We start from the raw sequence: 70,666 nt of genomic DNA on the forward strand, positions 1-70,666 counted from the left end.
CTAGAATATGATTTTGGTTAATGAAGGGAGTGTAAAAATGTGTGTATATCTTCTATGCAATCTGCACATGCTTTTTATCACCCTTCAAGCATTTCTTGTTCGATGTCTGCATCTATTGTCCTCTCAAGCTGTTGATTTCATGGAAACGGGATCTCCCTGCCCTGTTGAGGATTTCACAGTTTTTATACTTGCACTAACTGAACATAATTCCTCATGCAGCTATACTGAGAAGTGAGAACAGACTTTGCTTGCTAGTGTCTCGTGTTATGAGGAAGATATGTCCAAGACTCGCTGGAACCTTGAATCGCGGTTTAATTTTGGCAAAGAGGGAAGAGGAGGAGAAGATGCGACGCGGTTTCTTTCAAATGAATTGAATTTGCAATGGCGTAACCTAATTTTGGCTGTCAATGACCATTATACCCCCTCTTTGTTATTGTGGAGTAAATTTGTGAAAGATGGAACTAATTTCTCCTTTAAATTCTAAAATTACATGTATTAATACTAGCCCTTGATTTTCTTAATCTTGTGGCTGTGATTTGTTCTCTAGTTATGTAGTTAGTGGGCACTTGCCCTATATCACTACTCTCTCTCTCTCTCTCTCTCTCTCTATATATATATATATATATATGGATGTATTCATATCCTTTTTCCATTTTTTATTCTATTATCCAACTGAATCTCGACCCTTCATTTTTAAGATCTAATGGCCGAAAATAATGCCTCTTGAATTTAATTTAAATAATTAAAAAATTCGAAAAGGTCAAAATTTGGATACACAAATTAGTTTGTTATGGTAACTTCCTTGATTATCTCTATCAAAGATCTTAGCTGTTATTCTCCACGATTTCACGCTGCGATCTGTCTTCTCTCCCTAAACTTTAAACGTCTCTTCTCCGTTGAAGAAGACAGGTTTGTCTGTTTTTCTAAATCGAAGAAGACCGTGTATATTTCGCTCACTAAATATACCGATTGGTGGGAGGTCTCGGTCATTGCTTTCGTATGTACTGAACAATGGAAGAAGGTAATCAATTTTTTGCCTTCATTGATTATTAATCCGAGTTGTTAACTGAAATTCCGATTTGTTGGAGTAATCGATCGTTGTAGAATCTGACAGCATGTATTGTTTTGTTGTGTTACACAAATTCATGAGTAATATGAGATTGACAGTTTTTGATTATTTGGCGCACGCTTCGTGTATTGCCCAAGGGTTTAGCAATTCTTGGGGCTAGGTTGTAGTATGTTGTAAGTAACAAAACTGTCGTCAATGTTCACGAGTTTCAGTCATTCATCTAGGGTTTAGATATCATCTCGGCTAGGGAGTAGTTTTAATTCATAAACATAATGGACATATATTACGTTGTAATGCTTTTTTTACTCAATAATGGATGATTTATGATCTGTAATGTATATGTTTGCTGAGCCTTTTTTTGTGATTGGCCGTGTTTGATTGTTCGGTGCACGTTTCGTGTATTCCCCTAGGGTTTGGAAATCCTTGGGGCTAGGTTGTAGTATGTTGTAAGTAACAAAACCGACGTCAATGTTCACGAGTTTCAGTCATTCATCTAGGGTTTAGATATCATCTCGGCTACAGAGTAGTTTTAACTCATAAACATAATGGACATATATTGCGCGGTAATGCTTTTTTTTTACTCAGTAATGGATGATTTATGATCTGTAATGTATATGTTTGCTGAGCCTTTTTTTTGTGATTGGCCATGTTTGATTGTTCGGCGCACATTTCGTGTATTCCCCAAGGGTTTAGCAATCCTTGGGGTTGGGTTGTAGTGTGTTGTAAGTAACAAGACCGTCGTCAATGTTCACGAGTTTCAGTCATTCATCTAGGGTTTAGATATCATCTCGGCTAGGGAGTAGTTTTAACTCATAAACATAATGGACATATATTACGCTGTAATGCTTTTTTGACTCAGTAATGGACGATTTATGATCTGTAATGTATATGTTTGCTGAGCCTTTTTTTTTGCGATTTTAAACAGTGGTGGCTGTACCTGAATGTTCTCCAGAATTGAAGCTCGTCGTCAGTCAGAAATTCCAATCACTAGCTTTCGCTTTCGCGTTTTACGATGTATATGCCCGCGCTGTTGGTTTTGATACGCGCAAACAAGGAATGAGCTACGGAAGGGAAAGAGTACAAGTTGATGTATTTTGCACCTCACAACATTATTGGATTTTTTTCGGATTAGTCTTATGAATCAATTCGTTGTCTTAGTCTTATTAGTATTACCATTGTCAACATTTTATAGATAATATTTATGCATTATTAATATGTTAACGTGCATTATTATTACTAAAGTTGTACATTATTGGTTACTAGCACTTAACTTACTGTATACAATTTTTCGAGTACAGTTCATTATTAGACACATTCTGTACATTATACATTGCATTATGAAACTTTTAATGTACATTATTATTCATGAAGTTGTACATTATTATTCACAAGCACTTAATGTACTGTACATTAATATTCTAGTACAGTTAATTAATAAGCACATTACGTTCATTATTCGGTTTATTGCATCCATTATATTAAGTTTGTTGTACATTATTATTAAAATACAGTTAACTTGTTCTACATTATTGTCTTCCTATTTGCCATTATTATGGAGTGACGTTTCATTATTCGGTAATATACATCAATTACATGTTTTGAGTTAATGTCATCATACACTAATACCCAAAAATGATTTTGTTTGCAAGAATCACACTACATATTGTTTCTTGAGCCTTTTTTTTTCTTCCTTTGCTCAGTCTCTTCATGAGCGGTACTTATCTCGGCCCTTTGCTCGGCCAATCTCTCTCGGAATTTGTGTGCAATCGCAATGGGAATAACATCATCGACCGCTTCGTCGATGTCTAATCTAGGCTGCGTCGCTGTTGTCCAACATACAACATCAGAACATGATTATAATGGAATGTATCAATATTGTGTCGCATTTATATTAAATAATGTATAATACTTGATACATAATGTACACAAGCAATCAAATAATGCACAAAGGAATATTACATTCACCCGTTGGGTTCATGTACACAAGCAGTCAAATATTGCACAAAGGAATAATACTTGATTAAACCGACTGATCTAGCTTAACTAAAAATCATAATGTACGCCACTGCTTACAATAATGTACAACTACTCCAGGAATTCTAAATGCAAATGCAATAGATTGCTCACCTGCACCCTGGATTGGTTGAGTTCTTGAAGGTCTGCCTCTTTTCGTCATACTAGATCTGTGAGACGAACGAAAAATCAACAAAAACGTAAAATTTCCTCTACATAATCGCCCAATACACAATTGTATGCCAGTAAATAATTACACATTCAATAATAGACAGAACCCTAACCAAAATGAAAACGCTTTTATGATTACAGAAAATCGCGACCAAAGCGAGTTTGAAAACAATAACTTATTTGGGGAAAAATTAGTGAATCGACGAGTAGGTGGTGTGGTAGGCGGTGAATATCGGCGATTAACGGTGGGTATTTTGACGAAAATTAACCCTTTTCAACCCTACCTTTTCGTCGCCTTCAACTAGATGGTCACGCACTACGAGAGTGAGGTTTGGACAGTGAAACGGATGAAAATTGACGCTCCATGTAGATTTCCGGTTGCTTCCAGTGGTGGCTAAGGTTTGGAAAGTGAGGGGAACTTGGAGAGACGATTTGGAGTGAGAGAGAGTGAGTAGATGGAAGGTCGTAGCAAAATTCCGCTTAATTTCCGCTCCTTCCGTTTTGAGCGGTTTTTGATTCACTGTTGTTTTACTATTTCACCTATATAATGCACAGATTAGGCATAATAATGTAACACGAGATCATTTATCAAGTTTTCATCCGGTCCGTCCATCCATCTAATCTAATGGTTCACATTAAGTAGGAACTTAACTCTAAGGGAGCAAAAGGACCTTAACACTCCCATATATATATATATATATATATATATATATATTATTTCATAGTGTTCACTTTGTCCGCGAATATGAGTCTCATTTTTTTCCAGCACGGGTTTTAAGAAATATTGAGAAAAGTGGGTAGAAAAAAGTTAGTGGAACAAGGTCTCACTTGCTTATATTAATATTAAATGAAATGTGAGTATAATGAGTTAGAGGAATATGAGGTCTATTACCATTTATAGTAAAAAATGAACTGAGATTCCTATTCGCAGATGGCCGAAATGGAAAAATGGCATTGCTAATCGCGGTGGACAGAGGAAGTACATAAAATAAATTATGTACTAGTACTTCACTAAGTACTCATTCTACAGTGGTGTAGGCACACAGTGCATTCTTAGTGCTTATTCTCCAACAACCCATGAGCAGTGCAGAAAGTGCAGTACTCTTATTACTACTGATTAAAATATAAAAAGACAACATATATCAAGTTGACGATCTTATACATTCAAACAAGCTAAGCACAGTATGTCAAGTTCAGACTCAGACCCAGACTCAATAAACTTACATCTTAACAATATAAAATTGTCCAACATGCATTGCAATGAAAGAGAATCAATGATAATGCAGGAGAGTAATGTATCAATACAATATTACAAAAAGGAACAGCATCCTTCCTTCTATTTGTACAACTTGTTTCCTATTTATCCAAAACACTATGAAAGAGAACATATCACCTCACATTCAAATAGATGCATACTTGCAAACAACAGAATGCTAAAAGATAGCAGCCTCACCCTTTTCAGTCACTTCACTTCTCCTCTTTCTTATACCGAGCACAATGTTCGAGATATTCTTCGAGTTCATTTTCCAGCTTTTCGATGAACTCACTTGTATGCTCTAACGACTGCTCGTGTTTGTATTTTTCTAGGGCCTGCAATTTAAATCAATCATTTCTAGGTCAAAAAAATGTCATGTGCTTCCAATTAAGCACATGTTCAACTTGAACTAAAAATATGGTAGACATATTTAATCATATACTATATTGGACGAGTAATGGCACAAATAAACAAGATATGAGTTGAATATCCTAATTGGTAATCTTGAATAAACAAATTAGAACATAAAAAGAACTTACTTCAAACTCAGCCTCGACAGATTCATCATTCATACACGGAGAGTAGTGGCTCAAATAAGCAAGGTATGACTTAAATATCCTAATTGTAATCTTAAATAAGCAAATTCTAAAATTTGAACATAAAAAGAACTTACTTCAAACTCAATCCTAATTGTAATCTTAAATAAGCAAATTCTAAAATTTGAACATAAAAAGAACTTACTTCAAACTCATATAAGCATGATATGAAACGCACATCCTAATTGGGAAAAATTATACAAGCAAACTAGGAAACACAATATCATTTTTAGACAGTTCATACCTTAGCTTTAGAAAGAGTATCTGGAGGTGACATGACATCTGGTTGAACATAGTTCTTCCCCCGATAAAATATAATCACGTCATTTGGCTTTATGTCGATAACAATGCCTTTGCTCAACCTAGCAAGCTCCTCGGCATATTGATGCACTTGCCCCGGCCTACATGGCTTGCAGATGACCTTTACAGTCTCATGGTTCTTCCAATGTAAATGCATATTAAGAACAACACCACCAAATACTCCTCGTCTCCCCACAGGAACATAATGTTTCTTTTTCTCGCCCGTGCGCTTTAGGTAAAACCTCTCTTCTGCAGTCAATATTTCAGGATCATAGGTTTCGGGTGCTGCTTTATGTACATCGTATTTCCTCAGTTTCTCTATCAGCCATGCTTCTTTTCTTTTTGCCTAAAAGAAACACAGACAACAGGAAAATTTTGACTATGAAAAGAGCTGCTCAACTAAAGTAATCCAAGAAACCAGTAACAGCAACGTAGGAAAATTTGTCTACCTTCTCAAGCTTGTACCTTATTCTAACTTCAGGATTTGGAGAATTCATTTTCTTCTTTGCTTTCAACCGGTAAAACCTAAGTTCATTCAGCTTCTTCTTTCTTGACACGTCTGACTTTTTTGTCGTTGCCTTCCTTTTCTTCAACGATGTTCCTTCTGGATTCATATCACCAATTTTAAATCGGATAACATCTTCATCCGTCTTCATCTCAATGGATTCATTAGTTCTAACTCTAGCATATTCCCTTGTTAAACAATGATTCCAAGGTCCAATTGTACATGCTCTATTAACAGATAAAGCATTCACAGAGATCAATCTAAACGAATGATGCTCCCCTACGTTTCTGCGCCCAGAATGATGGATAAAACGCAACAGAAACGTCGAACAAGGAGGTGTAAAAGTGCTCCTCAATAAGCATTTGGAACCAAGCATAGAGTGCCTGCATAAGATATAGTAGTAACATCTATCACTCAAACAGTTGAATCTTGTTCGGCCAAATAACGATAGACATGTTCAAATGCATTCAATTTGTGAAAATTAGCAAAAATTATCCCGTAAAAATCGAATATCTATATGTCAGCAGTTCAGCATATCTTCTCCAATCACACTTAGATAACGATTGAACTGAATATCTCTTAATTACGTTACAGAGTATGCGAAACAACGGAATGAAGAAGCTCGAGATTGAGGCAGAATACCTTGTGCTAATAAGTCGCATAGCGGTGTTGGTAAAGACGGTGAGAGAGATGGAAGCTCTTGACATCTTCAAAATTGTGAAATGGAAGAAATATTCTGATGTGAAGTCACATGATACAAATTTGCTTCACCATGGTTCCCAGCATAATTAGGGATTTGTTCATCCTTACATCAGCTCCAGTTTTCTTTTCCTTCTTCTTTTCTAGTAATGTGTATATTTCGTACTTGGGCCAAGATGGTTTGGGCTCTGTGTAAAGGTATGGGCTGACCCAAACTTTACTTTCAAATCTAACATAAAAATGTATTGTAATGTACGATAACGGAAAAGAATTTTGACTTAATACGACTTTAGGGTTTTTTTAATGTAAAATACAAATGTTATTTCTCTTCCTAATAATCTTACTATATTTGATAGACTTTTATCAACACAAACTCTTGGTGTAAGACAAGCGGCAATATATTGGCACCAATGGGAGTGATAATTGCTAACTCATTATTTAATTGTTAATTACAACTAATTTAAAATTATATGATTTTAGAAATCTTGTGGTTTACAATTTGCCATGTGCAATTTTATTTTTTATTTTTTAATATTAAAAAGATAATAGCAACTATCAAATTTAGGATTTAGAAACACAATGTCAATACAGTGTATGAAATACATCAACACAAAAACATGACAATGTCAATACAATTTCATATTGACATTGTACAAGCATTATATTGACATATTATGTGACGTGTATTGATATAAAGCTGTGAACGAAATTTATGAAAATTTTCACTTTTTTTTAAAATTTTGACATCGGAACATATGCAAGTGAGATCTCGTTAGAATCCTTATGAAATTATCTTTAATTTGATATATGTTGTGCGAAAAAATAATTTAAATCGAGAAAGTTATATGCATTTTAAAGTTATGGGATATTTTGCAAAAGTTAATTACAACTAATTTGTTGTAATTGACCTTAATACCCCTATTGACGTTTTTTTGTCGTATTGACATCCTAGGACTGATGATCTAGACCCTTGATTTGAATATCTAATGGCTATTATTTAATTGTAGTTAACAATTAAATAGTGAGTTAGCAATATAAGAGCATCAGCAGCGGCATCCCTTAACCATCTCGGACTCGTCCCGCCAAGACGGGATGGTTAAGGGATGCCATTGCGGGTCTGTCATCGCGTCTTGTAGCCCGAGGGAGAGGTGGTTGGCGGGCTGTCTCGCCACGCGCGTCGGCCACGTGGCGAGCAGCGGTTGGGGCATGACGCCCACTCGCTGGCTTTGCGAGTGGGCGTCGATTTTAGGCTATTTTTAATTATTTTTTTTAAATCGGAAAAAAAATAAATAAATAAAAAATTGATTGTTTTTTTTGGGCATTTTTTTACCGATTTTTTTCCATATTTTTTTTCTTTTTTCCCACATTCATCTGTAAATAACTCAATTCCCCCACCATTTTTTCCACACACAAACACTACACTCTCACAAACACTATTATAATTTAAGTGTGCAATTTTTAATTTCTAGTATTTTAAATTATGCGTTTTTTATTTTTGTAATGATTTTAATTATGTGTTTTTTTATTTTTTTTAGGATTTTAAATTGTAATTTTCTTTTATTTAATGAGTTGTATTTTTATTAATTGAATTTGTTGAAAATAAAAATAAAAAAATGATATTGAATGAATAGTTAAGGGATGAGATGGTTAAGAGATGGTTAAGAGATGGAAGGATGCATGTGTTGTCTCTTAGTTAAGAGATGATGTAAAGAGTGCAGTGGGACCCATGAATAGTTAAGGAATGAGACGGTTAAGAAACAGTATTGAGACACGTATGCGGATGGTCCACTCCTCTTGACATCAATACATCAAATGTAATTTCTACCTAGTTAAAAAAATAAAATATAATGTCGTGGCTGCCAATCAATAGATTGCAGATGAGAGAGAATCAAGTTATGAACAATCTAGCGATTTGTTTATTTCTGAAAGGTCCCCTAATGGTGGGAGTTAGTGGGGTTAGAATATGGGAGTTATCATCTTTTTCCAAGAATGAAAGGTGTTACCTTTGCTGTAATCACCTTTATAGGATGCTATTGGCATCACATAAAATAATCTCTTGGACCAACAAATGCTTAAAGACATTGCCCACTTACTTAGATGCAAGCCACAAATGCATTATTTTGATTCAAAGTCCTGTGGGGACATTTATTCCATCAAATTCTGCTAATTTCGATGATATATGCTTAGCTAAATTATTAGAAAATGAGACTCTGTGATTTGAATTAGTTAACATTAGTTTGAGTTATACATACACCTATAAAGTGAGTCAAAACCCCGAATAAATAGTTGGGGAATAAAAAATCTATAAATTAAATTGCACTTTGTCATCATACGAATAATAAATTCTTATACTCTATTTAGAATCCAAAATATATGTGGCGCTTTAATCACAAAAAACAAGACACGCTGTTAAAATAAAAATAAGACACACCGTTGAAATAATAAAACCATATAAAAAGAATTCTAGAGTGTTGATTGCTATAACTTTGAATCTCTTGGTCTTACTTAACATCAATGGACCAGCCTGATTTATAAGTAGTACCATAATTAGGAATATTTCTGCTTATATAGTACTCCATTCAACCTAAGATAACTCATTTTCCTTTTTGGTTTGTCCCAACCAAGATTACTTATTACTAAAAATAGAAACATCTTTATTTCTACTTTATTCTCTCTCTCACTTTACTCTTTCCACTTAACACATAAAATAAAGTTACATAAAATCTCCTGCCTCCCAAGGAAGGGGTCGTCTTCCTTGGGACGGAGGGAGTACTTAATTAAGACATATGTATAGGAGATGGTTATATCAATTTGCAAATACATTAATACCAATTGACATCACAAAACATATTAGTTTTTTACTTAATATTAGTTTGTTGATTCATGAATATAAGTTATTGACTCAGTATCAATTAGTGGCTCAATCAACAATTGATATATTTTGTGACGTTAATTGATATTAATGTACCAGATATAATTTTAAATTTACAAAGTTCTTAAAAAATCACAAAGTTCTCAATTTTCAAAAGTTCTCATTGAAGCCGCCTCTAATTGTATGTATGTATCTTTTAGGAAATGCATTATGATGTTATTATCTTTTGTATTTTGGCGTAATTATGCAAAATAGTGGCTACCCATTTTTATCACTAAGCATACTACTCAAAAGGACAATAGATCGCCTCGAACATATGTTACGACTCAAAAGGACACTAGATTATTGGACAGTTTGTTTAAAATCATGTTTTCTCGTTCGAGGACGAATTGATAGTACGTACATCAACTTAATTTGAATAGATTGAAATTCCGACGATGTCATGAATCATGATTATAACCAATTAATTAAGTTCGAGCGCCTAGCTAAAAATGTGTAATTATAGTATACCCAAAAACACTTTATTCCTTGATTTACTTAAAATTCATCAGAATAATAATTGAGCGCGTTGGCAGTTATACTTGGAAAGGGAATATCATTATTAGGACAGGCTACAATGCATCTACATATAATTTTATCGTAAATAATTAAATACACTAAAAAACTATTTTGGCACTTGGCAGCATTGTTTTTTTTTTGTAGTCATTTTTCTCCCCCTCCCAAAAAATTAAATCAGCTCCATTTCCCAAATTTTCGGTTCTTAATTAGAAGCACGAGCTTGATAAATTCTTAACATACTTTTCGAATTCAATTATAGCACTAAAATATTTTCATGAGTATTACTGCCGGCTGAAGAGGGAGCTAGAGCCTGGAAACAAGGAATTGCTAATATCTTTTTCCTTCACAAATCATGACATGTTTCTGGAGATAATTTTATCTGGTCAAAAATAAATTAAAAAAACCTAGAGTGTAGGGTAGGGATATGATTCTAAACTACATTTTTATACTTGACTTGATCGATTGATGATAAAAAAAAATCTAACTTCAGTATTAGTTAATATTTATAATCATTATATATACGAGGAGCTTTATGGTGACACCATAGTTAAAGTGACAACTTAGACAAGCAATATGCGATGCATAGGCAAACAACTCGACATATAGTTCCAAGCAATGTAGCGATACAAAATAAGATATAATCAAGCAATCTATGATACATAAACAAACAAGCAAGCCTGATACGCGGCAGGCCAAAGTTGAATCTGCTCCTAAATCAATGGATCCTCATTGATGGTAAGTTGTCATTTTAAATTGTCATTATATATATATATATATATATGGTTGTGATCAATTGAGATTTTTTAGCCTAATTGAGAATTGAGATGCATTATAAGCCACTCATTTTTATTAAATGAGTGGTCCAGAATTTGCCACATGGAAAATATTTTTACATTAATTAATTGTGAAAGGGCATATTTGTAATTTCATCATATATTTTATTTAATAAATATTTTTTTAATTTTTTTAAAAAAATTATTTTTTTTTTCGATTTTTTATTTTTTTTATTTATTTATTTTTTTTGTCAACTACATATACAATTCATGTCAACTACACACATGTAATGTCAACTACATATACAATTCATGTCAACTACACACATATAATGTCAACTACATATACAATTCATGTCAACTACACATATATAATGTCAATTATAAGCTATTGACATTTGATGTGCAGAGCTATTGACATTTGATGTGCAGACTACACATCGTAGTTGACATAATGTCTCAGTAGTTGACATAGAGCGAAAATTTAAAAAAAATTTAAAAAAATTAAAAAAAATTAAAAAAAATTAAAAAAATTAAAAAAAATTAAATTTTTTTTAGTTGTTGACATTTTAATACGAGTTGTTGACATTTGATATTCTGGCTATTGAAATGAAATGACGATAATACCCCTTAGTTGACATAATCTACTTGCAGTTGACATTTCAAAATGAGTGGCTGAAAATGCATCTCAATTCTCAATTAAGCTAAAAAATCTCAACCTAACAAGACCCTATATATATATATATATATATATATATATATATATATATATATATATATATGTCGTTGAGACTGTTGAGTGTATTAATTACTATGATGTTGAAATAGTAAAATCAAGGGCACATGAATAGACATTACAAAACTAAATCAATGTCCACATGATGATAAAACCCATACTTGGAAACATATCAGAACAAGAATAATGGAATACTCTATCAAAATTAATTTTCTTCATGTCACGATGAAGGGACTTGTGAGTACTGAAAAAGAAACAATTACAAATACTTAATTATAGAAAAAGACATTTGTGGGCGCTCTTATGATGTGCGTGCCATTACCTTTCATTAATTATAGATTTTAAAATAATGATGATTAAGCTAATTAAAGTTATTAATAATGACATCATGTCATTTATTGCGCTTAAGGAGAGGCCGCCGTATATGAGCGGGGTAACTTTTAATTAAAAGTTGGGAAAAAAAAAACTTTTAATTAAAAGTTAAATTTTATTGTTAAATTTCAAACATCCATTCAATATAAATAGCTGCGTGGTTGGATACTATATTTCATTAATCAAAATATCTTCTCAATTCATGGATAATACTACTATTATTGCTCTATCAATATCATTCAATAACATGACAGAGAGGAGAGAGAGAGACGGGATAATTTTTTAAAACCAATCTCTTATCAGATAACCAACAAAATAAATGCTTTCTTTGTCCATAATCAGAAGTCACTCTCTCCACAAAAATGGATTTTCTCATTTTTTTTCAATGTAAACACACTTTTTCCTGGCGCCGGAAAGACCTCCACCGCCACCCATCCAAACTAAAAAAATACTAGTACTACTCGATAACAACACAATTCAGTATTCAGAGATGAATTTTTATTTTCTCACACGTAATTTATCAAATACTTATGTACAAGCAAAACTCTATAATAAAATCAAAACACCAAAACAAGGTTTGAGCAATATAGTTTTAATTATCAAACAATACTAATTCACGTATTTATTTATAAAAATAAACACTAATTAAGGAGCAATCAACATCACGCAGCCGGCGTCTCCGAAATGCTCTCCAAATGAGGCCGCCACACGCCAACGCGGCCGCGCCGCCGATCTCTCTGCGTCGAGATTTTCTCCGATAGAATCTCGCTCAGATAGCGATCGGAAATCAGAAGATTCGCCATGGAAATACTGCATCCGGTCTTCTCCGTCGTCGTCGTGGTTCGCGCCGAATCTCTCCTTTTCCTCTTCGATCGCGATTTCTCCGGCGGCGGAAGAGGCATGAGGAAGTAAATTTTTCCTCGCTTGAGCTGCGCGTCGGGCGGCACGACGACGATCCTAGGGCACATACCGGATTCCGAGGGCTTTTTAAGGACGTGTTTGGGGTGGAGCTTCATGATCTCGGCGGCCGTGACGGCGCCGCTGATTTCCTCAACGCGGCCGTTTGTGTGGACGATTCGGATGACGTCGAGCGCGCCGCACGGCAGAATGCAAGAGATGCAGCATCTGATCGCGCTTTTCATGGCCGCCGATTGACAAGTGATCTAATGTTCCTCTCTCATTAGTTTCAGAGAAAGAGAGACTCTCTAAATAAAGCGATGTTTCTTTAATTATTTCTTTTTATAGCTATTTGTATCCAACGCCTCTTTGAGTTGTACAAATGATGATTTCAATAGGTGTTTCTTCAATATATATGCCACGTAAAAGAGAAGCACAAGTTTTTTTTTTGTTACGTAGACATATGGTAAATGTCCATTTAGTCAGGGCATTAGCAGTGGGGCGCCCTATAGCGCGCCACGTCATCAGTTTTATCCTCCTACCTCTCCACTTGTAATGGGGCGCCCTAAGGCGCGTCACATCATCATTTTATTGTTTTGTTTAATTAATTTAAATGTTTTCAAATAACAAGTAACGAGTAAATAAAAAACGTCTAAATAAAAAAAGTCGCGGCGAGTTCGGGATCGGCCGCTGCGGCGTCACGGCGGGAGGGAGCGCTTGGTCGGTTTGGAGACGGCTCCATGTCAGACAACCCATACGATTCCGTACTGAAATCGGGATCGTACTGGGTGTCGGCGTCGAACGAACGATATTCGCCGGGTTCTGTACCCGGCCAACGCGCCTCTCCGCTAAACCTAGGACTATTGGGACTTGAATCCATTTCGTAGTAATTATGTAAATGTAATAAGTTTCGAAAGTGAAATCGTGAAATGAAATTACAAATGAACTCTATTTATAACAAAACGAAACCGCGTGCCATCGTCCGCGTCGATCGTCCGCGTAGCCCACAGTGGGCCGGACGATGGCCTATCGTCCACGGCCATCGTCCGCGTAGCCATCGTCCGTGTCGATCGTCCGCGTAGCCCACAGTGGGCCGGACGATGGCGCGGACGATGGCCTATCGTCCACGGCCATCGTCCGCGTAGGCCGCAATGGGGCGGACGATGGGCATCGTCCGTGCTATACTCTGCGCCCTTAGTATAGGGCGCGACGATCGTCCGCGGCCTATGTCACGCACCCGCAATGGGGCGGACGATGGCGGGCGCGGACGATGCGCGCCATCGTCCGCCCCATTGCGGATGGCCTTATGAAGCTTGATCACTTGTTATTAAATAGCCATATAATCTCATGTAATTGTATCCCAAAATATTAATTCTAGTGGAAAATACTTTATCCCCACATGTGATGAAGTGGATAAATAATTTTGGGTAGTTTTTCTTTATTTTTGGTGAGTGTAGAATTATGTCGTATATTGAAACGATTACACTCCTATAAGATAAAGAGTTGGGATGGTGTTTTTTGCTATATGCTGTTGGAGTTCACTTCTTTTATTTGTTTGGTTGGAACGTTTACGATTGTTTGTATTATTGAGTGTGACTTTGTTGGAAGAAATGTATGGCGCGGATTGATAATTGGAGTCAATTTTGTAATTAGCCTTTTGGAAGTGTCAATCGTAAGCCTTTAACCAAATTCAATAATTGGGCAGTTATGGTTGCACTACTTGCATGTGGAAGTTGGGCACTTAATGGTTGCACTGGCACGTGACATGTTAACTCATCATTACTACTGCCAAAGCAATGCACAAGTCCAACTCCGGGGGCGTCCGGTAGGTGGTAAAATATTTAACATGGGTTTATGGTAAATGGGCTTTCTTGATTTGGTGGATAGAATTGTAGGGTGTTTTGTCCAATTTCCAATTACCCCTCTCTCCTTCGTCGCTCATTCCAAATTTGTGGGACAAATATGGCGATAGGTTTCCGCCCAATCCTTCGCATTCTGCTCGTTTCCCCTCGACTATTCCTTCTGCTCAATTGAAGATAAGATTCTCCACGAAACCTCTTCTCGACCCGATCACATTCTTGTACCCTACAGAGACCAAGTTCCTCTCCTCTATTTGTTGACTCCGCGTCCATTTCAGCTACCTTTTTCATTGACACTGCAAAATCACCCCAAATTTTCCTAATCACCGCACAAAGTACTATGTTTCTTTCTGTTTAATCCAAACAGTAATGCAAAACAAAATCTCGCTACATCAGGATTATCAAAACACACATAAATCAAACCGTAAAAACCCCCAAAATCTTACGAAAAAATAAAATAAAAAACAGAGAGCATAAAACTAAGAAAGATGAGTTTATCTTCCGAAAGCATTTAAACAGAAGCTTCAATTTCTGAATTTTTAACAGAGCTGCAGCAACATCAAGCAATTCAATTAAAAGAGAAGAAATCAAGTGTTTACTACTTATGGCAGATGCACAACAATCTCCTCACCAATGAGTAATAAGTTTTTTGCGGAACGAAATCAATTATGCAAGACAACCATATCGAAGCGCAAAAATTAAAGCTACAGATGCATAAAAAAATTGGCTCAAATCGGACCGAGTTCAATTAAGCAACCAGACCAAATCCATCTTCAAAAAATAAACCAACAGATCGAACCCAAAAACGACACAAATTGACACTACAAACAATAATCGAACATTCAAATCAAAACTTACCCGGACTACGGTAAGCCGACGAACGCCGATCTGAATTGAGTCGAACCGGGAAGAGACGACTGTCGAGCGTCGAAGTCGCCTCGACGGAAATTGAGTGACCAACGATAAGAAAAACGAAACGGTTGAAGTATTCGGAGGGCAAAATGGTACTAATGAAACGGTTTCAGCCTAATCGTGAAAAGCCCAACCCTTATACCTGCTCACCACCGTGATGGAGTTGACACGGAGAGGCCGATAGTAGTAGATGTAGGGCTGAAACCCAGCGGACGAATCCCGGGTCGCTGGAATGGTGTTTGGGCTACCAGACGAGCCCTAAAAGGTAAGCACCATTTTATCTAAATTCAAGTTTTTTATAAAATGGACTATTTTATTGATATCCAACGTAAATTAGGGGTGAGACGGTACGATACCATATACCGTATCAAAAATATCAGTATGAAAACTATCGTACTGTTACCGTACCAAATTTTTCGGTATACCAGAGTTTCGGTATGGAATAAAGTAGAATACCGTTACCGTACCAATTTTATGGTATATCGTACTAAAATTCGGCATACCTAGTTTGGAACACTATACTGTTCTGCTGTACCATTTCTTGTAACTGCATATCGAAGTATCATTTGAAAATCGGTATATAGATCGTGTTTTTTTATAAATTCGGTATGTATTGATCTTGGTATGTACCGTGGCATACCGATACCAAACATAGAGATTTACACCGAATGTATCGGTACCAAATATATGGTACATACCGTATGCTCAGTATACCGCGGTATACGAATATTCACACTGTTACCGTACCGAACCCTTACATTTTACAGTATGATATTATACCATACCGAAAGTTCTGGTAAATTGATACAATAAGTGCAATACACCAAAAGACCAAAATATTGATCTTATTAGACTAGACCCACTTATTAATACTGAATACTCACATTGGCATAATAGCATTGCATAAGATTTGCTGATTAGGTTAATTTTATGAGTAGTACTTACCAATATATATATATATATAGAGAGAGTTGTGATCATATGATAACCCCTAAATCACGTAATAACCCTATAACCAAATCTGGACCACACATTTTTTAAATCACGCGGTCTAGATTCAAACTTAGATGTACTTCATAAAAAAAAGCGCGGGGGTAAATATGTCATTTCCCTCATTTAATTTCTGAATTTCGCCAAATATCACGTAAAATGATAAAATGATATATGTTAGGTTTATTGCATAGAATGATAGTTTTGCCGGATAGAATGATACTCTGAGTTGATAAAATGATACTTTTGATTGACTCATAAAATGATATATGTTAGGTTTATTGCATAGAATGATAGTTTTGCTGGATAGAATGATACTCTGAGTTGATAAAATGATACTTTTGACTGACTAATAAAAAGATAAAATGATACTTTCAGCCGATAGAATGATAGTTTTGCCGGGTAGAATGATACTTTCAGCCGATAGAATGATATGTATTTTTGGTGTATAAAATGACATTTTTGTTTAATAAAATGATACTTTTACCTGATAAAATGATAATCTAAGCGGATAAAATGACAGTTAGCTTATAAAAATGATAGTTTAGCTGAAGAAATTGCATATAAGCTGATAAAATGATACTTTAACGTGATAAAATGACATAAAACTGATAAAATGATAGTTTTGCCGGATAGAATGATACTTTCAGCCGATAGAATGATAGTTTTGCCGGGTAGAATGATACTTTCAGCCAATAGAATGATAGGTATTTTTGGTGTATATAATGACATTTTTGTTTAATAAAATGATACTTTTACCTGATAAAATGATAATCTAAGCGGATAAAATGACAGTAACCTTATAAAAATGATAGTTTAGCTGAAGAAATTGCTATAAGCTGATAAAATGATACTTTAACGTGACAAAATGACATAAAACTGATAAAATGATAGTTTTGCCGGATAGAATGATACTTTCAGCCGATAGAATGATAGTTTTGCCGGGTAGAATGATACTTTCAGCTGATAGAATGATAGGTATTTTTGGTGTATAAAATGACATTTTTGTTTAATAAAATGATACTTTTACCTGATAAAATGATAATCTAAGCGGATAAAATGACAGTAACCTTATAAAAATGATACTCTGAGTTGATAAAATGATACGTTTACTGCTTTGTGATAAAATGATAGGTTTATTTCATAGAATGGTAGTTTTGCCGGATAGAATGATACTCTGAGTTGATAAAATGATACTTTTGACTGACTGATAAAATGATAAAATGAGCGAAATTCAGAAATTAAATGAGTGAAATTTGGATACGTAAATTTTATTATGAGCGAAATGACATATTTACCCCCGCGCTTTTTTTTATGAAGTAAATCTAAGTTTGAATCTAGACCGCATGATTTTAAAAATGTGTGGTCCAGATTTGTTATAGGGTTATTACGAAAATTGGGGTTATCATTATAATGCACGCCTATATATATATATATATATATGTATATATGGATGTATTCATTTCCTTTTTGCATATTTCCTCCTTTTTCCTTCTTGATCTCAGCCCACGATTTTGTCATCTGACGGTTAGATTGATGCCACGTGTCATTTAATAATGCAGATTTTCAGTTGAATAATGCACACCGACTAATAATGCACCATTATAGTGTAATAATGCAGATTTTCAGTTGAATAATGCATACCGACTAATAATGCACCATTATAGTATAATAATGCAGATCATCTGGATCGTTGATGAATGAGATCTAACGGCCCATATTAAGAAGAATAAAGGATCTAAGGGATGAATAGTAGAATAACGCTCCCCTATGTGTATATATATATATATGGGTGTAATCAATTGCTCACTCTACATTGAATTGCTAACTAAAACTAATTTTAAACCATTAGATTTGTAGAGATTTAGTGGTCTATAAATTGTCATGTGTAATTTTATTTTATTATTAATTAAATTTGAAAATATAAGAAAACTACCAAAATTAGGGTTTTGAATCAAATTGTAAATATAGTGTACTAAATATATCAATATGATTCATTGAATATGTCAACACAAATTAACTTTGACATTGTATAGGTATAATATGTCATGGTACAGGTATTATATTGACATATTATAGTAGTTATATTGACATTAAATTGGTAGTTGATATTTACGAAAATTCAATAATTTTTTTAAAATTTTGATATCGGAACATATGCAAGTGAATTCTAGTTGGAATCCTTATAAAATTATCTTTAATTTGATGTATTTTGTGTAAAAAAATAATATAAATTGAGATAGTTATAATCATTTAAAGTTTTGAGATATTTTTTAAAAGTTAGTTATAAATAACTTTTTGTAAATCGACACTAATACCCCTAATTGATAATTTTTGTGCTTCCTATTAATATTTGTGGATGAATGATCTTGTACCTTGATTTAGTTGTAGTTAGCAATTTAAGAGTGAGTTAGCAATATAACACATCCATATATATATATACACACATAGGGGAGTATTATGGTCCTATTGCCTCTATAGTATTAAGTTTCAACTTAATATTAACCATTAGATTAAGATGTTGGACGGACTAGATGCTGAAGAGAGATCATGGTCCGCGTTACATTATTAGTTGGAATTGGTACATTATAGGGGTAGAAATGTAAACAAATATCACGCGTTTCAAAACTGCAAGTCCGAATTAAGCGCAATTTTTGGGGAAACCGATTGATATCCCCTTCCGCACTATCTCTCTGTCATTCCAAAATCCTCTCCCCCAATTCCACTCTCATTCAAAACCCTAGCCTCCGGAAAGAGACCAAAAAAACAGTTCTCCCCGTCGTTTCTCTCCGTGAAAAGCCTTCGACTCTACGTTTCTCAGTCGTTTCAGCCTTCTTTGTCGTTGTACAATTGCTTTGGCAGTCCAGATCCGGTGGAAACTGAACCAAAGCCGGCGATTTCGGGTAAGTGATGAAGCTTCGACGTTTTTAGCAAATTTTTTATAGTGGGTTTTTCTGTAAATCAGCACTTCATGTTCATTGTTGTTAAGTTTTTTTCTGTAAATCAAGACTTCTGTCAATTTATAGTTTTTTGTTTGGTGATGGATTTCGATTTTGGTTTGCTACATTATTTAGTTGATGCTCATACATCACAGCTCTATATACATTATTAAAGTACTTCAAAACTTTATACTTTATGTTATTTGTTCTAAAATTGGATTGGATCTAGTTTCTAAAATGGGATTAATTTGAATTATTATTCTATCAATATCAAAAGAATCTTGTAGTTAAAAAGAGAGCTAATTTCATTCTCAAACGAAAAAGAATAAAAAAGGAACAAACTTAGGTCTATACTCTATAATGTTAAGTTAACCCAATATGTGCCTTTTTTTTCTTTTTAAAACGCAATTGGAAACTTGACTGGATTTGGTTGAGTATGTGTGGGCTCATGCGTTTATTGAACCTAGATTATTCGTCCCCATATAATTTGCCCAGCTTTGAGCCTTTGACTGAGAACTCTTTAAGAGTTTATAATTTGAAAATGTTTTTCTAGTACTAGTATTTAATCAAATATAGAGCACACAATAACTAGCAAATGATAGAAGAAATTAGCAGAAAGAAAAGAGGGAACAAATGATTTCCAATCTCTCACTCTGAAAACCATGCTACCCAATTTCAATTAATTTTTTGATGTTCATAACCTCTTATTTGCTGATAAAATAATTGAATTTTAAACTTTTAATAAGAAAGGATGTAGATGGAAACAATTAAAGAAATGGAATTATGTAGTCAAGTAAGTTAACTATATATCATAGTTATCCGAATTGCTATAAGAATACTAAACATAAGATATATATGCGTGATTGATGGTATTAAATTTCTCCCGTTTCGATTTAATCTTGCCACATTTTAGATTTTTATGCTCATTCACTGCATCAGTACATATTTTGTATATTTGGTGTGAAACCGGCCACATAGTTGATGTATTTTCGATGAATAAATATTTGGTGTGAAACATATAGAAGCAAAAGTGGCGCTGTTTTACGTTATAGGGTTTTAATTTTTAATACATTTTTATTTATTTATATGATTAAAGTGGACCTTCAAAATTGGGCTAGTTAATTATGATAATTAGTTTTAACTGGATTTAATGTTCGATGATTGATAATTAAACCTATTAAAGTATTTAATAATTGGGCTACTGATAAATGATTTAATTAAGCTAGTTAGGTCTAACTGGATTTAAATGTTTAATGGCGTGTCAAGCATGGTCCATTAAATTTGCGTTGTGAATTTTTTTTGGTATTTTTAATACTATATTCTATTTAAATTTGAATGTTATTATACTCTATTTAATGTATTTTTTAATTGTAAAATTGTATTCAATTAATAATACTCCATTTTTATGTAAACATATTTATCACTCCACTTATAAAGTTGTGGAATTAATGTGCAATTTAGACATAGTACTATAAAATGATTTGACATCCAGCAAAATATAAGACATGAATGTCTACATAATAGTATAAGTCATTGCCTTTTCCAAATTATGATCTATGATTATTTACTCACCTGTGCAGTGTGTGGTGCGTGTATCTCACCTGATGTGCGGGCGTTGCCACGTGACGGTGTCCCAGTTTCTGCGGCCATAAAGCATGCACGTGGCAGATTTACGTTACTTCCACGTGTTCTCGCCCATAAAGAATTTGGTGTTTAGAACGTGTTGATTGGTTTTAAGGTGGAATTTCTATCATAATATCCACAGTATTTAGCCTTTTAAGATGGAATCATACTATCCACAGCAATATAGTAAGGCTTTGATAAAAAAAAAATAATCCACGACAATTTTTAGGAAATACATTCTCAAATCTATACTTGTCTTACATGTTACTACATTTTTCCAAATTTACAAAGCAAATATTCAAATGAATGATTTTACGAAACCTGCCCATAAGTACTAAGTAAATCAGAAATAATTTCCAATTACGATCAAATGTGGAATGTAACTAATTAAAATAAAATTATTCCCTTCGTCCATGAATACAAGAGCATGTTTGATTGGACAGAGTTTTTAAAAATACTATTATAAAAAGTGAGGGGAAAGGATTAGTGGAGGCGAGTCCTATTTTTATATAGTATTAATTTTATAATGAGATGTGGGTGAGATAAACTCCTATTTTTATATAGTATTAATTTTATAATGAGATGTGGGTGAGATAAAGTTAGTGAAATGTGAAGTCTATTACCAAAAATGATACGAGAAAAATTAATACTCCATAAAAATCAATTAAGAGTATAGGCTAAGAAATTGACCGCAAAACAGAGACCAAATTTCGATGAATCCGTTTACTATTTATAGAAAGCAGCAAGGGTTCGAAGACGGCAGCAACTCTAATGGCATTGGCGGCTACTGAAAAAAACTTATATAAACCCCACCCCTCAATTCACTTTCCATAAACATGCATGCAACAAAGCACACAACTCCCTCTTCAAAAATCAAGCTCCGGCGAAGAAACCATGATAAGCTTCCACCACAGTCCCCGCCTCTCCGCCAACCAGTGCGGCTCCGTCGTCACCCAGACCATCCAGGCCCCGCTCCCGCTCATCTGGTCCGTCGTCACAGCGGAGCACCGAGCGCCTCGACCGCCTTGACGACGAATCGCATGTCATGGTGGTCAGCATCATCGGCGGCGATCATAAGCTCGTGAACTACCGACGCTGCACGAAGGAGGAGGAAGAGGCGGCGGAGATACGGTGGTGATGGACATTCCGGCGGACAGCTGCGAGGAGGACACGTGTCTTTTCGCGGAGACTATAATCGGGTGCAATCTCAAATCCCTTGCCGAAAAAATGGCTGATCATCATCTATAGATGTTTTAATTTCACCTTATTTTTCTATTTTGTTTATATAAATAGCCATCTGCAATACAGAATCTCATTTTGATCGGTGTAATACTGGCTTATTTTATTTTATGCATGGAATTGAAATTCAGAGCTATCGAAAATTTGTCCCATTATAAAATTACATAATACAGTTAAGAATTGCATATCGAAAACTAGCCACCTTTCTCTCGGAGATTGATGGTACATAAAAATGTAGTATAATTTTTTGAGGACGGAAGAGGGGATTTTGGAGTCATCTAAACTGAGATCCACTGCGAAGTTCAATGGATAATTCTTCAATTTTATTAGTTTTAGTGATCTGTTATTAGTTTCAGAAAATCAATTGCATGCTTTCTTTCTTGGTTGGGAGTTCCATTTTTCAAAATAAAGTTGGTGCCTTTCTCGTAAATTAAAAGTTGGTGCATCAATTTGGTGCCTTCTTCTCCTCCTTCTCTTCTTTCCAAATGTAAATTTCAAATCTAATTATTTAAAAATCCAAAAATATCAATGGTTTGCTTGGTTTAGCATTACTGTAAACTAGTGAGGTATGCTTCAAAATTAATTACCCTTTAAAAGACTGTTCAACGTTATAGAATTAAACTTCTATGACAAGTACTACTATTATTTTATTTACGAAAATAAATCCCATGAATCTGATAAAAGTCAAGAGTTTTCAAATCAGTAAGAATTTTTTATTGCAAAATTATATTTTTGGTTAGATTGAAATATTTATATTTATTATTCTTTTTTGTTTACCTATGAATCTAAGGTTCTAAATTAAAGAGTGACTTTTTAAATTAAATTCGAAATTATCTAATTTGTATAAAAATATCATACTAACTTTTAATAATATTCAAAATATTATTATGTTATATTGTTAATGTTATACTAATAAAATTAATTATGTAAAATTATTTATCATCACAAATAACTTTATACATCAGTAAAAAGAGCATACTTTAATTAATTGTCGGTTCATTATATATAAATCAAAATTTCTTATGTGTGTTAATTTATTTGGGATTAGTGGCATTAATCTTCAATTAACCTAATTAATGATCGAATTTGCTTAACTGATTAGCATTTTTAAATTTTTAAGATTAGTTTGATTTCAAATTCATATTTTAGAAAGAAAATAATAAAACTAAAGAAGATCAAGAAAAATGAAAAAAAAAATGAAAAAAAAAAACGAAATCAAAATCACAAATTATGTAACCAATAAATTATCTAATATAATTTCAAGTAGTAACATTTTTTTTTATTTCCAAGGATATCAGCCGACTGACCCAATGACTATTTTAGTCGTTGATTTGTAGCCAACTCAATGGATGAGACAACTGACCCAAGAATTCAAGGTTGCTCCATACACAATTAATGCAAGGATCGATCCCCTGACCATTTAATTAAGGATGAACGAGTTTTACACCACCCAACTATACCTCTTGGATTTTTCAAGTAACATTTAAATGACATATGTTAGCAAATTTAGTCAATGGACATGTAAAAGTGAAAATATATAAAAAAAAAATGTCGCGGATAGTTCAAAATGGCCTCAAATATGGCCCACGAAATATTAAAATTCACCATGCACCAAAAAATGTTAGAACTGCATTGTCATGAACTATTTTTACAGTTCACTCATATGCATAATACACACAAAAATGCAATATGTGATTTATTAGATTTTGTACTATGAGTTCCTATATGATAATGTTGTATGTAGGAGTATATGTTTGGGTACTTCTGTAATTTATGTGGAATGTGAAAACGTATAAAAATGGTCTTCACATGATCATGGCAATTTTTAGTTCCAAAAGACTGAAAAGGTGCAAAAATACCTTAAATACAAATACATAAAAGTCTAGAGACTTACCATGATATTTTTCCGATATATTTCCAAGGACAACTAACATATAAAGTTAAATAACTATATATGCAATTTACTCTTAAATACATACAGTACATTATTATTTTTATTAATAAAATAGATAAATGAATCAAGAAATTCAAGTCCCCTATATAAATATTCTAAATTTCAAAACATACTTTAAAATTTATCAAAATGTATTTATATTAACATCTTAAACATGTCAATATTTACTTATTTAGCATAACCTACTCTTAACTCCATATTAAATTATGAAACAACTTAATACACTACAAAAAACTTATCTTTTAATAACATAAAAATTGATACACAATTACTATCATTTGAAATTTTTTAAAAATAATTATAATTTAGGATGCTAAAGAAAGCGTCAATATGTTGAGGATAAATTATCTTAACTTTTTTGTTTTTTGGACGTTTTTATTCTTGTCCTCTTATTTTAGTTGAGACACCAACAATAAAGAGACTTTATGAAGCATTGGTGGTATAACTAGACACATAAATTAGCGTCTTTAATAACATTAAAAAATGTCCTTAGCAGTTCTTTTTGTTGTAGTGATATTAACAAGTTATTTTATCCAATGTCATATTTTTAGCATTCTATATTGTTAGTACTTATTTTATTTTAGTTTAGTTTATCCTTGTCATATAGTGCTAATTAATATATTTAGTTATATATACTCCCTCCGTCCCATTTTAAGTGCTTGACTGCTTTTCATTACGTGTTTGAGCAAAATGAGAGAAAGTGAAGTAAGAGAAAGAATAATGTAGATAAAACTTTTTTTACATTATTCTCTCTTTTACTTTACTTTCTCTCCACTTTAACTACTCACTATGTCCCCAAAGAATATGTACTTTGGGTTCGGCACTGGTTTTAATGTAAAATTGATAAAATAAGATAGATGTAGAGAGAAAAAGTAATTAAAGTATTGTTAGTGGAGAATGGTCCCACCTCATTAGACCGAAAAGACTTTTCAAAATTAGAAAGTACATATTCTTGTGGGACGGACTGAAAAGGAAAGAGTGCATATTCTTGTGGGACGGATGAAGTATTTATTATCATGCCCTCAAAATAACAGCCAAAAAGAAATCAATCGTTTGAGCTGGGATGGAGGGTGATGGAGAACGTACTAAACAAGCCCAACAGCAGTAAAGCCCATCAGCCTAAGGCCCAAGAAAGAGTTCAGTTCGGCACAACCAAAGAGTATTAGTCCGGCATGACTAAAGAGTTCAGTTCGGCACAACCAAAGAGTTCGGCCCCAGCCTACAGCTCGGTAAAAGCCAACCAATCAAACTCTGCTCTCAGGTCGGCATCAAGCTCTACTCTCAGATCGGCAAAAGCTGCTCGGCAATAATTCAGCAGTTCGGTCTCAGTATTCGACCGAACTAGGAGATAGTGGACTCATGCAGGATTTCCACCTCCACTACACCCACGATCTATTTAGTGGTGTCAAGCAGTCATTAACTCATGCAGGATAGTGGACCCATGCAAGATCGCCACGATCTCCACGACATCCACTACCTAGTAAATAGCTGCATGCCACGATCTAGGTCCTTTGTATAAATAGAACCTAGATCAGATAGATAGGGTTACATTCTCTCGATCTCTAGAGATAAAATACAAAATAGCAAGTCTGTATTGTAAGCTGTAGAAAACAGATCAAGCAATACAACTCTGCCCTCTTTTCTTCCCGTGGACGTAGATTTACCTCAGTAAATCGAACCACGTAAATTCTCTGTGTCTTGATCTGCGTTTTTCCTGCATTCACTAACATCGAAAATTCGCCGATTCATCACTGGCGCCGTCTGTGGGAAACAGAGAACCAAATTTGTGATAAAGCGAATTTTTGACCCTTTTTCCACCCCAAAAAAATGCATACCAGATCACATAACACCCATAATACCGTTCGTGATAACCGTGAGGAAGCTAGTCCAGCTCGCAGGTCTGAAAAACGGCCTCGGGAGACATCTACCTCCGGTTCTCACGAAGAAGGAACAAGCCACTCCAGGAGTCATCGCACCGAGTCTTCCCAGCAGCCCGATTTAAATGAAGCTGTCAAGCTGTTCTTGGCCGAGAAGCAGGAGGAGTTCTTAACCTTCCTGCAGAAGAGCCAACAGCCGGAGAAGACAACGACGGATTCTCCCTCCTCATCTAGGCATGAAAGTCACTACCGCAGTAGTGACGTGTCTTCCAGGAGAAAGAATCCTCAACCCCGACATGTTCCTGTTCCTCCTCGGTACCGGAACCACAGGAGAACTCCATCTCCTCCGTACCGAAGAGATGTCGGGTTCGCTATCTACGGAGCATTGAAGACTCCGTTCTCGGACGATATCACCCGAACTCCTTTGCCGCGGAACTACCGGACACCGTCAATGACTTATGACGGGCTAGAGGATCCTCATGACTTCTTGGGACGCTATCAATATAATATGGCGAACCAGGGTCTCAATGAGGTCCATATGTGCAAGCTGCTCATCGGGAACGCCAGAAGGTGGTTCGACAGCCTTCCTCAAGGCAGCATTAGATCCTACCGAGATCTAATGGATGCTTTCCACAGGAGGTTCTTTCAGAAAGCGGAAGCCCGGATCACTTCGGCTCAGCTACTTTCTATACGTCAAGGTCGCGACGAAAAGATCAGCGACTTCCTGACGAGATTCCATAAGGAATGCCTACAAGTAGATAATCTCAATGATCTACTTGTCATTTCGGCATTCCAAAATGGAATCCTGCCCGGAGCTCTCTACAGAAAGCTCGTGGAGTGCGGTCCGCAAACAGCTCAAGAAATGTGGGACATCGCGGACCAGTTTTCCCGTGCGGATGAGGCAGACCGTCGAAAACGGTCTTTAGACAGCTCATCCCGAGGAGACGAAAAGAAGCCCGATCATAGCGATCAGAGGCTTCCCCGCCGAACTCCTTTTGAAAGAATTCAAAGGGCACCGGTACAAGGCAGATTGGGACCACGTCTCAATCCTGAGAAGCCGCCCGCTCAGTTCGTACCCTTAAACAAGTCAAGAGCGGAAATTTTCGAACTACATTCCGATATGTTCGAAAAACCAAGGCGGATGACGAAATCGGCCGCGCGGCGACCTCAGGATCAATATTGCTCCTTCCATCAAGCCCACGGACACGATACCGAGGAGTGCCGAGACTTGGCTGCAGGTATTGATGTTCTTGTGAAAACAGGAACGTTAAAAAAATACCAAAGCAAGCAGCCGAAAAAAAACAAAAGGCAGAGAGGTGCGAACTGCAATCCTCAGGATCCGAAAAGGCATGAGGATCCCGAAGACGACGACGAGCCGCAATATGATGGAGTAATCCTGACTATTGATGCTCTCCCTGCCGGGAAGACTAAGTCGTCCCTAAAAGCAGAACGCAGAGGTTCCAATCAAGAGGAGCCAACACATAAAAGGCTGAAGAAAGACGAAGTGATTACATTTTCAGATGCCGATCCCGTCCCAGCCATCTCTCCTCACCAAGACGCTATTGTCATTCAAGCCGGAGTGGCAAACAAACTGATCCACAGAGTATTTGTGGATACAGAAGCGTCAGTCAGCATTCTTTTTAAAGAATGTTTCGATAAAATGGAAGTGGATCCAGCTCGGCTCAGTCCGGCTACACTTCCTCTGAAAAGTTTCGCCCAGGAGGACACCCGCCCAGAAGGTATTATCAGCCTTCCGATCACGGTGGGAAAAGCGCCTACAAGCTCCAATACGATGATCGAGTTCTTTGTGGTGAAAGCTCGGTCCCCGTACAACATCATCCTGGGGAGAGACTGGCTCAACACAGTTCGGGCCGTTTGCTCTACTTATCACCTCACCATCAAGATCCCCACTAAAGGTGGGATAGCGGTCATCCGAGGTGATCAAAAGAGAGCAAAAGAATGTCTGCAGATTGCGCTTAAAAGTGCCGAGCAATCAGTTCGGCACCATCAAGCATAGCAATCACAGCAACCGGAGTCAAAGGCAAGCGAGATGACCGAAGTCACTTCAGAGCCGAACTCAATGACCGTTCAGTTATACGAAGATGATCCATCCAGAACGGTCAAGATCGGCTTCGCAGGAACGCCTCTACTCCGGGAAAAGACCCTTCAGCTCCTCAAGGAGTACAAAGACGTCTTTGCATGGTCTCCGTTGGACATGACCGGAGTGCCCCCCGAGGTAATCACTCATCGGTTAAATATTGATCCTTCAATCCGGCCAGTAAAACAGAAGCAAAGACTCTTTGCGGCAGAAAGAAGCCAAGTCATCCATGACGAAGTCCGCCAATTACTAAAAGCGGATGTACTATTCGAGGTGAAATATCCTTCCTGGGTGGCCAATCCTGTGATGATCAAGAAAAAAGGAGGAGGATGGCGGATGTGCATAGATTTTACCGATCTAAACAAGCACTGTCCTAAAGATTGCTATCCCCTTCCGAATATAGATAAAAAAGTAGAAGCTTTGATCGGCTTCGAAATTTTCTGTTTTCTTGATTTATACAAAGGATATCACCAAGTATTGATGGATGAGAGTGACGCTCCGAAAACAGCCTTCATTACTGATTTCGGCATTTTCGCTTATAAAAAGATGCCATTCGGTTTAAAGAATGCCGGAGCCACTTATCAAAGGATGGTAGACAAGCTTTTTCGGCACCTAATTGGAAAGGAGGTCGAAGTGTATGTTGACGATATAGTCGTCAAAAGCAAAAGCACTTCGGAGTACGAGCACAACCTCAAGTCCACTCTCAACGTGCTCAAGAAAGCCAACCTCAAACTTAATCCCCAAAAGTGTACCTTTTTGGTAGATTCGGGAAAGTTTCTGGGTTGTTGGGTTTCAAAGGACGGACTCAAGGCAAACCCCTCAAAAGTTCAAGTCGTTCAGAACATGGCAATGCCGAAGTCCATACATGACGTGCAAAGGCTAACCGGATGTCTAGCCGCACTGAATCGATTCCTTTCCCAAGCAGCCGAAAAGCAACTGCCGTTCTTCAAGGTGTTGAAAAAGGCACCAAAGTTCGAGTGGGGAGCCGAGCAGAAAAAGGCCTTTGACGATCTCAAAAGTTATCTAGCCGAGCTTCCTATTCTCTCTGCTCCAACCGAAGCCGAAGTAATATTCTTATACTTAGTGGCATCGGATCAAACCATCAGCGCGGTGCTTGTACGAGAAGAAGGCCTAAAGCAGCTTCCCATCTATTTTACAAGCCGAGCATTAAGAGGTCCAGAAACCAGGTATCAACCTCTGGAAAAGATTGCTCTAGCATTAGTAAATGCAGCAAGGAGACTGCGGCCATACTTCTATGCTCACAAGGTATGCGTCTTAACTGATCTGCCACTTCGGCAAGTGTTGACCAAACCAGAAGCATCAGGCAGAATCGCCAAGTGGGCTATAGAGTTGGGAGAGCACACAATTGAATATCTACCTCGGAAAGCCATCAAGGGACAAGCCTTGGCAGATTTTCTTGCAGAAGCAAAGTTCGATCAAGCAATTCCTGTTATTGCCGAACAGAAGAATTCTGCCAATGCCGAACTAGCACTGCCCTTGAAATCCGAAGTAGAGCCGCCGGACTGCTGGAGCGGATTCGTAGATGGAGCTTCAAACAAGATGGGAAGTGGAGCTGGTATTTTACTTGTCGCTCCCGACGGACACGAGGTAACCTACTCACTTCGGTTCCTATTCCCCACTACTAATAATGAAGCCGAGTACGAAGCCCTCCTTGCCGGACTCCAGTTAGCGCAAAGTCTGCTCGTCAAATCTCTCAAAGTCCATTGTGATTCACAAGTCATAGTAAATCACATGTTGGGTACAAGTGAAGCTCGTGACGAGAGAATGAAGAAGTATTTGGACAAAGCGCAAAGCATCAGCCGAAGTTTCTCCTATTTTCGGATAATCCGCGTTCCCAGAGCGGAAAATAGCCGAGCAGATACCTTAAGTAAGTTGGCCTCAGATCCGAGCTCAAAGGCGGAAGAATTAATGCATCGAAGCATTGATGAAGCCGAGGTACATTCAGTATCCAGCTCGCCGAACTGGATGACGCCGATCTTGCAGTATCTGGATCAAGGACAATTGCCCGAGGATAAGAGAGAGGCTCGGAAGATCACGTGCCGAGCACTTCGGTACGAACTTCATGAAGGAATCCTCTTTAGAAAGTCTTACCTCCAGCCGTTATTGCGGTGCGTAGGACCAGAAGAGACGGACTACATCCTCAGAGAAGTTCATGAAGGATCGTGCGGCAGCCACATCGGAGCTAGAACTTTAGCTAAAAAAGTTCTAAGATGGGGATATTATTGGCCAACCTTGGTACAAGAAGCAGTGCAGCTCGTCAAGACATGCCCGAAGTGCCAAATCCATGCAAATATCCCAAGGATGTCGCAGACCGATCTATCCACTATGCAAAGCCCTTGGCCTTTCATGCAATGGGGCATAGACATAGTGGGACCACTTCCTCAAGCTCCTCGGCAAATGAAATTCCTAATCGTTGCCGTGGACTACTTCACGAAGTGGGTGGAAGCTGAACCATTAGCTACGATAACGAGCTCGAAGGCATTGGATTTCGTCTGGAAGAACATAGTGTGCCGATTTGGCATACCCCACATCCTCATCTCGGATAACGGGACTCAGTTCACCGACAAGACGTTCAAGAATTGGTGCCAAGAGCTGAATATTCAACAGCGGTTCACTTCGGTCTCTCATCCACAAGCAAACGGACAAACGGAGGTAACAAATCGCATCCTGGTGAAAGGGTTAAAAGCTCGGTTAGAACAAGCCAAAGGACAATGGGTAGAAAATCTCCCTCAAGTCCTATGGTCCTACCGAACTACACCCACAACCTCCAACGGTGAAACTCCGTACAGTCTGGTGTACGGCACTGAAGCCGTAATTCCGGTGGAGATCGGCGTACCCAGTCCCCGAACTCTAAATTTCTCCTCAGAAATGAACGACGACGGACTGAGAGCCGAGCTAGATCTTGCCGAAGAAAGAAGAGAATTGGCATGCATAAAAGCAGCCAAGTACAAGGAGCAAGTAGCCCGGTATTACAACCAAAGGGTGAAGAAGCTGCAATTTCAAGTGGGAGATCTCGTCTTGAGAAACAACGAAGTAAGCCGAGCAGAAAAGCTGGGCAAGCTCGAACCCACATGGGAAGGTCCGTATCGGGTGTCAGAAGTCCTCGGCAAAGGGTCTTACAAATTGGCTCACATGTCAGGAGAACAGGTACCCCGAACATGGCACATTTCCAACCTCAAAAAGTTCCATTTGTAAGAGACAGTCCGGTCAGTCAGTCTTGAGTCTTGTTCGGTCAATGTGCTTTATTTGGTTTACTTGGTCTTTGTTTGTCTCTGTGCGTTTTGTCTGTGTGTTGTGTCTGTCTCTGTGCGTGTCGTCTCTTACAAATGTTACTGAGGCATCTTGTTCTTCGAAGGCTGATCCCCTTCTTAGAACATATACAAGCTAAACGATTGTGAGTCAAAGCTTATACAGAAGATACAAGACCACAATTCAGCTTAAACAAGCAGTTCGTCTGAAACGAGCTGCAACAAGCCAACGATTGTGAGTCAAAGCTTCTACAGAAGATACAAGACCACAATTCAGCTTAAACAAGCAGTTCGTCTGAAACGAGCTGCAACAAGCCAACGATTGTGAGTCAAAGCTTCTACAGAAGATACAAGACCACAATTCAGCTTAAGCAAGCAGTTCGTCTGAAACGAGCTGCAATAAGCCAACGATTGTGAAGTCCAAGCTTCTAAAGAGGATACAAGACCACAATTCAGCTTAAGAATCAAGCACTTCGTCTGAAACGAACTGCAACAAAAAGTCCGGTTCTCGCGATAAAACTTGCCTGAATTAGGACAAGGGAAAGTCCGATCCACGCGATAAAACTCGCCGAATTAGGACAAGGGAAAGTCCGATCCCCAAATTAGGACAACGGAAAGTCCGATCCGAGCGATAAAACTCGCCAAATTAGGACACAAGACGAGTCCGGTCAAAGATGTTTATTTCATCAGACCAAAGACGAGTCAGGTCAAAGATGTTTATTTCATCAGCTCAAAGACGAGTCCGGTCAAAGATGTTTATTTCATCAGACCAAAGACAAGTCCGGTCAAAGAAGAGTTCACTTCATAAGACCGAGGACAAACATCAACTTACCCCGTACCTTTATCCAGAATGCCGAAGTGATTCACTTCGCTTTCCGGGAGGGGTAGTGATGGAGAACGTACTAAACAAGCCCAACAGCAGTAAAGCCCATCAGCCTAAGGCCCAAGAAAGAGTTCAGTTCGGCACAACCAAAGAGTATTAGTCCGGCATGACTAAAGAGTTCAGTTCGGCACAACCAAAGAGTTCGGCCCCAGCCTACAGCTCGGTAAAAGCCAACCAATCAAACTCTGCTCTCAGGTCGGCATCAAGCTCTACTCTCAGATCGGCAAAAGCTGCTCGGCAATAATTCAGCAGTTCGGTCTCAGTATTCGACCGAACTAGGAGATAGTGGACTCATGCAGGATTTCCACCTCCACTACACCCACGATCTATTTAGTGGTGTCAAGCAGTCATTAACTCATGCAGGATAGTGGACCCATGCAAGATCGCCACGATCTCCACGACATCCACTACCTAGTAAATAGCTGCATGCCACGATCTAGGTCCTTTGTATAAATAGAACCTAGATCAGATAGATAGGGTTACATTCTCTCGATCTCTAGAGATAAAATACAAAATAGCAAGTCTGTATTGTAAGCTGTAGAAAACAGATCAAGCAATACAACTCTGCCCTCTTTTCTTCCCGTGGACGTAGATTTACCTCAGTAAATCGAACCACGTAAATTCTCTGTGTCTTGATCTGCGTTTTTCCTGCATTCACTAACATCGAAAATTCGCCGATTCATCAGAGGGAGTATATTGTATTATGAATAATAAGATCTTTAAATTATACATATTAAATTTTAATATATCTGGCTTTAGTTCGATTAACCTGATCGATGTATTAATTTGAAATTTAAACATTTAGAATTAGAGTTAGAAAATTTCTGATGTGTTCACCAATTGAGATCTCTATATATACCAACATGACTACGTGAGTGCCTTGCTCATATAGGTGATGGACTAGGGTTTCTTATAAGCAAAGGAATCTCGACTTGTCTTTTCCTATCTGATCCCATTTATTATTGCTAGAATTGTGTGGCTTGTCTTCTTATGCGTTCCTTGTATTTAGTACATATAGACTATATTAAATGTTTTCAAATATTAACATATTAAAATATAGGCTATTAAAGAATTGTGAGAAACGTAAAACAGACCATTGAATATATTTAAATATAGTAATTCATTAATTCTAATTTACTACAATCTAATAATATTTCTTGTACGACTAAGAGATACGCTTCTTATAATTTTCATGTTTAGTGAGATGCAATTATATCATTGATGAATTAAGAAAATTGCGTTCGTGGGATCGGACACTTTAAGAAGTAAATATTATATATAATTAATATTTTTTCAAATACTAATAGTATATGTACTTGTTTGAGGTCTAAACTGATGAACATGTATTTTTCCATAATATTTAAACCTTATTCAGATGAAAATTGAAAACTATTTGACCTCATCATAGTCATTATTCATATGGAAAAGTGGAAATATATAAATTTTGCTATGGTCACCTTCGAAGTTTGATTTTTTTGGCACAAAATGACTGGATGCTTCTTATATCATCCATTATTTAATTACAACAGACACGTCGATATACACATGATTTGTCTTAAGATATTACACTATATCATTCATTATTTAATTAATAAATAATTTATTTTCTTAAGCTTCAAGGCTTCACTGTACAACGATATTTATTCAGATAATATTTCCCTGTTAGATAAGATGATATATGGCATCATAACTTTCCCATTTCAAAAGCGACTCATTTGATGTTTCATATCTACTCAAACGGCTGAACTCTGAAGTAATGCCATAGTATTAAGAGAAATTTCGGAATATAGTTCTCAATTCGCCGACCTTTCAGAATTTATGATTAAAATAGTCAGCCTTTTAGAATATGATTTCCCCCAAAAATACGAACCTCTTCAATATTAGTTGATTTACTATTTTTCATTTTTCTTGTGAATAAAAAAAACATACAGCCATATGCAACTGTGAAATAGTAGTGTATTGACCATTAAAAAATAAAAACTAGTAGTTGTATTATTTTGTCAACTAAAAAACCAATTCGTGAATACAACAAAATAGTTTGATGGATAAAGATTAGAGGCAGGCACGCAGAGAGGAATAATTTGGTGGGACCCAGTCAACGTTTATAAAAGTGTTCGAATACTAGGTTGTGGGCTACCTCATAAATCACATATTCATTCTACTGTGTTATATAAGTGATAATGCCACCTGTTATGAATGAATAACTATGGAATTTTTACCTAATTTCTTATGATGGATGTTATATTTTTATTTTTAGTTTGTTTTAATAAAGATTTTTTTCTTTAAACATACTCCTTCCGTCTCAGATAATTCGAGTCAGTTTGATCTGACATGGGTTTTAAAAAATGTTGTTTGACTTTGATTTAAATGAAGGTAGGTAATGAAAAGGGGTCCCATCTTATTTTTTTTCTTCTATTTTTATGGAAATCTTGAATTAGTGATGATTTGAGTATAATTAAAAAATCTTGTTCAATTTTTTAATTGTAATTAGTGTTATAATTTGCACAAAATTTAAATTTGCTGCTCAATTCTGCAGCTCAAAATTCTTCTGCTCAAAATACAAATCTGCAAAGATTAGAAAACAAACGGCCTCTTTCATACAACTCCACAAAATACAAATTCTCAACGAGAGTTTAATCAGAGCCCCACAAATGCTCCGGCATGTCTGGGACGACGAGATCGTCCAGATCGTCCGATAAAAACCCAGGAGGAGAGTCGGGATAAGCAGCCATCGCAGTGGGAGCTCTCGAGGCGGTAGAACTAGTGGAGGTGGATGTGGAGTGGAGGCGACGTGTGTATAAATTGAGGGTTTTCGGAGGGAGTATTTGGAGTATTTGGAGTGGAAGGGGAGTCGATTTGTGTGGAGGCGGTGGAAATTGTGGAGGCGTCGGTGTAGATCTAGGGTTTTCAGAGGGAGTATTTGGAGTGGAAGGGGAGTCGATTTGTGTGGGTGGCGATTGAATGGGAAGAGACGGTTGGGTGGAGTAATTTGGAAGGGGGTGAAAGAATTAAATGTGTGAAATGGGGTAGGCGAAAACATAATTAGGAGGGGAGTAATTTTTTTTGCCATAAATGGACAATTTGAAGTGAGACAAATTATGTGGGACGAGCCGAAATGGAAAACTGGGACGAATTATCCGGGACGAAGAGAGTAATTCTTTCTCATTTTAATATATAAAAATTATTTTTTCTTCATTTAACTCATAAAATAATATTCTTGGATTCTTGTATCATTACTCAAGCGTGACATCTAATATAAGACGAATGAAGTATTATTTACTGTATTAATTTTCTAAAAATTTAAAAGTTAATCATATAATTATACCAAGGAAAAGGAAAAAACATTTTACTTTTTGATAAGAAAAGATAACGAGTTAATCGGCTGATATGTCCCAAATTTACCATAATAGAATTAATGTCACAGCTACGTCGATTTGATATCATGAAATTGAAAATATGCTAAATTATTATTATTGTAAAAACATTTAGATTTTAAATTAACACTAATTTCAAACCTTCTCAATTCTATAGTTTAAAATTTATAATTAAAATAAATATTTAAAATTTCAAATAATTATTAAATTAAATCTTTCAAATACATCTTTCACAAACAAAGATGACATAAAATGCATAAACAGCACTACATACATACAACTCACACAATATATACACTTGTATTACACCCGTGTTATATATGCACATGCTAATATATTTCCAAAACATTGATTTAGGTTATAAATTCATAATTGAAAAGTGAAACAATATCATTATATGAAAATGGTAAACAAAAATATATATAATAAATATAGATCAATAATCACTACTACTATTAAACAATTAATCACAAACTACAATTAATATTTTATTATTAAATCATAGTAGTAGATGAAAACCTGTCATATAAATGAGTTGAACAAAGAAGGAATCGCCCATAAATTTTGAAATCTTTTTTATACACTACCTGTAGAATTATAAACGAACAAAATTAAAGCAATAAAATAGATCCACTCACATCTTCTAATATAAAATATGAATCCAATTAATCATTAAGCGATTTATACACATAAAACACATTACACACACAATATGGTCAATGCATAAAACACATATTCATGCATACTTATATTATAAGTATGGTTTAACTTGTTTGAGTTAAAAAATGTAATCATAATATAATTTTATATTAATTATATAAATTTTATAAATAATTAAATTAAATATTTCAATATCATAAAATTACAACTACACAATTATAATTTAATCATAGCATATAAAAACTCAATTCTACTAAGTAGTAGTAATAGAAAGGCCAAGACTATAATTCCACTATAGCAAAATATAAATTCAATTGTAAACCTAAATATCTGCAATGGTCGCCCAAGCCATTAATACGATCGATGAAAAAGTTTTCTTAGGTGTAAAAGTGAAATTTTGATATACATATACCATTACATTATTACTTTAAAATAATACTCCACTTAAATATGAGTATGAGTAAATAAAATTACACTAATAACATAAAATAAAAGTGATGGGAACGATAAACCATGAAAACGCAAAAAACTCAACGATCTACAGTATTTTAAAAATAAAAAATGAAAAAAATAAAATAAACAAAAAGAAGAATGGCTGGAGTTGTGCGCGGGCAATGGAAGAGAAGAGAATAGAATGAATGAAACAAACATTTGTTTTTCTTTAGAGAGAGAAAAAAAGAGAGAGAAAGATTTTCCCCACTTCTTTTCCCTTCTCTTTCAGAGAAAAGATGGTCGAAGAGAGTTTCAACCTCTGAGATCATCGTGAAAAGGCCAGTCAAGAAAATCACGCTCCGATTCCAATCAGACTTAGTAATTATCCTTCGTTTTCTGTCTCTGTAATCGATTTTCTACGCCTAATACTTTCCAGCTGCAATTTTTAATACCGGAAATTAATTTAATTTTTTCCTCGCAATAATATTCTGCATTATATCCCTTTTGAATTTTCTTGTAAAGATTGTTTTTTTCTAAGTTAAGAATTTGCTGCACCAAATTTTTTGATGGTGTGTTTTGCTCTGCATGCCTTTTTTTTTGCTTTTCATGGATTGCTTGTCGCAAAGGTTATTCTCTTTTTTCAATATATTTGCACAAGGGTTTGTTGAATGGCACATGTTTTTCACATTTTGTGCATTTCCTTGGAATTCAAGAAATCAATGCATTGATTATGCTGCGTTTTTATTTTCCAGCTGAAGCTTGAATCTCGGAGACAATTTAGCCAGGTTATGCCGTTGTTCGTGAATACGGAGGTATATAATCAAAAGGGGGTAAAATAGATTTTTTTTTAGTTTGCTATTTTAGATTGTGTTTATGAATTAGTTCCTAACTTGGAAATGTGTAGTGATTCTTGATTTGAAGAACTGAAGATAACTAATTATCTGATCCTTGTTGTGAGGTTGTATCATTCTGTGTTTCTCAGAGGCAATTTGTGCTCTAAAAAAGCTCTTCAAAGCCGATTGTTTAAATTTTATATTTTGGATTGTATTTGTAAATTAGTCCCATTTGCATATCTATAGTGATTCTTTATTTGAAGAGCTGAACAAAAATGAAACTTGTTGTAAGATTGTGCGGTTCTTTATTGCTTGGAGGCGATTTATTCAGTAAAAAAGCTCACAATTTTGTGTACATTCTTTTTGCATAGAGTCCTGGCTGTTGGCAGAGGAAACTGCCTCCACCATCATACGAATGGTTCAGCAAGCAATGAGCGGTAGATCGACCGCTTGTGGAGCTCAGTTGTTTTGTTTCTCATTTTTACTCCTTGTATTCAGAATCCTTGGTTGCTCTTCCCTCAGTCCGGAAGGTACGAGGGATTTTCTCCCTGCTAATGTTGCTTTAAACCCCAGACATTGGTGATTAGTCGTGTTTGGATAATTCATGGTGTTGACTTGATGAACGTGCGTTTCAGGATACGCATTGTTGCAGTTTGAAGCTAACATGGATTTTGATCCATCGGGAGCTTTAGCGAATTGGAATCCAGATGACTGTAGCCCGTGCTCTTGGTTTGGCGTTCATTGTCTGGACGGTAAAGTGCATATGCTGTAAGTCCCTATTGTGTTGGCTGGTTGTCTTTGTTAGGTATTTGAATGTCCCTCACGTGTTTCCAATTCAGTTTGTTCTATAATGGTAAATCTTTATTCCGTGTGCAGTGATCTCAATGGACGAGACTTGGTAGGGATATTGGTGCCGGAGCTTGCAAATCTCTCTCATTTAAGAGTTCTGTGAGTTTCAACTATGTTTCTGACATATTCTATAAATCTAGTCATTCGGTTAGAACTTAAGCTCATATTTGTATAGGAATGGCATAATTTATATAAATAAACAAATTTAGAGTTTTTGGTATGATCTTGAGAATTGGTTGCTTTATCAGATCAATGCTTTATAAAGAAAAGGAAACATTTTTGGTTAATGTTTTCTTACTTTGTTGCGATTGCTAGTAACCTATCGAAGAACCATCTATCCGGCACCATTCCTCGCGAGTTTGGACAGCTTACTACATTGGAAGTCCTGGACTTGAGGAACAATAAGTTAACAGGAACGGTTCCTCCTGAATTAGGACGGTTGCCCCTGAAACGTTTGTATGTATATGCTTCCGACTATCACGTGCTTTAAGTCACTCCAACCGATACCTAGAGTACATATGCTCATTTCCCAGGTTGCTCTGTAACAATAGCTTTGAAGGACGCATCCCTTTTGAGATTGGGAAACATGGCTTGCCAAGTGATGGACAGTGCTTGAATAGAAAATTCGGGTGCTGGTGAGACACTTCTTACTTCTTTATTGTGTTGTGAAACATGTTGTGTTCATTTATTCCTGCTAAAATGTCTCGAACAGCACTTGGCAGAGTATTTTGGAGCGATCAGAAAAATCAATTCCCTTCCAGGCACCAGCTAGAGGGGCCATACTTCATTATCTCAATCTATACCGACTGTAAGTCATCGTTCATTAGTGTAAACATATGCCACTTTCGTCTTCCTCCTGAGGAATGTTATTCACGAATGTCGTCTTTCATTAAGGTTCAAGTCTGGGAGTGAATCGTTGCATAATCAGCCAGATGCCTGTGACATAGGTAATCACGAGATCCCGTCATCATTTTATTAAACCGATGATATCTATATATTCACCTTTGTTGTTGTATTTTCTAGATATAACGGACTCAGTTGTGAGTTGGAATGTAGATCACCGGACCAACCAGCGCCGCGTACTAGTTGAACAGTCCGCTAATCTTGTTGCTCTCCCCCCCAATGCTGTGCCCCCCGTCCAACTTGGAAGTGTTTCCATTCCAAGCAGAAGTAGTGGGTCGTTTCCTGCTGTTCCAAATGCAAAGAAACGGGCACCAGCCCCTGCCCCATCACCTCCTTCCGTCACTCAACCAACCGGTGGAAAATCTGGGCATTCCCTGAAGCATATTATATGGCTGTCGATCTTACTTTTCTTGCTCATAGTTGCATCAATTATGCTCGTCGTCTGCAGATGCAGAGCAGCTCAAACTATTCGCCCTTGGAAGACCGGATTGAGTGGGCAGTTGCAGAAAGCATTTGTCACAGGTATGCTTCTCCAACACGATCAGAATAGCTTGGGTTTCAGTATACGTATTGAAATGAACGTGCTTTCGTCTTTAGGGGTTCCTAAGCTTAATAGACCCGAGCTGGAAACTGCATGTGAGGATTTCAGCAATATTATCAAGGCAGAAGATGGTATAGCCACAGTGTACAAGGGAACTCTATCAAGTGGAGTCGAGATATCCGTTATTTCAACTGCCATAATCGCTCTTAAAGACTGGTCCAAACGTTCTGAAACAGTATTCAGGAAGAAGGTATGCAGATATTCCGGGTTCATTCTTGTTTCCATACAGAAACTCTTTTCTAAATCTCTCATTCCACTTTCACTACAGATTGATACCTTGTCGCGGCTAAACCACAAGAATTTCTCTAATCTTATTGGTTACTGTGAGGAGGACGATCCTTTCACCCGAATGATGGTTTTTGAGTACGCGCCAAACGGCTCTCTCTACGAGCATCTGCACGGTAAGTCTCTCGGCAACACCAAGATCACGCCGTCCCTTTATTGTGTGTAACAGTGTTTAATATTTTCTTTTACGTTCCAGTTGAAGAACTCGACCACCTCGATTGGAATGCAAGGACACGAATAATCATGGGAGCCGGTTATTTCCTCCAACACATGCATGAGCTCAATCCACCAATCTCTCATTTCAACCTCACTTCCAAAGAGATACTTTTAACAGAAGACTATGCTGCTAAAGTAAATCTATCTTACCCTAATAACCTCTAGTTTTATCCATGAAATAACATCAAGAACATATTTTTAGATTCGTCTTGAACCGAAAAAAAACATCTTTACAGGTTGCAGATGTCGGGTTTTGGAGAGAACTTGTTACCAAGTCAAAGAACGCTGCAGAAAACGAGTCGGAGCACTCTGAGCTGCCCCCGCTTGCTGATGTGGAGACTAATGTCTACAGCTTTGGAATCTTGATGCTGGAAACCATATCCGGAAAGCTTCCTTATTTGGAAGAGCAAGGGCTTCTCATGAACTGGGTTCGTCTTTTAGATCCTTTTACTGCAAATGTTTGGTTAGGAGACGTTTTCTTTTGAGTGATAAACGCGATTTCTTGAAACTTTGTCAGGCTGGCCCGTTGTTGAACGATAGGAAGAACTTCAGCAGCTTGGTCGATCCAACGTTGAAATCTCACAAAGAGAAAGAGCTCGAAGTCATGTGCGAGGTTATCCAATGCTGCGTTCAGCAAGACATTCATAAGAGGCCTTCGATGAGGGAAGTGATCCAGATGTTGAGACAAGTGATTGACATATCACCGGAGTTGGCAACACCGAGGCTCTCCCCGTTGTGGTGGGCGGAGCTTGAGATCTTATCGGCAGAGGCAGCTTGATTTCTCATTGTGTAAGTCAAGTGTATCTCATTTACTAGGCGAAGCTGTGGATAAGAGTATAAGCTTTGCTTAATTTCTTTCAACTGAGCGCCACAAGTTGGTTCCTTTTTTCTTTCATTCATTATGCTATTCTTATGATTCACATTATTTTATTCTTTTACTATATATTTCTTCACCCTGAAAAATAACTATACTTGCAGTGCCCATATAAATGTCATTGGTTGTAATTTTTGTTGTTGCAATGTATGTAAGATGAAATATTGGAGATTTGAATCATATGAAAGTTGTTTTGAATTTTAATTGATGTGTTTCAAGGGCACAAGAAGTGTAACTCGCTGTAATGATTCTTTCAGCCATTTCTTGAAATCTATCATTTGATTCAAAGTTGTGGTGTAAAGTGTATCTTCCCATGTTCCACTCATTTAATATATCAAAAAAAAAATTAAACTCTGGATTAATAAATTAAAACTAGCAGTATAATTTATTATTTTGATAATTTCCCGCTAAAACTCAAGAATTATATACCGACATGGATTAATAACCTAAAGCACTCACACATGTATCAAAATTCTTGTGCCAAAGCATCAAATTCAACAATCTTTTCTGCTGGAGGGGAATCTCCTCTTTAACTCTTCAAAATATTAGTTATATTTATCATTTTTTATCAATAATAAAATAATATATATAAATAAAACTCACAATCAAGTGATCCATTAACTTATTCAACCCACTTTTTTTTTTACATTTCTAAAAACTCATGCCTAAACCAAATAGCACCTCCTATTGTGGCAAGGAGAGGGTACTACTTTAAAATATTATCAAAAGATTAAATGTTTCACTTAGTTTGGACGAAGGAATACTCATCATTTACCTTGTGAAGAATAGAGAGAAACGAAGGGTGTATTTGGGAAGAAGAAAAGGACACCGTATATCAAAAGAAATTAGCATTTGCAATTAAGGTTAGACGTGCTTTCATACATAGATAGCTAAGAAGTTAGAGCATAGTTGTCTGAAGAGATAAGACGGGAACTCAGCACAATTCAGTCTCAAATTTGAGTGAAATCCCCATGCTGAAGAGCTCCTGGCAGAGCAGCTTAGCACCATAAGGCACATTCACTCTCACCACATCTTCGACAGCCTCACAGAATCGACAATAGGGCCCACGGACCCTCCGACCACCAACCACCGTTCGCTGGATCACACCCGCCACATTCTTGCACTTCCTGCATATGTGCATCTGAGACGAATCACTGAGGGTGAACAGCCGCTCGTGCAGGTTGGCTGCTGCACCATGGGCTATGAGGCAGTCTCGTTCCATCTCACCGAACTTGATACCACCGAAACGCTTCCTGTCAGCCACGGGCTGACGAGTAAGAGGGTGCACCGGCCCGGTGTTCCTGAACTTCACCTTGTCCTCAGCCATATGTGTGAGACGCTGGTAGAATGTCGGACCCATGAAAATAAGAGTTTCGACTTTTTCACCTGTACGTCCATCGTACATTCTTTCCCCTCCCCAACGGGAATACCCGAGCCTAACAGAATGTCAAAGTCATATAAGTTGCAGAATCTAGATACGCTACAGTACTGTAAACGAAACGCTAACAGGCCAAAACAGATATCACGCGGGTGAGGCAATTCAATATTAAAACCTTTTCTTTCAAGTTTTTTGATATGATCCAAGGACCAAGGGAAGAAATCCTTATACTTCCACTGATTTAGTGTGAGAGTAGGGTTGGGGGAGAAAAATCTACGATCCACTTACTATCTACTAAAGCTGTTCTTGAAAATAGAAAAAAAAGAGAAGACTAATAGAAATCTGAATTATTTATATGACTCAATAAATAATTAACTTTTTGAATAGTCCTAACTAATAAGCATAACTTTTTCTGCCCAAGATGATGTATTCAATTACCAACGACGAAACGTAAAAGTTAGGAGTCAAATAACATTATAATCACAAATAAGATGGAAGCCGCTAGTAGTTCCAATTTCATTTCCAACACTTTGACCAAATAATCTATTATGAATTTATGAAGTAAAAAATCAAAAGTCTCCAGCATTAATAGATAAGTACCTGTGAAGTTGGGACGTTATATCTTCAACAGAAGGAGTGGAAAATGGGGTTGCATATTTTAGTCCACCACCAAGTGCAATCCCTTTACCTAGGGCAGCCTCTAAAAGTTGTCCGGGCGTTTGTCGAGAAGGAAATGCATGTGGGTTTATCACAATGTCTGGAACTATTCCTTCTACTGTAAAAGGAAAGTTCTCCTGAGACTCCAGAAACCCCAGAACACCTTTCTGCCCGTGCATGCTAGAAAACTTGTCCCCAAGGCATGGAGAACGAACCTGGAAGATCCACAAGTGTACCCAGCAACAAGACATGGGAAAATTAAGAAACTTAATATAAAGTCATACAAGATTTAGTCTTAAGTGGGTTCACCCACAAGAATGCATTCTATATATCCCAGTGTAAACAGCACTAGTAGTCTCTTAAAACAGTCACATGCCTCTGAGCATATTTTGAGATTTCTCCATTTCATTGATGAGGCAAAAAGTGTATAGAAATGCGAAATAGGAATACTCAGTGTATCATATACTAGTACTATTTAGCATTTGAGCATACTTACTCAGCTGGAAAAGTGTACCATACTCTAAGTCTTAAGCATCTAATTCATGGAGTTACTGAGGCCAGGATTTCTAAATTATGTTCCCAAAAGGAGCCTGCTCCTAAAGACGAACAGCTTCATACAATAGTACAATACGAATCTGAAAGAGCTATTCACCAGGGTAGACTACTCTAAAAACTGTACAAATACATAATCCATAGTATGAAGCCAGAGAATCAGCAAGAGAAGCATATCAATCCAGAATACCAATAGAGAGAAAAAGTCAAGGGAGATCACATTAACTAACACTAGGAGACACCACAATCACAAAAGAGGGTATTTCAAGTTGACAAGTGTGAACAAGCAGAAATTGTATGTACAAATGCTAGAAAAAGTAAGGACATGGAAGACAGTTACATTCCTCAATCCTCATATCATAACTTATGAACAGATCTAACAGCCTTTTTGTTTTTCGTGCTTCTTTTTATCATTACTCTTTTTAGAGAGATAGTGAGACTAAACTTCTGAAATACTTACAAATTTACCTGTCTCAAAGATACAACCGCAAAGTTCTTTCCTTCATCATTGGCTGACAGCACAACCTTTTGAACCATGCCCCTTTCTGTATGCTTGAGCTTGATGCTATGATCAACCCCCGAAGCAGCATACTTACCGATGACTATGTCACCAGTTTGGAGATTTGCTCCAATAAAGGGAAAGCCGTCATCATCAAGGCTGTCAACACGCCCAATCTTGCTCTGCATCTTGCCAAAACTTACAAGCTCATCCGTCTTGGCCCTTTTCCCCACTGCTTCTGAATTTTCGACTTCAGCTTTATAACTCCTAACATGTTCAGTTCTGAACATGCCACGCTCTAAAGAAGCACGGTTCATCACGAGAGAATCTTCTTGATTGTATCCAAGATGGACATTGACAGCCACAATAGCACTCTGGCCGTTGAAGAAATCAGGCCTTGGCATCATCCCCTTGTGGTGTTCAGAGTACCTCGACTTCCCTAGGCAATCTGATAGCATAGTTCGGAAAAGAGGCCTTTGGGGATAGTATAGCTGGTGAGAATTTGTATCAACTCGAATGCTGGGGTTTGTGGTCGAGTACCCCATGGCTTGCTGAGAGTGCTTGGCAGATTGGTAAAGAACTCTCCTAGCATGATCATGATTGGCAAAAGGAACTATCCCACAGCTTAAACCTAGAAGGAATGAACTATCAAACTCGCAGTGGGTGTACTTCACAGGTGGGTTATCTAACTCAGCAGTGAACAGGTAGTCAATTCCCCACGCAGTTTGACAATCTTCTTCCTCCTCTGGTCCGATGAACTCAACTATGCCATTATCCAGAAGCGACTGAAATAAAAAGTCTCCTTTCAAATCTTTAATCTTCTTTAAGTTCTGGACAACAAAGAGAGGGCGCAGTATCCTTCCAGCATCAGCAAATATACGCACTTCATCCTGATGCTTATCTCTTTTGATCTCAATCTACAACAGAAAAAAAAATCAGTACACAAGAAATTATATAATACAGCCACATGTCCGAATTTAGAAGGGAATTTCAGCAACACTCAAGCTAACAGTACTTAAAAAGATGTTCCACGTTGAACTTCCACCACCCTTTAAAGAAAGTAAGAATTAAACACCAAGAGATACTATCTTTATGTTTTCGGCTTTTACATATTATCTGGGGTGAATGTGGATGCTACATGCTTCAGAATACAAAGAGATAATAGTCTCAAGGTTGAACCAGAATGCTTTCAGACGAATGTGTATCATAAGAGACAGGTGCAGATTAGAAAACACTACTTATCAAATAGCTCGGATGATAAAATTAAGGAATTGTGACTTATTTGAGGAATTACGTGATGTTAACAAGAAACATTCTGGGATTCCAGCATGATTAAACCTATTGCAGTAATGGGACTTTATACACTTCAAGATATATAGTCTAGTATCTACCACATAAAATGCTAGAAGAGAAGATCATTAGAGTTGAAGACAACCTGCTGAGGTACTTCCATTTTGCGACGCTTGTGTCTCAGCTTAGCAACAAATGATGACGAATCTTTGCACACTCCAACCCAATCTCCATCCAGAAAAACTTTGTGCCTTCCACCGAGCAAACAACAATCATCATCAACCAAGTTCTCCATTCCACACTCAAGAAATTTTTTAAGGATGCTTTCTTGTCCCAGTATATTATTACTGACAAGACCCAGGCTGGCCAGATTCTTAACCAGGCCACAATTTTCTCCATCTGGTGTAGAGAGAAAGCAAACCTTACCCCAGTGAGATGGGTGCCTGCAACAACCAGTTTGACATTCATTAGATACTTATTCTCTTACCAAAGTGATACAATGCTGATAACAAGGTCCTTAATGAAATAAAACAAATTATGAAAACTTACGGGTATCTAGCATCACCAACCCGGCCTGTGTATGAGACCTGCTGCCGAGTTCTTCTCATATCACACACTGCCTGCAATGAATTTGTTCGCCTGAGATTAGCAACTACACCAGACATCCTTTCCATTCTCTTAAAAGGGTGCACCCACGCTCCAGTTGAAAAGGCTCTGGAAAGACCATTAGTGATGATCGAGGCATCCAGGTAGTGGTCGATGGACTGCACCTCTCTATCTTTGTAGAGGTCTCTCTGTATTGCCTTAACCATTCGCCTCTCCGCATGTTTGATATGCACGGAAAGTTCTCGTTCAAGAAGTTCACCTGCCAACTCCACCCTCTTGTTCCTAAAATCATCTCTGTTGTCAACTTTGCGGCGCCCTCTGTAGGCATCCAGCAGGCACTTGACCATATACGCAAGAAAAGAAGCTTTCTGCCGCTGGCTCCTAAGGTTGGGAAAGAGATAGGTATGGATTAAAACCTCCAAAGATTCTGTAGGTGGAAACTTACTGCCCTGCATCAGCTTCATGATATGCCCTATTGCATTGCCAGCCTTGCGGAAACCTTCAAATTTCTTATCAGCGTCATGTATTGATGGCATGAGTATGTTTGCAATTGTAGAGTCCTCCTCAGTGTCCAGACCAATCAGCTTGACCACCTCTCTATCATTTGGAACACCCAAAGCAAAGAACAAGAGCCAAATAGGAACCTCTGCGGCGTAAAAGTATACAGTAAGGATCTTGTCTCCGGCTTTCAAATGTTCCACATTTGGAACTAACTTTATATACACTCTTGTCCTTTTCGCGACTGGACGATATGCAATGGTCCAGGTAGGATCTTTAGCCACCCACAACCTTTTGAGGCATATTTGCTCCTGGGCAATGAATGTCTACACCAATCATTGATAACAATTAATCATCTGTTCGAAGCAACTTTAAGCCAACAGTAGATAGAATGACCTTGGTACAGCTTAAAATGTCAAAGGATTTTTCAGAATAGTGTAGCAAAAATGCCAATATTAAATTATTAATGGATTATGCCAACAACTTAGACTACTAAGATTACTAAAATCGTTCACATATTAACTATTAAGTGACTAAAAATGATAAGATTTAGCAACACAAAAATCAGAGTTCAATAATTTCTCTCCGTATTCCAATTTCTTACAAGTTAGTAGTATTAATTAATGAAACAGTAAGTCTGACCTTCTCAGCCCCCTTGATAACAAAGTAACCTCCTTGATCAAATTCACAATCTCTCCTTTCTTTACCATCAGGTTCAGGTCTACTCATCCAGCACAAGTCCGATTTCACCATGACAGGGAGTCTGCCAAAGTTAATATCAGTCTGATACTCATTCAGTATTGTCTTCTCTACAACTATATCCACACCAGTTTTGAATTTGTCACTTCTAGATGGACTTTCTGTATACACCTGAAATGTTTAACTTATCAGAAAAGATTGGAATCTGAAAGAGCAGAAGAGAAACAAAATTGAAGGTGGTGTTAGAAAGTCATATCCCTGTATCAGTTAATATTAACTGAAAGGCTTTGGAAAATACTTGTAGAAATCTACATATCAGCATGATCTGTGGTGCTCTTCCAGGTGGGAAACCTAGGGTTAGCTGATCAACTAGTCTAAAATTACTCCATTGGTAAAGAAATAAAAGGATTTTAGAAGAAAGTGTATGAGAATTAAACCAAGATCTAATTGTTTTGTAAATTACATAGTTTTAAATTTTTAATAGCTTGTCAAATATGCAATCAGATGCTCTAACACCATTAAAAAGCAAAAAAAAAATCTATGAATACATTGAAAATCTACACAATCTCAAATCGTTATTATTACAACATAGAAGAAACAGACAATCTATTTACCTGAAGATGAGTCTCAACTTTGATCCTGGATGAATAGGTCATATTCTGAAGATGAGCATGCCTCGGCAAAAGCTCCAAAAACTCTTTACCACCATCAGTCGATGAAAACTTCTCACCAGTCCACAATGTCGGGTGATCAAGCATGACTTTTCCAAACCTCAGTTTTGCACGCTTCCACTCACCATCTCCCCTTTTAGTAGGGTCGTATCCAGGTTCAATTGTAATCTCCCCAACAGAGTCAAAGACTTTTTGGATCCCATGCTTGACAAATTCATTATAGGAATTTATCTGGTGGCTAATTAAACCAAACTGCTCAAAAAATGCTATCGAAGCCTTCTTACAGAAACCTTTCAGGAAGCTTTTGTCCAGTTCTTGCAGGGCACAGTCCGCCTCATCTTCAGATTCAGAACAGTTGAAGTCTAGATCATCATCAAATTCCATCGGTCTCGAACCATTAGTAAGCTTCTCGTTTATGCTGCTAGGTCCTGCTTCATCTATATAATCCCACCCGTCCATCTGTATCCAAAGTTAAGACCAGATGAACAAATCAAATATCACACTCAAGTTTTTATGTCCCCTAAATCCTAATTGGCATAAACAGGGAAAATTGTGTTCATGCTTAATCATTAAAGCAATGTAATTAAAATCTAAGGGCCAAAACAAAACAACTCCGGATAATGATGAAAATGCAGTATTTTGTGATGATATTTATCAATTCCAGAAAAAAAGTTACATACTACTACATTTTAAACAAACAAACTCCTCCAGTAAATATCATAAACCAAAATTCCCCAACAATTCTCACAAACATAAGGTCACATTTTCCATCATCCGCGTGAAATGCAAGCAACGAATCCGGCATGCATTTCCATTCTTTAAACGCACATTCTTAACACGAACACTTGAGAAATGTTTCGAGCGGAAACATAAACATACAAAATAAAATTAATAATGAGATATCAGCGAAAATAAGAAGAATGGGAGAAACCTACCTCGATTCCAGCCTATTTGAACCGATTATGTTCACGATTTTGGTGGTAAGGGTTTTTTCGATTCTTCGATTTTGGTGGTAAGGGTTTTTCGATTCTTCCACTTTTAAATAAGCTCTGCAAGACTGCAACAATTACTTCAACAGTGCCAGCATAGAGTTTTATAGTGCATTTCCTTTCAGTCCTCAGTAATCCCTCTATTATAATAATTTTTTTAATTGCTTGAAAAATAAATTTTATTTCAATTAAATTACTACTACTAACTTATCAATAAGGAAATCGCATTACATATATGCTCCGGGAGTTACTCTTTGCTTGCTAATAATAGTACAAACTCTGTCAGCAAAATATTATTATTATTGTCCATGTTTGACTCGGTACAAGTTTTAAGAAATTTGAAGAAAAGTGAGTGGAAAAAAGTTAGTGGAACGTAGGTCTCATATTTATATATTGGTTTTAAAATAGAATGTGAGTGTAATGAGTTAATGGAAAGTGGAGTCCATTTACCAAAAATAGGAAAAAAGTAAAGTGGACAACATTTTGCAGACGAACCGAAATGGCAAAAGTGGACAACATTTCGTGGACAGAGGGAATAGTACTTAATTTATACTCTCTTCTTCTTTGTTATATGTTCCATGTTTTTATTTTGCGCGGTTTACTAATAATAGTACGGAGTAGTACTTTTTCTAAATGCCCATATTTATTTTTTTACAATGAATTAATTTTAATCGGTCTTTTCTCATCAAGAACCTCCTTCTCCTTCGCTTCATCCCTCTCGGATGCCAACGCCGATGAAAGCCCTTGTTGAATCAACATAGCCGGCATATTCATCCTCCAAAGGCCGAAGTCGTTCTTGCCCGTGAATTTCTCAGCTTCAAAACGAGAAGCCATCTTTAATCGTGGATCCGATTCCGCAATTTGAACTTGATTAACTTTTCGTCGGCGATTTCCCACAGACGGCGCCACTTGTTAATGGCAGTGTGTGATTTGTGTGTGAGAATTGAGAGAGAATATTGTGGGAAGTGAATGAATCGTCGTATTCAATCTTCTTGGAAGGAAATATACAAGTGAGGGAGATGAAAATATCCCAGCTAACTAAAATCAAACAGAATAGTCTATCTTAGTCAACATCCGTAAATCCTACTGCTAAGACTCAATCTCAATATTAAATGAGATCTAACGGCTGATGTACACTATTAGTGATGAATGAGATATTTAGCCTCTTCTCTTCAAAACTCTTTTTCCAGCTCATGATCTGATCACATCTTCAGCTCAAATAACAATTCTCCACCTCGATCGATCATTTGCTGTCAAAATCCAGCTTGCACAAGTTAATCAACTTCATGCAAGTTTCAAGCTTTCCCTTTTGCAGCGGCTTAGTTAGCATATCTGCCGGATTTTCTGAGGTGTGGACCTCGAACACTTTAACCTCCCCTTCTTCTATCTTCTCCCTGATTAAATGCATCGGCACATCAATGTCCTTACTCCTCCCGTGATAAACCTGGTGTTTAGCCAAACATATAGCGTTGTTGTCGTCACACCCAATAGCTATGGCCTCCTGCTGCACACCAAAATCATTCAAAATGCCCTTCAACCAAGCACTTTCTTTCACCGCTGCTGTGAAAGACATAAACTCAGCCTCAGTTGTGGACAATGCAACCACACTCTGAAGACTTGACTTCCAACTAATGACTGATCCATAAAGAGTTAACACATATCCTGACTGAGATCTGCGGTTATCTATGTTACCAGCAAAATCTGAGTCAGAAAAACCTTTCAATGCATTACCTTCATATTCTTGCTTACCCTTAAACACAATCCCAACATCTGCAGCTCCTTCTAGGTATCTCAACAACCACTTCAAGGCAGACCAGTGCTCTCTTCCATAGTTTGACATAAATCTGCTAATCACTGACACTGCTTGAGCAATATCTGGCCGTGTGCTTATCATAGCATACATCACACTGCCAATAATATTTGCATAAGGAATTCTCTGCATCTCCTGTTCCTCAGCTGCATTCTTTGGGCATTGTTCAAGTGACAATTTGTAATGCTGCCCCATAGGCATTCCAACTTAATTTATGTCACTTATCTTGAACTTTGAGAGTATTCTAGACACATAATCAGATTGAGTAAGCCATATATCTCCTCTTTCTCCGTGTCTGATTATTGTCATCCCCATAATTCTCCTTACCGGCCCAAGGTCTTTCATATCAAAAGCTGCACTCAGATCATCTTTTACTTTATGTACTGGCCCCTTTGATACCCCAACCACCAACATATCGTCTACATAAAGCAAAAGGTATGCCACAGCAGCTCCACCTTTCTTCTTAACATGCACACACTCATCAAAATTTGATCTGAAAAAACCACTATCAAGCATGTGCTTATTAAACATTCTATGACACTGCATACTAGCCTGCATGGGCCCATATATGTTCCTTTTCAATAAGCACACTTTATCTTCATGCCCTGGTCTAGAGAAGCCCTCAGGCTGAGCCGTATAGATGGTCTCCTCTAGGTCACCATGCAAAAATGCAGTTTTAACATCTAACTGCTCTAATTCCCAATCTCTCTTGGCGACAATTGCTAGCAAGATTCTGATCGACGAATGCTTTACAACAGGTGAAAATACCTCATTAAAATCCTCACCTTGCTCCTGAGTGAAGCCTCGGGCAACAAGCCTTGCCTTAAATCTGACATTCTCAGCATTCTGGCCTTCTATTTTCTTTTTGAATATCCATTTACAACTCACTACCCTTCTGTCTGGTGCCCTTTCAACTAGAACCCAAGTACCATTTTTGAGCAGGGATTCTATTTCCTCTATCATAGCCTTCATTCATTTATCATTCTCTTTAGATTGCATAGCCTCTTTATATGATGAGGGCTCTGCAAAATCTACTTCTTCAGCCACAAATAGAGCAAAGTAGAGCATCTCACAATCTGAAAACTTAGCTGGTGGTTTGGAGACTCTTCTGACTCTATCTCTGGCCAACATGTAATCACTGAGATCCTCTGATACATCAGGCTGATGGCTATGTGAGTTACTTGGTTTATCAGCTACTGTATCTTGATGCTCCTTTTCAGATTCTTGAACCTTCACCTCAATTTCAGAGGCATTGCTCTCTCTGATAGGAACATTATTTGTTGACTTAAAAGATAGATCTTTCTCCGAAAAAATCACATCTATGTTTATCAACACCTTCTCATTTCCAGGTTCAATGCACATAACCTATACCCTTTGACACCAGATTGATAGCCCAACATCACACACCTCAAAGCCCTGGCCTCTAATTTTCCCTGTTTGACATGTGCAAAGGCCTTGCAACCAAAAGTTCTCAATCTGGAATAATCAGCATGGTTCCCATACCACAAGAAATCTAGTGTATTTCGAAACGGGTAGCGGGTATTGGGTACCCGCACACCCGACTCGTCACCCGTCGGGTATCGGGTACCCGCTACCCGACATAAGCGGGAACGGGTTCGGGTACGGGTATTGAGTTTCAGGGTTTTGCGGGTATCGGGTATACCCGCTACCCGCTTATATACCCGTTTAAATATAAATATTTTATTAAAATTTTTAATTAATATCCGCGCCGCCACACACAGGATTAACTCTGATCCTATGAAGTCTTTTGTGACAAAAGTTTAGAGAATATAAATCAAAAGTTTTGTCCATTACCCTAAATTAATATCCGCCGCCCGCCGCCACCCGCGAAGAAGGTAAGGGCTCAAGTCAATAACTTCTAGATTGCTGCCAATTCCTAAGAAACTGCGTTAATAATTTTGAGAGCAGATTTATTCAAACTTCTCAAACTGATAATTGATATTGGATTTATTCATTAGCTAATCAGATTAGAAATGACTTGATATATAATTGTGCAAAGTCAGTCAAATCAGAAATTATATTTTATTGCAGCTAAATGAAATTACATAAGTATATGTGCTTGTTTTTAGCAAAGTTAGTCAAAGTGGATATTTTATTTTATTTCCAGTGCTAGACACTTTTAGTTACAAATTGTCTACACTCTACAGTTAGTGATACTCATTTTTGCACTACTAGGAAATATTACTTGTGTCTACAATTTTTTTTAGGATGAGCAATATTATTACGGATGGCAATTAACAAGTTAAGGACGATGAAATACTTAAGGATATTGAAGATGAAGAAGAAGCAAGAACAGAAGCTCCAAGTCCATCGAGAAAAAGAAAAAAGAGGTAAGGTGCCATCCAAGCGGAAATCAACCTCAGTGCATTGGAACAACTACGACAAAATGATGGTTGAAGAAGGTAATCCCCCTGTTGCAAGAACGAAAGCAAAATGCAAGGAATGTGGAACTTTGATCGTTGCAGACGCATGGAATGGGACAAATGGCTTGAAGAACCACACAATTTCTTGTTTAAAGAAGAAAGCTGATGCCGAAGTCGGTAGTGGTCAGACTATTTTGGCATATTCCGTGGATGGTCAAAGTAGAGCATTGACTACTTGGAAGTTTGATCAGAAGAAGTTCAGACTAGGACTTTGCAAGATGATCCTTCTCGATGAGCTCCCATTCTTATTTGTTGAGCGGGAAGGATTTCTGAGTTTCATGCGGCTTGTTTGTCCACAGTTTCAAATACCTTCAAGACAAACGATAAGGACGGATTGTGTGCAATTATTTCTCGAGGAGAAACAAAGTTTGGTTAAATTGTTTCAGAAAAGGGGCATGGGAAGAGTGTCTATCACGACAGACTGTTGGACTTCGGTGAATAACAACAGCTTCATTTGTGTCACTGCACACTACATTGGGAAAGATTGGGTACTGCATAAGAAGATAATAAGCTTTTCTCAGATTGACAGCCACAAGGGAGCTGACATTGGTACTACTATAGCGAAAACATTGACAGAGTGGGGTGTGAATCATTTATTCTCTTGCACTTAGGATAATGCATCACAAAATGATAACGCCATTAGTGTCATCTTGACTCACATGGAGAAGAATACTATAGATATATTTGGTGGCATGTATTTCCACGTGTGTTGTGCAGCACATGTCTTGAATTTGATTGTGAAAGACGGTTTGAAAGAAATTGGCATCTCCGTTAGGAGAGTTAGGGAGGCGGTGAGGTGGATTAAGAGTTCACCACAAAGATAGGGGCCATGAGAAAAAGTCTTGGATTATTTAGGAGACAAGAGATTGATTGCAAGAAGAAACTTTGCATGGATGTTCCTACTCGATGGAACTCTACATACTTGATGTTAGAGTCGGCTATACCATATGCCGAGGCATTCACTACATTTGGAAACATGAATGCTTATTTTGGGAAAGATTTACGTGACAAAATGCATGATGATAAACCTATAGGACCGCCTGAGGAAGAAGATTGGGTAAATGTGAAGAAGATGGTTTCCTATTTGAAGAAGTTCCACTCATCTACGCAAATCGTCTCCGTCACCAAAAAGCCCACCTCACATTTGTTCTTCGCAGAGATGTGTGGTATCTTTGACCTTATTCGTCGGTTGGAGATGAACAATGACAAGGAAGTAAGTTCCATGGCTTCCAAGATGAAATTAAATATTGGAAAGTATTGGCTGGAGGAAACCGAATTGAATGTGAAGATGAATAAGATTTTATACATTGCTGCTATTCTTGATCCAAGGAAAAAGATGAAGCATGTTGAGACGTGCTTTAAATTGCTGTATGGAAATGCTCGAGGTCTTGAAATGGTGAAGGAGGTGACAGACTCGATGAGGGAGTTGTTTGTGTTTTATAGTGCGAGGTATGCACCTCGTCCTCCTAGTCGATCATCAGTTGATGCGACTATAGAGGACACGTCAGATGAAGAAGATAGTTACAACATGTTTGGTATGGATATAAGTGATGATGACGGGGACTCTAGTAATCAGACTGAGCTTGATATTTATCTAACGGACAGGAGACATAAAGTCCCGAAGGAAGAAATGACAAGCTTTGATTTATTAAAGTGGTGGTCTGAGCATTCACACTATCACGTTCTGAGCGAGATGGCGAGGGATATCCTAGCGATTCCCGTTTCAAGTGTTGCTTCTGAGTCTGCATTTAGCATGGGTGGTCGTGTTCTTTCTCCATATAGAAGTTCATTGACTTGCACGATGGTGGAGGCTTTGATTTGTGCCGGAGATTGGTTGAAGACTTCTGATTTGGATAAAAAAGAGGAGGAAGACGTTGATGAAGAAGAACAAGAAAAGGAATATCATGGTGGTAAGTATAATTCTAATTTTTATATAATTTATATTTCCTTTTCATATTATAAGAAGAAGAATTCTTATTTATTTTTATTTATTTGTTTAGTCTTAACCAAGATTGAAGCCATGGCTCCAACGAGTGCACGATTGACGCTCATGCCAAATGAAGGATGATTGCTTGATCAGTTAACCATTTATTTACTTATTTTATATTTAGACTTTGGATATTTGGATTGTTAAGACTTTTGGCTGCATTGTTGGTTAATTGGTTTTGGTTTTGGTTTCATATTTAGACTTTTGAATGGTGATTTAGAATTTGAATTTGTTTGCGTTTGCATTTGATTTTATAGGTATATTTTACTCAAAATATCTAAATATGGTCACACAATATGAATAATAGTCATCACGTTGGCTTTATATAATATTTTACTGAATAATATATTTTAAACGGGTCGGGTACCCGTCACTGTGCGGGTCGGGTAACGGGACAAAGATTTTGGCTACAAACGGGTACGGGTACCCGGTTCGCCGGGTACGGGTACCCGCGGGTACCCGTTTCGACACCCCTAACTTATTTATTAGCCTTGCTGCAATAGCTGCTGTCTGTGCCCAAAACATTTTCTCCATTCCAGAAGCCAAGAGCATACACCTCACTCTCTCCATGATGGTCCTATTGGCCCTTTCAACCACCCCATTTTGTTGGGGATTCAATGGGACAGTTCGATGCCTTTTAATCCCTTTAGATTTGCCAAACTCATCAAACTCTTTGGACAAGAACTCAAGTCCATTATCAGTCCTTAAACACCCAAGCACACACCCCTTTTCCCTTTCAACCTTAGAACACCATTCCTTGAATTTACTGAAGGCCTGTGATTTATCTTTCAAAATGTATAACCAAATTTTCCCAGAGAAATCATCAATAACAGTCATGTAGTATCTTCCTCCCCCTACTGATTTCTCTTGAGCCGGCCCCCATAAATCACTATGTGCATAATCTAGAGGTTTTGTAGATGTGTGTTTACCTATTGGGTAGGGAAATTTCTTAGATTTTCCCAAGACACATTCTTCACAAGGAGGCTGATCTTTAGTCTCAACTTCCTTGATCACTCCCATTTTCACCAGTTCTTTGATGCTGCCTGCAGCTGGGTGACCAAGTCTTGTGTGCCATAATATGAAATCATCCTCAATCACAAAATGTAGTTCATTTTGGCCCTTTACAATAGAAGCCTTCATGTAACAGAGACTGTCCTTTCTTTCTGTCTGTAGTAGTGTTTCCCCACCTCTACTAACAACCATTTTGCCCTCAACAGTGACAATCATGCACCCTTTCTTCTCAAGCACACCCAATGAAATCAGATTTCTTTTAACATCTGGGATATACCTTACTTCATTTAGTAATTTTACACTCCCATCTTCCAACTTCATCCTCACGGTGCCTACCACTTTCACACAGCAAACTTGGTTGTTACCTAGGATCACAGAGCCAACTTTCAAAATACGTAAAATTAAATATGCATGAGATATCCATAAATACTTACTAAGCATTATAACGAGCTGCGGAATCGTGCCGAGGAACTGAAAGACGCTGCCTCCGACGACGCCCGACCCGATGATCTGCAGCCACATATCTGAACCGGTGGCAACATATTTCCCGCCGAAAGACAGCAAGATGTTGTACACGACGATCATAAACAACAAACCCAAGCCGTTGGTGGCGCACGGAAGGAAGCTTTACACCGCAAGTCACCGTAGTCACCAACACCGGATAATTTCTCCGATCATCCACGATCGAGCGGCTGTGAGCTAGTTGGCTGCTAGCGAGGAGATATAGCGACGAAACGATGACGAATCCATTCATGGTTTTGGAGGGAAAATGTGGACTTAGGTTTTTTTGGGTATGGATTGGGATTTAATTGGGGGTTAAGCTGCATGTGGAGGTTTTATATGTATTGTTCTAGCGTATGCTTCTTGAGTACTAGTACCATATTTTTGTGTTGCATTTAGAATTTTTTATTTTATTAATTTTGCGAGAGATATGAGCTGGCAATGTGATAAATATATGAAGTAGGTTTATTAGGAAATTAATTTGGATCCTCGCAAATATTAGTATAAAATTATGAAGCCATATAAAATATGTGCATAGAATTAAATAGGTTTGCTCTGGTAGAAGATCTTCATTAGTTATAGTAATACTACGTACTAAATTTACTAAAATTAACGTAGCATTATGTTGTCTAGCATATACAATCACTATTTTTTTCAGATGTTTTTTTTATTATTAGACAAAAAGGTTCATTTTTTTCGTATAGAAATTACTCCTCACTCCCTCCGTACATGATTAAATGTCTCATATTTGACCGACACGGGTTTTAAGAAATTGTTTGACTTTATGTAGTAAAGTGGGTAGAAAAGTTAGTGGAATGTGATGCCTACTTTTATATATTGGTTTTATAATTAAATATGAGTGAATTGAGTTAGTGGAATGTAGGGTCCATTTACCAAATATGATAAAAGTGAAATAAGACATTTATTGGCTGATAGATGAAAAAGGGAAAAATGGATATTTAATGCTGGATTTAGGGAGTGGAAGGTAGAGGCAATAAATATTTCTTTCTTGATTCATTGCTAACCTAATTTATTTTTGATCCAGTCAGTCCGTAGGAATGATTCAATTTTTTCATATGAAAAATAGGATATTTTCATTTCTCAATTGAAAAGCAAAACTATCCAAAAATTCCAAGCGCCTCAGCGCGTAACTTCCCCAATTTTATACGTATATTACATATACATAAGTAAATAAAAAATTGTAGTCAAAATTATGCATGTATATTATATAATAAAATAATTGTACCGAGAAATATGGCACTTCTCCAGAACTCAAGAGAGCACATGAATTTCAAAAGTTCTGCATTTTACTTTATTAATATATCTATGGTGACAAACGTAACGTGTTCTGCGTAAATTAATAATAACTACATATAATTATCAACTAGAATATAATGAGATTTGCTTCCAAATAACCATCTAAAGAGTAAGGCACTAATTGTGCCTAGCTAATTTTATTGTAATTTTTGTTTTCATCTCTACAAAGCTGAGAGCTGAGCAAATGAGAATATATCATTACCAAGCTGCCAAGCAATTATTTAATATCTTTATAATCTAATTATGCTCTATTAACACAATTGACTTGAATTTGTAGTGATTAATAATATCTTGTGCAAATAACGTACCTTTTGATTTGATTGATTAACTAAAACAATACTTGAAACAAATTAAGTTCTCACGCATAAATAGTGGCGCATCTATAAATTTTAAATTGAGAATTTGAATTTTATAATTAACTGCATAACACATAAAAATAAAAAATAATATTAAAAGAACATCTTGAAATGATTTCCAATATTACAATTACACATTAAAATACAACATAACACTTACTATTTTATAACACAATTAAATTAACACTTTGGTCCTCTGTGACCAAAGTGACCATGTATTACCCCTAGATTGGGTTGAATGGTCTTGACCACTATTTGCCATTGTTCTTGCAAAATGTAAATGTGAGCATAAATTAAATAACTTCATAGGACAATGTATGGGCACATTTAAGCTTCCCCTAATTTTCACACTAGCATTTTATTCTTTTGAATACCCTCACTCCAACAAAAAAAACAGTTAAACACATTTTTAATGCAATTAAGGATGCTAATTTATGTTTGTAAATATACCATCAACGCTTCAAAAAGCGTCCTTATTATTGGTGTCTCAACTAAAATTTGAGGACACAAATGGAAGCGTCCTAAAAACAAAAGATTAAGTTAACATGTCATTAATTTTTCTTTTGCGTCCTAAATTGTTACTTCCTCCATCCACAAAATATAATCTCATTTGTGGATGATGCAAATTTTAATGAGAAATTTGTAAAGTAAGAAAGAGAATGAGAAAAAGTGGGTAAAGTTTGAGAGGGAAACTTTTTATTTTTAGAAATGTGATTATTTTTGTGAACATCATAAAATGAAAAATGAGACTATTTTTCATGAATGTAGAAAGTATTATTTTTTAAAGTTTTCCAAATGAAAATAATTCCATCGCAAATTTTATCTCATTAAAAATTAAGTTTTTTTAGTGAAACTTCTATGTTAACATTTAGAAAAAAATTAAAGCATAAGAGGTACAAATAGATTACCTTAGTTTGGATACATTTTATATCTTTAAAAATTAAGTTTTTTTAGTGCCACTTCTATGTAAACACATAAGATATACAAATAGATTACCTTAGTTTGGATACATTTGTACGCCTTATTATTATTTAAATTCGCCGGTTGGTGGGCCCATTATCTAAAATCTTCATTAAGCAAGTTTACAAAAATCTTATGGCTAATGACGAAAGAAGAATTGAAATAGACAACAACTCATTTTTTTATTAACGACATGGGTTTTGAGTAAACATAAGCATGGAAGACTCCTCTTTCCTGGGCCATTTCAAATTATTAATTTATTTAGGTACAATTATATTTTTCTCGACTTTTTATGTAGTACTATAAAATTGCAATTACTACTAACTTGTTTCTAAATACAAAGTCCAAAAAAGCACGAAGCATATCGTGATTGACCAGTACACCGTTCGATTTGAACTGTAATTTTTGGATTGATGCTTATCGTTTTTACCTCCAATAAAATGTAATTTTATAATTTCAAGTAATTTTTTAAAAGAGAAGTATTCATGCTTATCTAATTATTTTCTGAAGATATTAGTAATTTATATTGTATTTCTATTTATCTTTTTCGGTGGAATATGGCTATGGTGCTCCATGTTATTTTTAATTGGTATTGTTAGCTAGCGTAAGATAATTTATTAGATGCATGACAGAGATGGATATAAAAATGTAATCTTTCTTGAGTAAATAAATTTTAATATATGCAATAATATAATTGAAAAACACGTTGTAAAGCGTGTTATTTTGTTATGTTGACGATTGCTGATTGGCAATTATAGTCCCAATTAACACAGTGCATGATTAATTGATTACTCAATACAACGATGCTTCTTTTCCAATATTAATAGACAACTAGGAATTGAATAAGCCAAATGATACTCCATTAAAGATGAGGAAGGTTCCAGAATCCAAATAGAAAGGGTTTGTGTTGTCTGTATTCAGTATTCTGCTTCAAGAAATGGTGTCTCTCTAGAAGTTAATCGTGCTAAATAAATTACACATAAAAGAAATCGAAAAAATAGTAGTAGTAATTATACAAAAAATGATGAGTTGTGGATGTTGTTTCTAAGTAAGAGATAAGACTAAAAAGTATAGTAAGGCACATACAACAATGTGAAGGAATGTTGGTTGTGGATGCCCTTACAAATTTACCTAAACATTGGTCTATTGCATGAAAATAGAATTTTGCTAATTAAGAATCAATCAATAAATCCCACATCCTCTCATTGTCGAACTGAAGAATCTAATCCCATTTTTGTTAACACAACCAAACAACTAAAGAATTGAAAGGTTTGGCACTTACTATACATCTCCCAAGATTCCATCACTATTTCCCTAATCAAAAACTAGCCCGAGCAGCAGCCGCTGTTCTTGACAGCAGATACATCATCCTTGTTCCCAATGTTGATAGTTTGGCCCTTTGGCAGAGCCGAGGGGTCATCCCCTATGTCGAGAGCCTTCTTGCTCACGACGTGGTAGATGCTTGTCAGCACCTCCGTGAAGGCACTCTCCACGTTCAAGGCCTCCAAGGCCGATGTTTCCATGAAAAACGTGTGCTCCCTCTCTGCAAAGGCCTTGGCCTTCTCCGTGGAGATGGCGCGTAGGTGACGCAGATCTGCCTTGTTCCCTACCAGCATCACCACGATGTTTGAGTCCGTGTGCCCCCTGAGCTCCTTCAGCCATCTGTCTACGTTCTCAAAGGTCACGTTGCGTGTCACATCGTACACGAGTAGAGCCCCAACTGCACCTCTGTAGTATGCACTAGTGATTGCACGGTACCTGCACTTGGACAAAGCAAAAATTCACATATCGATCGGTGACTTTCAAGATTTAGGAAAACACCAATAATCTTCTATTAACTTCATCTAAATGACTAGTAATGCAGCTTTAGATTCTTCTACATTTTAATAGGTCCATGTTTTCACTAATCAATATGACTACTAATCAGACTTAGATTCATGAACATGTTACAGAAGAAGAAGCTTCTGTTGAAGATAGGTAATAAGATCATGCCAATTCATAGCATTATTCATGTTGAATGTATGAAATTATATGAATTACAGTTTCATATAGTTACAAATCCAATCATAGGTTTCATCAGAACTACATTTAAATTCGAGTTTCAACAGGAAATCACATACTTATCATTACCATCCCTTTCCATTTGTGAAAATTAAAATCATCCTTGATCTTTCCCCTACAGAAAAATCATTTACTCAACAAAATCGAGAGGAACATATGATCAAATCAGATGAAATCATTTGATAAAAAAAAGCATGAATTGATTCCAAATATTTCTATCTCCACCTTTCTCCTATACAAAATGTGAATCACAAAATAAACGCCCAAATATTGTTAGAATGAAACAGGAATTATTTTTTGAGGAAAATCGAAAATAGAAAGGATTGAACACCTCTCTTGGCCGGCAGTATCCCAAATCTGGGCCTTAACGACCTTATCATCGACCTGAATAGACCGCGTAGCGAATTCGACGCCGATGGTGGATTTGGACTGCTGGCTAAACTCATTCTTCGTGAAGCGTGACAAGAGATTTGATTTTCCGACGCCGGAATCGCCGATCAACACCACCTTGAACAGGTAATCGTAGTCCTCATCCGCCCTGTACGATCCCATTTGTTTAACCCTGACACTGTCGCGATTCGATCTACTGTATAATTTGTGTGGATTGCCGCAAATTACATGTCATTTGCGTTGATTGTTGACAATGTTATTGTTGTTCATGAGCTGAAGAAGCGCGATTGTGAATTTTTGTTGTTGGGTAAATCTGGGGAGAAAGGCGATTTTGGTTGTTTGATTTTGTTTCCCTCCACATATTCAGGAAGACCGTTGGCGGTCCAGTTACCCGTATCCTACCCGTTTCACCATTTCAGGCTTTGGCCCATTTCTATATCATGCTTGAATTATGTTGATGCCATGTGCCTTGTGATTGCAATCAATAAGCGCTGCTTATGATTTAAAATAAAAATTTATAGATATTATCTTTATTTATTATAATTCTAGTACTAGTTATTAGTTAAAATAATATTAAGTGATAAAATCTTATTTACTAAAAAATGAATACTACTATTCAACAAAGTAGTACTACTGTATAAGTAAAATTAGTACTCAATAAATTATTAAATAGTTCTTATTTAACCGCTGTGGATTGTGGACAATATAGTAGTGCAATATTATATAAAACCATTGATCAAATAAATCATTTACAATTGTTAGCTTAACTGAAAAGGTAAAGCATGGGAAAGCTAAGTTGTGGACGTAAAGGCAGTACTAATTGACTCCAAAACGTTGCCGTTTCATGCCACAGCAACCGTTGCTGTGTTTTTACCACAGGGGATCCAATCCCTTAAATCCACCATAACTCTTGACACTTTCAATTATTAAAGTTATAAAGCATCATACTATTCACTAAAGAATATGCTAGTGATGGTAGTAACTATTACAAAAGCATTATTATAATTTATATACCATATGCTACGAATATTCTAACACAAAAATAAATTCCTATGCTGACGTGGAAATTCCCCGCCACGTGTAATCCGGGGTGGCGCGAGAAACCCCAAAGCGCCAGCGGTTAATCGCATGTGGATTCAAGAAAAGCGCGTGTCCAACTCAAACGGCCTCGCGCGCACTGGCGCCAAGCACACGTCACCCAAAGCCAATCACAGCCCGCCACGTAGGCGTAGAGTTCATCCCCGATCTCTGGTTGGATTCCTTCTTAACAATGGAAGCAACAAATCCATCCCCAGATTCCACGCTACCTAACCCTTATTTGAATCGGTTCTTCATCGGTGGGCTTGAGATTATTCGGAATAAATAATCCCCAGCCTCTCTCCTCACATTCGCCTCGTTTTCCCCTCTCTCTCTTTAATCGATTTCACGCGTAGAGGAAGACAGTAAGAATGGACGCCTCTGCCATGGCTCTCCAGCAACCGATTCGCTTTCCAAACACCGCCGCTGCTTCATCGTCGACGAAAGAACTCGGGAATTATGCTGGTAATCTCGTTCGATTGCGGCGGGGGAGGACTAAAAACAGAGTATTGTCATCTGGATTCGGTGATCGGGGTCATCTCCAATACTATAACTCTAGCTTCGATTCCGAGGAGGGGGTTTCAGGGAGGAGGATGAGTGTGATGAATGGGAAGGAAGTGAAGAGCGTTAAGGAGAAGTCGGTGAAGAAGATGAAGAAGCAGTTGAAATTGCTTAAGGGATTGTCTCGGGATTTGTCAACCTTTTCTCAGATGGGATTTGGAATGGATTCTGATAGCTCGCTCGTTGATCAGATTAAAGGAAACATGATCACAGTATGAGTTCCTTCAAAATCCTCCCAATTTTAGTTTAGCGAATCAATCTGATTATTTGATTTCATTAGAGTTATTTTTCAGTTTCACCAGTTCTTCAATCATCCTAGGGCTTATTTAACCAGTTAACTTTTTCAATTTCGTATTAGGTAGGGCTTATCTAATCAACAAATTGAGCTACTAGGTTTGATTTACCATATAGACAGAGTCTTTTCTTTTGTTTCAAATCGAAATTGATGCTGATTTGAACAATTTATGTCTCTGATTGCAGGAAGCAACACAGCTTTTGCTGGAGCAGCTGCAGAAGGTGAAGGCAGAAGAGAAAGAAGCTAAAAAAAGAATCAAAGAAGAGAAAGCAAGAATGAAGGCTGCAGCTCGAGCACAAATTGGGGCTAACTGCGAGATGTCATCATCATCAAGTTCTTCCTCCGAATCAAGCGACAGTGAATGCGGAGAAGTCTTCGACATGAGTAGCCTCAAGTGCGCAACACCTACAAAAACCATCTTACAAGAAGCCAAGGTTGTGGTGGAGGAGGAGACAGCTCCATCATATCCAACTCCGATCATACCATCCATTCCACCCTCGTTCGAAGCTGATGCTGCACCAGCCTCTCTTCTCCCCTCGCCCGAGGAGGAGCAGCCTAGCTCTTCAAGCAGTGTGCAGGATATAAGCTGCTCCGTTTCTCCATCTTGCTCGAAGAAGATTGAGGTGTGTATGGGAGGCAAGTGCAAGAAATCAGGCGCAGGTGCTCTGCTGGAAGAGTTCAGGAGAGCTGTGGGGATTGAAGGTGCAGTCTCAGGGTGCAAATGTATGGGGAAATGCAGGGATGGCCCTAATGTGAAGGTCGTGGGGCAGGAGTCGTCGAGCTCTTTGTGCATCGGTGTAGGGTTGGAGGATGTGAATGTGATCATGGCAAATTTCATTGATGAACATCAGCAAATTGGTTTTGCTGCTGCATCTTGATGGATTTTTAAACTTGTTAACTACCTATAATTGTACAGTTATTTTTACAGTTAGTATTAAAAGTATGTGGTGATTTGAATTTTTGAAGCGTTGGTGTGAAAGAATTCAATCCATTCATTTAATCATTGTGATTATTATTGTTTTGATTATACCGAATTTCGTTAATCAGTTAAATCAAATAAAGTCTGAATCTTTTAACCAAGGCATTGGGGTTTATGGTAGATTAGTTTTAAGACATTTAACAATAATAAGTATGAATATGTCGTGCAAGTCAAACTGTGGAATAGGGCTAAATGTTTACAGTAATAGCTAATAAACTCATTCAAATCAACCAAGGCGCCCTGGTCAAGAAAGTAGAGCAATATAATAATCACGTGATTTATTAATTTGGATTCGCCTATTAATTATCACGTGATTAACGAGATCCATCATGAATATTAAGAATGAACTGTAGAATAGGTTGTCACGGAACCGACAGCCAAATATTTGATTCGTCACGTGATATGTCATGAATGTATAATTATATAGCACCGACTCAAAGGTCAAAGCAAACGAGGATGGAATATGTTTTTTCTTTAATAACGAGTAGTTAAATATAGTAACAAAATTTAATTAGTAGTACAGCACAAGAAATTAAATATGGATAACTGTAATGGGCAGATCTAATCACATAAGAGTTTTACAAGAGGGGGTATTCATGTCATTAACAATAATCTTTTTCGAATTTCCAACTTTTTCTGTTATTTGGCTGCAGAGGGAAAAAAGAGTAGGAAGAAAATCAGTAATTATAAAGAATAATAAGAAGTACATTTCAGGAGGATTTGTGGAAAAGAAAAATGAGGAATGGAATTTAAGATAGGTAGCGGCGTTTTCAGAAGCTTCGGCTATTTCCTGGCTTATAAGGGAAGGGCCAAACGATGAAAATAACAATGTATAAAGTGAAAAGAGAAGGAAACAGAGGAAAAGACTCATCATATATGTACCTTGCTTGTTCAGTCTCTCCCTGTTCTTGCAACTTCATGTACCTTTCATCTTCTCGATCAGATGATTGATGCAAAAATATCAAAATCGACATGATGCGTTACTAGGTCATTGTGGGTGAAACAAAGACATCTTTTGATGACTTTCTCAGAGATTGAATGCCAAGAAACGAAACAAGTTACAGACCTTTCACGTCTTGAAAACAAACAGTATTAGATTATGGAACAAATATTATGCAAAAAAAATGATAAAAGTTGAATACCCTTCATCAACATCACGTGCATGATACCTTGGGGCCGTTTCCCTTTCTGTCAACAGCATTGGAAAAGAAACAGCAAATGATTACTTGTTACCTGATGGATCCGCGAATTTTTGATGTTAGCAAATGCTGGTAGAGAATGAAAATACAGACACAAAGAATTTACGTGGTTCGATTTACTGAAGTAAATCTACGTCCACGGGAAAAAGGGAGGGCAAGATTGTATTGCTTGATCTGTTTTCTACAGCTTACAAATACAAACTTGCTATTTGCTATATGGTGTTTTATCTCTAGAGAGCTTAACCCCCTCATATCAGATCTAAGTTCCATTTATATCTTGGACTAAGATCGTGGCTTGCATCACCACCCTAAGTCGTGGATGTCGTGTAGGTCATGGCCTAAGATCGTGGATGTAGCGTAGGTCATGGCCTACGATCGTGGCCTGAGTTGACACCACGTGGTAGTGGGTGTGTTGGACATCCTGTATGGGTCCACTAACTCCTTGTTCGGTCGAATACTGAGACCGAACTGCTTTGGTTGCCGATCTGAGAGTAGAGCTTGATGCCGACCTGAGAGCAGAGCTTGATTGGTTGGCTTTTACCGAGCTGTAGGCTGAGGCCGAACTCTTTGGTAATGCCGAACTCATACTCCTGCTTTGGTTGCCGATCTGAGAGTAGAGCTTGATGCCGACCTGAGAGCAGAGCTTGATAGGTTGGCTTTTACCGAGCTGTAGGCTGAGGCCGAACTCTTTGGTAATGCCGAACTCATACTCTTCCTTGGGCTTTGGGCTGATGGGCCGTCATTGCTGTTGGGCTTGTTTAGTACGCACCCCATCACTACCCCCCCCGAAAAGCGAAGTGAATCACTTCGGCGAAGCGAGTCACTTCGGCATTCTGGAATACGGGGGGAGGCTGAAGTCGGGGGACGTGCCCTGCGCGTGACTGCATTAAATGCGGCATTAAATGCGACAGTAAAATCTGGCCGTCGAATCCTGAAAAGGTGGGATATGAAACGGTGCGATGATTTGAAATCTTTTCCAAATCTGATAAATACCGCCTTTCTTCATCATTTGAACACCTTTGCTATTGGCTTCTTCTGCACTCTCTATCTTTTGCGTGAAAAATTTCCTTCCGCTTTCAAAAATTTCCTCAGGATTTCTTCAAACTTTCAAAGAGTAAGAACCATGTCTGCTTCTTCTTCGTCTGAGTCTGGTAGCGGTAGAAAAGGGGGTAAGGGGTCTTCTAGCCGGAAAGAATCCGGGGAGAAGACCGTAGAGTATTTTCACAGTATCTTGAGTAAGGATACTGTGATATCCCTTTACGAAAAATACTCTTTTCCTGGGGGGAAGGCGGTGGTTCCCGACGATGATCATAGGGCTAACGATCCGCCGGAGGGTTATGCCACCGTTTACGAAGCCTGCTTAGAATGCGGGCTTCGTTTCCCTCTTCCCCCACCTTTTGTAGAGTTTCTTGATTTTTTTCAACTCCCTTTAGGTCAGGTGACTCCGAATTCTTGGAGGCACTTGTCGGCTTTTGCTGCCGAACTCCGTAGGTTAGATAAGGATCTGTCTCTGCGGGCAATCCTTAATTTTTTCCAATTTAAAAGGAAGGGATCTTGGTTTTACTTGATCCCCTTACAGCCTTTTAGGGCATTCTGCAAAACCAAGTGGCCGAAATGGCAAAACCGCTTCTTTTTTTATAATAGGACAGCGGCTCCGGGCTTCCCCTGGAGAGGGCCGAAGTCCGTGATTCCTCACCCTCGGTTAGAACCATTGGCCGAGCTCGATGACGAGCTCAACAAGATTCCCATAGTTAGGAAACAATACACGGAGTCTGAGCTCGTCAAGGGCGACGTCGTGTTCGACATCTCGTCTTCGGACGAAGAGGCCGAGGGTGAGGATTTCTCTTTACCTTTATGTTCTACTGCTTTAACGAAGAAAACTAACCTTGCTTTCTTGCTTTTTGGCAGTGTACATGCTGAACAAGGCTACCCGAAAATCTTCGGAGTCCAAGGAGCCGGAGAGGCCGAAAACCGCCAGCTCGGCGTCTGATGCCGAGAGGACTCCGAAAAGGCAAAAAACCTCTTCGGATCCGAAGAAGCCGGAGTCAACTTCGGCAAAGGGGAGGGGGAAGGCCCAGAAGCCCCCGAGAGCGCCAGAGAAAGACGTGGTCTTGGCGCCTCCTTCGGAACATATCTGTGAGCCGTTTTTATGGCCCACGGACTTCGCCGAGGTGAATTCTCTTCTTGATTTTCTGGCCTTGCTTTTTTTTTTTCTGTATTTTTTGTGGTCCCTTTGTTGACTTTTTTCTTTATTCATTTTCAGAGGAACGATATGCTCTCCAAGCTCGTCGCCGTCGAACTCTCCAAAGCGTCCAATGACTATGCCGAGATGCAGAGGAAGTTGGCAGCTGCTTGTCATCGGGCCGAACAGGCTGAGGCTAACTTTGAGAAGGCCAGAGCTGCTAGGATTTCGGCCCAGGATGAAGCTCAGTTTGCCAAAAACCAGCTCGTCATCCAGCGAGAGCAGGCGAAGCGGAGCGATGCTGCTGCCGTGGTTGCCCAAGGGGAGGCTCTCCGTGTTTACACGGAGAAACTCTTTTTGAGCAGCCAGTTCTCGGCCTTTGTCGGTAGCCTGGTAAGGCTAATTGCCGATAAGGGCGAGCAGGGGGCCGACGTCGTGCTGCCTCTGTACAGCCGAGAGATAGCAGCTCGGCTTCAGAATCTGCCGCTCCTTGAGGAGCTCGCTTCATCTTCGGTCCTGCTTTCTGCAGACCGAGTCCGGAGTTGTCGAGCTGATCGGGACGAGAACCTGGAGGCTATCTTTGCCTCCGTGGGACCCGTTTCACCCGCTTCGACTTACAACGGAGAGGGTGAGGCCGAGCCGCTGGAGCGGGAGGCCGAAGTCGATCAGGCCGGGCATCCGGAGAAGGAGGCCGATCAGGAGGCGGAGGCGAGGCCGGCAGGAGGCGAGGCCGAGGCTGAGGTAGCCCAGGAGAAGGAAGCTGTACCAGACCGAGGAGCCGGAGACGAAGCAGGCGGAGTATGATTTCGTCTCCCTTCTCTTAGTCTAGTTTCTTCCTTGTAAAATGGCCTTGAAGCCCTAGTGTAAAAAATTTTCCTTGTGAATGAAAAATTCTCTACATTTGTCTTCGTATAGCTTTTCGTACTCGCCTTTATTCCTGTTGTATTTTACTATCTGCTCGGTATAGCTGCCGAACTAATATAGCTGCTTTGTACCCAAGGAGATGGAGATACTTCACTGGAAACGGCTGTACTCTTCGGCTTTGGACGAAGCTGAGAGAAGAGCTATAGCCGATCAGACGAAGAATGACGAGCTTCTGGCTCGTTTAGTGAAGCTGGAGGCCGATATCAAGGACTTAGAGTCCGATAAGAAAGATCTGGAGGCCGAGCTGAATACGGCCATTGCTGAGAGGACTGCGTATGAGGATTACATCCGTGTGCGCGGGGGAATGACCATATCAGAAGTTCAGGAACGAGTTGACGAACTGTGGGAGGAGTATAATGTACTCCGGAGGAACAATGCGCTGGAGAGCTCGGCTTGCCAACAAGTCGTGAAATCATTGCGGCGCTGGGCTTCTCGGTACGACATTGTTCTTGCCCGGCGTCCCTCAATTGAGAGATTCCTCCGGCATATCGCGCCAACAGATGCTCGCACTCCAGATCAAACCTCTGGTTCCCTTGTTCAAAATCCTACTCCCAGCCAACAACGAACTCCGGAACAGCCGGAAACGTCAAGACGAGAACGGGCTCAGGAGCAACCGGAATCGTCAAGACGGGGACGGACTGAAATTCGCCGAGGAGTTGTGACTATGAGCGAGCAAGATCAGCAGATGCTTATTGCAGAGACTCTTCATCGCCGAGGTGTTAGGACTTCTCGGGCTCGGGGAAGAGGCGTTGGGTCGAGGATAGCATCTCGTCGACCTGCTTATTCTTCATCTGCTCGGAACAACCGAACTCGGCTTCCAGAGGATTTTGCAGATAGGTGGCTTAACTTCAGCAACCCTGGACAGTAGAATAGTCCTTTGTAATAGCGTAACGCCATTTTGTAGGGTAGCGGAGTTGTATGCTGAACAAGATTTGATAAATGAAATTTTGTTTTCGCTTCTAACACTGTATTTACAGCTTAGCGAAAAAATTTCATCGTACTTGTCCTCGGTCTTATGAAGTAAATTTCTTTGACCGGACTTGGTCCTTGGTCTGATGAAATAAACATCTTTGACCGGACTCGTCTTTGGTCTGATGAAATAAACATCTTCGACCGGACTCGTCTTTGGTCTGATGAAATAAACATCTTTGACCGGACTTGGTTTGTGTTCTAATTTGGCGATTTTTGTCGCCGGGATCGAACTTTCCCTTGTCCTAATTCGGCGAGTTTTATCGCGTGGATCGGACTTTCCCAGTTAACCGAAGTGGTCTTATGCAGTAAACCTCT

At 37.8% G+C, this 70,666-nt stretch overlaps 6 protein-coding genes and 1 long non-coding RNA gene across 7 annotated transcripts; 2 read left to right on the top strand and 5 right to left on the bottom strand.

The window, feature by feature from the left end:
* Positions 1-4,464: 4,464 nt before the first annotated feature.
* On the bottom strand, positions 4,465-6,718 carry LOC121802073 (uncharacterized CRM domain-containing protein At3g25440, chloroplastic-like). Its single transcript, XM_042201630.1, has 4 exons — positions 6,552-6,718; positions 5,854-6,292; positions 5,349-5,750; positions 4,465-4,843 (listed from the first exon to the last, which is right to left on the bottom strand). The coding sequence occupies exons 1-4, from the start codon at positions 6,614-6,616 to the stop codon at positions 4,721-4,723; spliced, it is 1,029 nt and encodes a 342-aa protein (XP_042057564.1). The 5' UTR covers positions 6,617-6,718; the 3' UTR covers positions 4,465-4,720.
* A 5,677-nt stretch (positions 6,719-12,395) lies between these two features.
* LOC121802865 lies at positions 12,396-13,204 on the bottom strand. Its single transcript, XM_042202558.1, has one exon. The coding sequence runs from the start codon at positions 13,059-13,061 to the stop codon at positions 12,582-12,584; it is 480 nt and encodes a 159-aa protein (XP_042058492.1). The 5' UTR covers positions 13,062-13,204; the 3' UTR covers positions 12,396-12,581.
* A 1,373-nt stretch (positions 13,205-14,577) lies between these two features.
* On the bottom strand, positions 14,578-15,851 carry LOC121802655. The gene is made up of 2 exons (XR_006050829.1): positions 15,534-15,851; positions 14,578-14,971 (listed from the first exon to the last, which is right to left on the bottom strand). It is a non-coding gene; the product is annotated as an uncharacterized LOC121802655 (long non-coding RNA).
* A 21,272-nt stretch (positions 15,852-37,123) lies between these two features.
* On the top strand, positions 37,124-41,690 carry LOC121802197 (protein MALE DISCOVERER 2-like). The gene is made up of 15 exons (XM_042201794.1): positions 37,124-37,303; positions 37,678-37,737; positions 38,130-38,288; positions 38,394-38,526; positions 38,635-38,706; positions 38,923-39,063; positions 39,141-39,242; positions 39,320-39,415; positions 39,502-39,554; positions 39,631-40,032; positions 40,108-40,301; positions 40,380-40,512; positions 40,593-40,747; positions 40,849-41,040; positions 41,130-41,690. The coding sequence occupies exons 3-15, from the start codon at positions 38,174-38,176 to the stop codon at positions 41,388-41,390; spliced, it is 2,049 nt and encodes a 682-aa protein (XP_042057728.1). The 5' UTR covers positions 37,124-37,303; positions 37,678-37,737; positions 38,130-38,173; the 3' UTR covers positions 41,391-41,690.
* A 629-nt stretch (positions 41,691-42,319) lies between these two features.
* On the bottom strand, positions 42,320-49,402 carry LOC121804539 (DNA-directed RNA polymerases IV and V subunit 2-like). Its single transcript, XM_042204123.1, has 8 exons — positions 49,272-49,402; positions 48,280-48,795; positions 47,609-47,836; positions 46,412-47,292; positions 46,008-46,305; positions 44,542-45,489; positions 43,465-43,736; positions 42,320-42,922 (listed from the first exon to the last, which is right to left on the bottom strand). The coding sequence occupies exons 2-8, from the start codon at positions 48,793-48,795 to the stop codon at positions 42,421-42,423; spliced, it is 3,645 nt and encodes a 1,214-aa protein (XP_042060057.1). The 5' UTR covers positions 49,272-49,402; the 3' UTR covers positions 42,320-42,420.
* Positions 49,403-60,889: 11,487 nt separating this feature from the next.
* On the bottom strand, positions 60,890-62,604 carry LOC121802260 (ras-related protein RABA1f-like). Its single transcript, XM_042201886.1, has 2 exons — positions 62,104-62,604; positions 60,890-61,469 (listed from the first exon to the last, which is right to left on the bottom strand). Exons 1-2 carry the CDS (start codon positions 62,322-62,324, stop codon positions 61,037-61,039), a joined length of 654 nt encoding a protein of 217 aa, XP_042057820.1. The 5' UTR covers positions 62,325-62,604; the 3' UTR covers positions 60,890-61,036.
* An 848-nt stretch (positions 62,605-63,452) lies between these two features.
* Positions 63,453-65,060, top strand: LOC121804967 (diacylglycerol O-acyltransferase 3-like). The gene is made up of 2 exons (XM_042204707.1): positions 63,453-64,012; positions 64,281-65,060. The coding sequence occupies exons 1-2, from the start codon at positions 63,611-63,613 to the stop codon at positions 64,971-64,973; spliced, it is 1,095 nt and encodes a 364-aa protein (XP_042060641.1). The 5' UTR covers positions 63,453-63,610; the 3' UTR covers positions 64,974-65,060.
* Positions 65,061-70,666: the final 5,606 nt, after the last annotated feature.

The sequence above is a fragment of the Salvia splendens genome, chromosome 5 (assembly GCF_004379255.2).
Source record: "Salvia splendens isolate huo1 chromosome 5, SspV2, whole genome shotgun sequence".
NCBI classification, from domain to species: domain Eukaryota; kingdom Viridiplantae; phylum Streptophyta; class Magnoliopsida; order Lamiales; family Lamiaceae; genus Salvia; species Salvia splendens.

Coding starts and splice junctions, on each gene's coding strand:
- LOC121802073 (XM_042201630.1), bottom strand. CDS start 6,616: ATGTCAAGAGCTTCCATCTCTCTCACCGTCTTTACCAACACCGCTATG. Junction 6,293..6,551: donor ATGCGACTTATTAGCACAAG/GTATTCTGCCTC, acceptor TATCTTATGCAG/GCACTCTATGCTTGGTTCCA. Junction 5,751..5,853: donor TAAGGTACAAGCTTGAGAAG/GTAGACAAATTT, acceptor TGTTTCTTTTAG/GCAAAAAGAAAAGAAGCATG.
- LOC121802865 (XM_042202558.1), bottom strand. CDS start 13,061: ATGAAAAGCGCGATCAGATGCTGCATCTCTTGCATTCTGCCGTGCGGC.
- LOC121802197 (XM_042201794.1), top strand. CDS start 38,174: ATGGTTCAGCAAGCAATGAGCGGTAGATCGACCGCTTGTGGAGCTCAG. Junction 38,289..38,393: donor CTCTTCCCTCAGTCCGGAAG/GTACGAGGGATT, acceptor CGTGCGTTTCAG/GATACGCATTGTTGCAGTTT. Junction 39,555..39,630: donor GCCAGATGCCTGTGACATAG/GTAATCACGAGA, acceptor TGTATTTTCTAG/ATATAACGGACTCAGTTGTG.
- LOC121804539 (XM_042204123.1), bottom strand. CDS start 48,795: ATGGACGGGTGGGATTATATAGATGAAGCAGGACCTAGCAGCATAAAC. Junction 46,306..46,411: donor GTTGGTGATGCTAGATACCC/GTAAGTTTTCAT, acceptor TGGTTGTTGCAG/GCACCCATCTCACTGGGGTA. Junction 45,490..46,007: donor AAATGGAAGTACCTCAGCAG/GTTGTCTTCAAC, acceptor TTTCTGTTGTAG/ATTGAGATCAAAAGAGATAA.
- LOC121802260 (XM_042201886.1), bottom strand. CDS start 62,324: ATGGGATCGTACAGGGCGGATGAGGACTACGATTACCTGTTCAAGGTG. Junction 61,470..62,103: donor GATACTGCCGGCCAAGAGAG/GTGTTCAATCCT, acceptor GTCCAAGTGCAG/GTACCGTGCAATCACTAGTG.
- LOC121804967 (XM_042204707.1), top strand. CDS start 63,611: ATGGACGCCTCTGCCATGGCTCTCCAGCAACCGATTCGCTTTCCAAAC. Junction 64,013..64,280: donor TTAAAGGAAACATGATCACA/GTATGAGTTCCT, acceptor CTCTGATTGCAG/GAAGCAACACAGCTTTTGCT.